Source organism: Tasmannia lanceolata, unplaced genomic scaffold (assembly GCF_043159265.1).
Source record: "Tasmannia lanceolata isolate RefF3 unplaced genomic scaffold, GAP_Taslan_0.1 ptg000019l, whole genome shotgun sequence".
Classification (NCBI taxonomy): domain Eukaryota; kingdom Viridiplantae; phylum Streptophyta; class Magnoliopsida; order Canellales; family Winteraceae; genus Tasmannia; species Tasmannia lanceolata.
The window spans coordinates 8,829,254-8,901,033 of record NW_027518696.1 but is presented as its reverse complement, the minus strand read 5'-3'; the positions used below and the strand labels follow the sequence as shown (position 1 = coordinate 8,901,033).

Here is a 71,780-nt window from a genome sequence, read left to right as displayed (position 1 = left end):
CCTTGACGAAAAAGAGATCAAAACGAGAGAGAAAGAGAGAGAGTCGATCACAAAAAAAGATTTTTTAAGGTTCTAATGCTTCAAGATTGTTAGAGTAATTAGGTCAAGCAAGAGGTTGCTTGAAGCATTACACCCAAGGTATCTAATTTGGAATACCAAGTTTGTTGCCTCCAGCCCCTATATATATATTAGATACACTAGGGTTTTAATAGGTTAGTGGGCTCTAGCCCAAATAGGCCCACTACACCGGCCATTATCTTATTGGGCTTATATTAGAACATACATGGGTTATATTATATACCCAACATCTTCCTCGCTCCCTAGCCCGTGATCAATGATCCCTTGCCGCCGCAAGTAACCAACATCTTTTGGGCAATTGATCAGCCCATCCATGAAGCTGATGTAAGAGGTAACATGGTTGTTGCAATGGGGGTAGCACTGTTCGAAGGCCATCAGGTTGAGGAAGATGGATTTGGTTGAGTCATGGATTACCAAGGGAGGGATTTCGAGAATGCTCTTATGGAATTTGATGTCCATGAATTTGTCTGATTTTCCCTTTCAAAATTTGATTCCACAGCTTCTCAGGGCTAACACGCAGTGCACCATGAGTTGGTTCTTGTGCATCTTAACCGTACACCACTCGAACTCGAACGTGGTTAGCTCCTGTTGACGTATAAATGATTAAATAAAATCAACTTAATTGGTTGTTTTGACATGGTGCCAGAGCTATTGCCTTACGGTGGTTTGGCTACCATGATTTTTTTTTATGATAAATAGCTATGTTTGGTTGCTCGGGGGTGGCTCTGAGAGTAGTGGAATAAGAAGTCAAAAGGGGGAGACAAGCATAGATGTCTAGAATTAAGATTCAGAGAATAGTGGACTAGTGGTACGTAGTGTTTGGTTGTGCGGCAGTCCAGAGAGTAGTGAAAAAAGTAGGGTATCGTTATGAATATAGAGGTGAAGAGAGGGAGAGAATAAGACAAGACACTATTTCTTCCATCAAAATTTTACCATTTCGGTATAATTTGGTTTGAATATGAGAAGGGGGGGCATTAGTGCCACATCGGCGCCACATGGGCAAAAAAGCAATGATAATGTTCCAAGCATGTTGGGGAGTGGAGTTTTAATGCAATATTGGCAACCAAACAAAGAATTAGCATTCCCATGCAACCAAACAGGTTAGTGTCTCCAAGTAGTGATAGAGGGGCCGGGGGGGCGTAGGAGAAAGAGAGGTTTGAAAGGCGCAAGATGGGATTGAGAAATGGCTAAAAATGAGGAAACTTAAGAATAAAAAGAAAAAAATCTACTCAAAATAGGATCAGCCTTTTTGCTGATTTCTACCCACTTCTCACCCTCGTTTGCTCAAATCTCTCCTTCTCCCATCCATGCTCCTCCTCTCTCACCACTTGAAGACACTAATTTATGAAAATATAAATTCATGGCTGCCAGAATTGTTAATACCTGGTAAGGAAGGAGACTCTGGTGGATGACATGGAGCAGATGAAGGCCTTCTTCGTCTAATTCATGGGATAGAGGTGTACCACCTTCCACCAAATACGAGAACTCCATCTGCGCTCTGATTATGTCAGGAAGGGTATTGGGGTCTTTTTTCCACCCGTTTTTGAAGAATCGTGCGGGTTTCGTCCATAAGATGAAAGGTACCCCGTTTAGTACCATGTTGCAATAAATGCCCACGTTCCGTAATTTTCTCTGAAAAAACAATGGGGTCTCGGGCGGGTTGGGTTTCAGATTGAAAAACCCTGAGAATTCTGGGGTTGGATTTGAGTTAAAGTTTAAAAACCCGACCCAAACTAGATATTTATGTTTTTAGGAGTTCTGGACCATTTACATTTGCAGATAGGATTGTTAATCAGTGCCGTTGATCACTATCCACGCGGGTTTCTTTAGTAACTTGTTGTGTTGAAAATAGTGACATTAGAATTCGGAGAAAAATCTTCTCTGGTCAATAGATGGGAGGTTGGTGAGAGGAGAGAAGGAGAGTAGGACGAAACGATGAAAGAGGCAAGAAGTAGAAATGAAAGGGGGGAAACTCCAAAAGTCATATAGACAATAATTAAGTTAGATGGGTTATGCTCACTCTCCCATCTAACTCTCGACCCACCATGTATCGTAAGCACATGGATGTACTGATAATGATAGTTGGTTTTGTGGGCCACCACAAAACCATCTGGGAAAATCCAGTGTCCCACCCTGAATAGATGATATTCTGACGGGAAGTTATAAATGGGTCCCTCAAAAATAAGTTCGATCAAACCCTTGATTGTTCAGATGGGATCTCCATTAAGCATGGGAGCAGACAATCCTGAACACACATGGTGAGAATGATGGAGATGCGAGTGGTGCTAGCAACACATTTACTTAAATCTATGGCCTAGTGTGAACTGTGAAGCCCACATTTATGACTTCATTTTCATTTTCCTTATATGAAGAAGAAGAAGAAGAAGAAGGGTGAGAAAGAGAGAGAGAGAGGAAGGAGGAGGAGGAGAACGGATGATGGAAAACATAGAAAACCATAGAGAACATACAACAGTAGATATTGATAAAGCATGGGTTACTTCCATGAGACAGAAACTTTCAGCCACTAGCAGCGAGCCCGCGAGTAAAGATCAACACAGCATTTACATAGTCCCCCAGCACATCTATGAGACTGATGAGAAGGCCTACGAACCCAAAATCATCTCCATCGGCCCGTATCATCATGGAAAGCAATGCCTACGAACCATGGAAGAACACAAATGGCGGTATCTAAACGCAATCCTCTCTCGAAACATGGATCTCAGCTTAGAGAATTACTTAGCAGAGATCAAGAAAATGGAGGTGCGAGCGCGAAGCTGCTACTCCGAAAGTATCAACCACTTTGAGAGCAATCAGTTTGTTCAAATGATGGTGCTCGATGGCTGTTTCATCGTCGAGCTTTTCCTCAATTCCGAGGCAAAGATGGCAATGAAGGAAGAAGAGATCTTCCTTCTAAAGAAGGAAGCCGATGAAGATCCCATATATGGCACAAACTGGATGCTTCCCCTTGTAGCCCATGACATGCTCCTCTTAGAGAACCAACTCCCTTTCTTTGTCTTACAGTTTTTATTCAAACTTGTCGACAAATCGAGCACCCCTTCTTCTCTGTCGCAGCTTGCCCTCAATTTCTTTCATAATTTCTTGCCTAGAAAGAATGGAATTGATCCTACAGATGAAGACCGCGGAAAAATCCTTCATCTCCTACACTTGTTTCATTCTGGTTTTTTGCCAGTTAAGAAGAAAGCACTCGATTTCTTGTCTTATTATTATTACATACGCCCCGCGCCTCCCAAGTTAATCCCCTCCGCGACAGAGCTCAAAGCGGCGGGGGTCAAGTTCAAGCAGAAGAAGATGGATATGGGTAGCTTCTTAGAAGTAGATTTCCGTAAAGGGGTGATGGAAATTCCACATCTCTCAATCTATGAGTTTACCAATTCTATGTTTCGAAACTTTATCGCCTTCGAGCAATGCTTTCCAATCTCTGGAGCTCACTTCACAAGGTACACCATCTTGATGGATTGTCTCATCAATACCGCAAATGATGTCGCCATACTCAAACAGAATAAGATCATCGAACATATGATGGGTAGTGATGAAGAGGTGGCGATTCTTTTCAACCGGTTGGGGAAAGGGGTGGCCGTAGATTTCGAAGATTGTTACTTCTACTACTTGTTCAATGATGTGAACCAATATTGCAAGACCAATTGGCACATCTGGAGGGCAAACTTGGTGCATCGTTATTTCAGGAATCCATGGACCATCATGTCTCTTGTCGCAGCCATTCTTATTCTCACTCTCACATTCACACAGACATTCTTCTCCGTCTTCTCGTATGCCCGCCCTCCGTAGTTTTAATTTCATTTGAATTAGTCGATCGTCTAGCAAAGAACAATTATCACTTGATTTGTTCTAATTTCATTTAGATTTATTGATAGTTTATGTGATTGCTATCAAGTTTGAAGAAATGAAGTTATTAGTAAACCTTTTGCAGTCTGTAAGTTTTTAATTAATAAACCCAAGTACTTGCCAGAATTGTTGTGGTTCGAAATCACTTGTTCATGGCCAGAGATTTGTAGTAACAGTGGTTGTTTCCACTGACAGCTTGACTGGAGGCAAAGTAAGTACTCATGGTAGTTGCATCAATTAGCAAAGTTTGAAGAAATTAATAGAGCTGCATGGATGAAATTTAGCATGGATATTGAATTCTGCCTATTTTGGGAATTCTCAAAGTTCTTCTACAAATCAGTTAAAACTCCTTAAGGGTCTAACAGACTAATTAATTTTTGGACCAAAGATCGGATCTTCCGCGAATAGTAATGAACTAATGATTCTTATATATTTTCCAGCAGCATCTGTTTATCCAAACTGGTTGCTATAATGCTGGTTATCATCTTTTAAATATAATTGTAGATCTCCGTGGAGATCTGCACTATTCTTGCTATGAGATTTTGCACTAGCACTAAGTTATTAGGACCCAGAATATTCAATTAGTGGATCCATTGGCAGTGGGACTGCACATCATTGTTAAACATATTTGCACAATGCTTAAGCATGTTCAAGTTGAATACTGGTGAAAACTTCCCAGGTAAAAATCCTGAAGACAGTTTTATTTGTAGTTCTGTTCCTTACCTTGGGTACAGTAAATAGTTCAACTAAGAAATCCCATTTGACTCGTACCCATCCCTAGCTATGAGAAAGCATTTAGTTTAAAACTCTTTGCCTTTGGAAGCGTGTCTTGATAAAATTTGAACATTGATGCAGGCAGAGACTCTTTCTTCGAAACCACCAAAAACTATTGACTCCTTAAAATTCAATTAAGAGAAAGGCGTCTTAACACCCATCTAAACTAACACACTTTCTTCAAGACGACCTAAAAGTATTGACTCCTTAAAATTCAATTAAGAGAAAAAAGTCTTAACACCCATCTAAACTAACACAGCCATTTACAAACTGCAACTAGAACTGAGAAAAAACTGCCATTTAAGAGAGTTTTTGTATGGGTCCGTGTGTATCTGCAGCCGATTTTATAAGAGGCTGCCCTTGGATCAAACACCAAGGGCAGCAACTATGTTGTACCCAATAGTCAAACAACTGGCCGTGGCCCACTTACATTTTCTGGTTGAACCGTTGATCAAGGCTGTTGATCAATGGGACTTTGGTGAGAAGAAAGAAAAGCAGGAAGAATCGAGGAAAGAGGGAAGAAGCCTACATCTATGACTAGATTTTCATTTTCCTTATATAGGAAGAAAAGGCTGAGAGAGGAAGGGGGAGAAAGGGATGATGGAAAACACAGATAACCATATGGAACATGCAGTAGATATTGATGATGCATTGGTTACTTCCATGAGACATAAACTCGCAGCCACTACCAGCGAGCCGGCGAGTAAAGATCAACACAGCATTTACAGAGTCCCCAAGCACATCTATGAGACTGATGAGAAGGCCTACGAACCCAAAATCATCTCCATAGGCCCCTATCACCATGGAAAGCAATGCCTACAATCCATGGAAGACCACAAGTGGCGCTATCTAAATGCAATCCTCTCGAAACTTGGATCTCAGCTTAGAGAATTACATAGCAGCGATCAAGGCATTGGAGTCGCAAGCGCGAAGCTGCTACTCCGAAAGCATTGATCACCTCGAGAGCCATGAATTGGTCCAAATGATGGTGGTGGACGGCTGTTTCATCGTTGAGCTTTTCCTCAAGAGCAAGGAGACAATGATCGAGTGGAAGAAGGCCATGGACGAAGGAAATTTCTTCTTTCCTGACCGAAAGAAGGAAGCAGAAGATCCTATATATGGCACAAATTGGATGCTTCCCCTTGTAGCCCATGACATGCTCCTTCTAGAGAACCTGAAATCCAAGTAGTGACTTGGTTTGGCAACCTAGAGGGGGGGTGAATAGGATGTTTATAAAATCTTTACCTTTTAAAAACTTTTCCTAAGATTTCACCAAAGACTTATCCCTTGTTTAATTAAGTTTGAAATAGTTGAACTTAAACAATATTACAAATATAAGTTCAAAACCCTTGTTGATTAGCAAACTTAATTAGGTAATTTTAATATAGCCTAGTTAGCAAGGTTAAGATATTTAGGTTGATTATCAATGCTAACTACTCACTCAATTCTAAGCACAAATAATCAAATAAGAAAGTGAGAGGGAGTGAGAGAAATACCAATCACACAAGTGACATAAAGATTTATAGTGGTTCGGCAAACGGCCTACTCCACTCTTCTCAAGGTCGCACTTGAGGATTTCCACTATTGAGACCTCCACGACGCCCGGCTCCGAGGCTTTTACACTCCAAGGGAATTAAATAAGGCTGCCCTTCCACCTTTACAATGACTCTCCTTCTCCGCCGAGTTCTAAGCGGTTCACCCAAGGGAATTAAAAACAACGGATGCCCTTGCCACCGATCGAATAAAGAAGAAGATAAAAGCTTTGCCTCTATGTAGGCTACAATGCAAGTTGAAGCTCCAAGGATGCTCTCAAGAATAAACAAGTTTAAGCCTAAACCAATCTCAAAAGATTTTCTCAAATCAAGGCACAAAGAGTTTGGTTGGTGAGAGAATTTAACCCAAAAATAGTTCACAAATGATTTTCTATGGTTTCTTGAAGTTGGACAATGTTCCTCTAGTGTTTTGGACCCTTGAATGGGTATATATAAAGTCCCAACTCCATGTGATCGTTTGGGGGTAAAACAGTCAAAACTGGGTCAAAAAATCAACTAGCCGTTGCACCCCAACGGCTATATTTTTTTGAAGAAAAACATTTCTCGGAGTTCCGAGCGAAATTCTCGGAGTTCCGAGCAAATTCTCGGAGTTCCGAGAATTCAAACAGAGCCTTTAAGTTTAGAATCTGGTGCATTTCTCGGAGCTCCGAGAATGTTCTCGGAGTTCCGAGCTCGGAGCTCCGAGAAGAATTCTCGGAGTTCCGAGACTGGTTTCCAGCAAACAGTGTCGAACTTGTAAAATTCATATATCCCTCATTTCTCGTCGGATTTTGACGTTCCTATACTCTACGGATATGAGAAAAATGAGAGCTATCTGTTAAAAATATTTTCAAAAATATTTGAAAATGTTTTAAATAAGTTTTGATAGGATTTAGTTGCTGGTCCAGGTTGTTGCTTCGGAACTCTGTTTTGTTCATTCTTGTGTTGAATGCCATATGGGTCCCAACATGTTGGTACACCACCATGGCCATTCACTTATCCATTTAAGTCCTTAAAGGGTGTGTTAGTCTCTTTGAAAAACATATTTTTAGGGGTTTAAACAATGTGCCTTGACAAGAGGAAATGCAAGAGAGATAGGAATACATTCTACCCTTTCTATCACTCTCTTGAACTCTTCTTTTGAGCTAGGATCTTCTATGGTTGAGCTTCCATGCTTGACATCTTCAAGTTGTGGTACAAGCTCCTTGGTCCTTTGCATTAGGTTCTTGATCCTCGACCTTTGGCCTTCATGAACTTTCTTTGTTTGTTCAATGCTTTGAGATGGTTGATGATGAGCTTCTCCTTGGTACTTCCAAGGTGTGATTGGTCCAAGTATGTTCCAAGCTCCTTTGCCATTGTGTTTGGTTCATCTTCAAGCATAGGCCAACAAGGTGCGTGCTAGTATGATTTGACTTGTGTAGGACCTGTCTAAAGCACAACACTCAAGGCAAATGATCAGTCCATAAACAACTAATCAATTTGCATTTGTTAATCATCAAAACAAGTTGATTGAATGAACCCATGGGGAACCCTTGGGCTTACAATCTCCCCCTTTTTGATGATGACAAACCAAATTGATTAGATAGGTGGGAGGAACCTCTTATGAGGATAAGATAGACAAAATAATCATTACTACTCCCCCTCAACATATGCATGAGTTATATTTAACAAGTTATAATACAAGAATGCATATGGTAATGGATCTAATCAATTATACAAATTCTCCCCCTTTTGGCATTAGCAAAAAGGAAGGATTAAGCATTTAAGCACAATTACATAAAGCATCAAAGATATTCAATGAAAATATGATGCTCCCCCTAACTTCTTATCATGAGTTAGCAATTAAAATCAAAGTATAATCCAAAGTATATATGGCATGATAAGAGACAATCAACATAGGAAATGAATAATCACAAAACAAATCAAGCTTATGTTGGCAAAACAAAGAGACATTTCAATTTTAGCACAAATTTTTAGGGTGTATCTTAGTATATATATATATATATCCAATATAAATCTACCCTATGACCCGTAATATAATAATAGATTAGTAAGTTAAAGCTTATAGTTTACTTATCATGAAAGAAAAACAAGCAAGTGTATAGTTTAGCATGATAGGCCCCATTTTTTATTTTTCTTTTTTTTTTAAATCTAATGATATGCAATTTTTAGCATAATTAGTGAGGAAATGTTTGAATGGATAGTATTAGCATCTTACAATGATCCATATAAACATAAAGATAGCAACAATTAGCTCTCCCCCTTAGTATTTGTCAATGGCCTTAGATAAACCTAAGATTTAAGGCATGGCATGACAGAATAAGCCAAAGATATGACAATGGAATACTTGGCCACCAAAACTTATTCTTGGAATAGATGATATCATATTAGACCATCCAAGATAACTCAAGACGCCTAAAGGATATGACACTAACATCTAGGCAATGGGCTTCTTGTCTTCAACTACACTTGAAAAACACAAGACAAGCCCGATCATAATCCATATGGAGCAACAATGCTCCAAATGAGTGTACTTATCATATGCATAATGATATACACATTTAATATCATATGATAAGCCATTTAAGACAAAATCTTATCATACTAAGCTCCTCCTTTGAAAATGAGTCATGCAATGCATGAATCCAAAGGGATGTCCTTGCATAGACTCCAAAGGTTTTTGGATATATTTTCCAAAAGATACCAAGTTAAACTCAACCATTGGGCTACAATGACACTTACTCTCCAAGTGTCGGTTTATCATGATAAAATGATAGCCATAGTTTAGCTCATCATGATAAACAAGCATAGCACAAAAGATTTTCAATCTTTCGCTCATGCTCCCTCTGAATGTGATTTAATATTTTTCAAATTCACGCTTTACTACCCTAAGTATGTAATATACATAAGTAGCTAGGGTGATCACATATAAATGTATACCTATTCATGTTTGAGATGTTGGCACAAGGCCAATTTGTTAGATATTTTAATTAATGTGAATGTACCATCTCCCTCTTAGAATCTAAGAAGGCTAAGGGTACTAATTGAGTGACTTTTAAGATTAAGGTTTAACATCTCATATGTATAGATATTATCAAACAAGGGGTGATAACCATAGAATATGTATATACCAATTTGAGTTCATTCTATAGGACTAAGACATAGTGAGAATAGTCAATAAAATACCATGTCTTAGAGAGACATCCATGATTCATAAAGGTGAGAGTATACCTTATGAGAAAGATATGATCATCAAGGTTTCCATGGATAATTTACCATGTTTGGACACAAAGGACATGACACATAATGTACATGGTCCAAACATTACATCTACATCCACAACCACATGTAAAATGACAAGGCATTAGGCACAAGGTGCATAAGCCTTATTGAAAACCAAAAAATGTGTGGGAGGCACATGTTCCCATCACAATCTAATACATACAACCACCTTAGTGAATTTTAATTTTACTCAAGTGAGTAAATGCCCAAATATGATTCTAGATTTCTATGATATTTTCATTTCAAGTCATACATTGAATCTAGATTCATGATTTAACTTTCCTATATAATATATATCCTTTTATGAACTTAGGGAAAGATCCAAGGATTTTATAATATATATGTATCAAATGATGCAAACTACCTTGGACACATGTATTCCATTTATGAACTTTCATGACTACTTGAACAAAATACATATAACATATCTGTACATATTAAGGTTCATCTTATTCATGAGATTATCCAATTAAAGCTCTTTGGAAATACACTAATTTTTAACCCATCTATGATTCTTATTAGATTTGATGAAAATCATTAAGCATGTAATAGAATGGATTTTGATAGGACAACTAGGTGCATGTTCGTTCACCTAGGGCACAAAAAGTTGTCTAAGAAGGGATTTGAAGTGAATTCTTAGACATAGCATCTAATACCTTAGTTTTGCTAGAAATGATATATTAAAAAAATTAAATACTCAATTGTCTAGCAAGTGCCATGTTTGTCCAAAATAAAGTTCAAAGAATAGTACTTTGGCATTTTCTCAATTTTTGCTCAAATACTATTTGATTGCCAAAAATAATTTCATTTAAGTTCAAGCCTTAAAACCTATGGGTTTCTTTTCTTTTGGTTTTTCTAGAATGATGTGATCAATTAGCCTAACTCATAGCAACTACCAAAACGGGTTCAAATTTTAAAGATGTACTTGAAGCTTTTAATTTGAACACATGGGCAAGAGATGTTGTTGTATATTCTATAAGGATCAATTTATGGTTTTCACATTGAATGCTCTATTGTGGTTGTCATGTGGATGAATGACATATTTTAAGTGTATGATGATTTTTAAGTATATGTGGGCACTTAAACTAGGAAACTCAAAATGATATTCAATTAGGCTCATCATATCAAAGTCTCAAATTAATTACATTTAATCATATAGAGTTTGAATTTTAAGGTGATATATATAGATATATGTTAAGCAAATATGAGCATATGATATCTATATACACATGTTTTTTAAATGAATTTCAATTTTAGGCACAACATGTATTGATACAAAAAAAATTAAACAAGAACAAGCACATTGTATCAACAAATATATTTTCAAATGATATTCAATTAAAGCACATCTCCTAATCTAAAATAAACACAATATAGATCATGTTAGGGGTTTTGGAACCCAAACCATCTTGGTTCTAAGCAAGTTTGTCCTAGGTGATAAGTCCTTTTTAACCCAAACAAACTTACTACTTTTTACAAGTTTAAAAGTACATTTAAACTTGTAATGTCCAAATCTACCACAATAGTCACAAGATGCATAAGAGTGGGTAGATGGACGGGATGAACATGATGAATTACAAGAGTGATCATGATGGTAATTGAATTTTACATTCTCTTGTAACTTATGATTTTCCAACCTTAATATTTCATTCTTGATGTTTAAGTCATTGATTTCCGTTTTAAAATTTATTAATTCAAGAGATGAAAGCATTTTGATTTTCTCTTCTTCTTCTTTAAGGAGTTGATTTTCCTCTCTTAGTGAAGCAATGGTATTACTTAGTTCAATAAAATCTTTTTTAAAAATTTTATTTTCTTCACTAAGATGTGCATGATCTATTTCTAGTGACCTAAACTCCTTGTGAATACTAGCTAAATTATTTTTCAAGTTTGAATTCTTAGCTAGTTGATCCTCAAGTTTCTTATGTAATTCTTGGACATTTTCAACAAGTTCTTCAAGTGTGAATTCGGCATTATCCAAGGGGTCTTCATTAGATAATCCCATTAAGCACATGTTTTGATTTTGAAGATTTTCAATAGAGTCCAAAATATTTTTAGCATTTTTACAAGAGGATACTTTCTCATAAATGTGTGGTGGTAATGCACAACATGTTGCAATTAGGGCTTTTGTATTTAGTAAAGATAATTTTTTATTATATTCATTTAATCCTTTAGATCTAGCATTTAACATAAATCCATTTTCAATTATCTTTATCATATCTTTATCTAGACCTTTTAAGTATGTCTTCATATGGATCAACCATGATCCATAATCCGAACCATCCAAAATAGGTAGTCTAGATCCCATCTTTTAAGTTGCCAAAAAGTTTGATCTTTTAACTCTTAACCGGTTAGGGTCTTAATCAAGAGCCCAAGCTTTGATACCAATTGAAATCCAAGTAGTGATTTGGTTTGGCAACCTAGAGGGGGGGTGAATAGGATGTTTATAAAATCTTTACCTTTTAAAAACTTTTCCTAAGATTTCACCAAAGAATTATCCCTTGTTTAATTAAGTTTGAAATAGTTGAACTTAAACAATATTACAAATATAAGTTCAAAACCCTTGTTGATTAGCAAACTTAATTAGGTAATTTTAATATAGCCTAGTTAGCAAGGTTAAGATATTTAGGTTGATTATCAATGCTAACTACTCACTCAATTCTAAGCACAAATAATCAAATAAGAGAGTGAGAGGTAGTGAGAGAAATACCAATCACACAAGTGACACAAAGATTTATAGTGGTTCGGCAAACGGCCTACTCCACTCTTCTCAAGGTCGCACTTGAGGATTTCCACTATTGAGACCTCCACGACGCCCGGCTCCGAGGCTTTTACACTCCAAGGGAATTAAATAAGGATGCCCTTCCACCTTTACAATGACTCTCCTTCTCCGCCGAGTTCTAAGCGGTTCACCCAAGGGAATTAAAAACAACGGATGCCCTTGCCACCGATCGAATAAAGAAGAAGATAAAAGCTTTGCCTCTATGTAGGCTAAAATGCAAGTTGAAGCTCCAATGATGCTCTCAAGAATAAACAAGTTTAAGCCTAAACCAATCTCAAAAGATTTTCTCAAATCAAGGCACAAAGAGTTTGGTTGGTGAGAGAATTTAACCCAAAAATAGTTCACAAATGATTTTCTATGGTTTCTTGAAGTTGGACAATGTTCCTCTAGTGTTTTGGACCCTTGAATGGGTATATATAAAGTCCCAACTCCATGTGACCGTTTGGGGGGTAAAACAGTCAAAACTGGGTCAAAAAATCAACTAGCCGTTGCACCCCAACGGCTATATTTTTTTGAAGAAAAACATTTCTCGGAGTTCCGAGAGAAATTCTCGGAGTTCCGAGCGAAATTCTCGGAGTTCCGAGAATTCAAACAGAGCCTTTAAGTTTAGAATCTGGTGCATTTCTCGGAGCTCCGAGAATGTTCTCGGAGCTCCGAGAATGTTCTCGGAGTTCCGAGCTCGGAGCTCCGAGAATAATTCTCGGAGTTCCGAGACTGGTTTCCAGCAAACATTGTCGAACTTGTAAAATTCATATCTCCCTCATTTCTCGTCGGATTTTGACGTTCCTATACTCTACGGATATGAGAAAAATGAGAGCTATCTGTTAAAAATATTTTCAAAAATATTTGAAAATGTTTTAAATAAGTTTTGATAGGATTTAGTTGCTGGTCCAGGTTGTTGCTTCGGAACTCTGTTTTGTTCATTCTTGTGTTGAATGCCATATGGGTCCCAACATGTTGGTACACCACCATGGCCATTCACTTATCCATTTAAGTCCTTAAAGGGTGTGTTAGTCTCTTTGAAAAACATATTTTTAGGGGTTTAAACAATGTGCCTTGACAAGAGGAAATGCAAGAGAGATAAGAATACATTCTACCCTTTCTATCACTCTCTTGAACTCTTCTTTTGAGCTGGGATCTTCTATGGTTGAGCTTCCATGCTTGACATCTTCAAGTTGTGGTACAAGCTCCTTGGTCCTTTGCATTAGGTTCTTGATCCTCGACCTTTGGCCTTCATGAACTTTCTTTGTTTGTTCAATGCTTTGAGATGGTTGATGATGAGCTTCTCTTTGGTACTTCCAAGGTGTGATTGGTCCAAGTATGTTCCAAGCTCCTTTGCCATTGTGTTTGGTTCATCTTTAAGCATAGGCCAACAAGGTGCGTGCTAGTATGATTTGACTTGTGTAGGACCTGTCTAAAGCACAACACTCAAGGCAAATGATCAGTCCATAAACAACTAATCAATTTGCGTTTGTTAATCATCAAAACAAGTTGATTGAATGAACCCATGGGGAACCCTTGGGCTTACAGAACCAACTCCCTTTCTTTGTCTTACAGTCTTTACTCGAGCTTGTCAACAAGTCGCGCACCCCTTCTCTCTTACAGCTCGCCCTTGATTTCTTCAATCATCTCTCGCACGGAAACAATGGAATTAAAACTACAGCCGAAGACCCCAGAAAAGTCCTTCATCTACTACACTTGTTTCATTCTAGTTTCTTGCCGGTTAACAAGAAATCACGCGAATTCTGCTCTTACTATTGCTACTTGCCCCGTCTTGCTTTCACAGACAGGTCCCTGGCTTCGTGGAACAAAAGACGGCCCGCACCGCCCAAGTCGATCCCCTCTGCAACAGAGCTCAAAGAGGCAGGAGTTAAGTTCAAGCAGAAGAAGAGCATGGGTAGTTTCTTGGATGTAAATTTCAGTAAAGGAGTGATGGAAATCCCACATTTCCCAATCTATGATTGTACCAATTCTCTCTTTCGAAACTTTATTGCCTTCGAGCAATGCTTTCCAATATCCGGAGCTCATTTCACAAGCTACGCCATCTTGATAAATTGTCTCATCAATACGCCGAACGATGTTGCCATACTCAAGCATAATAAGATCATAGAACATACGTTGGGTAGTGATGAAGAGGCGGCGCTTCTATTCAACCAGTTAGGGAAGGCAGTTGGCGTCTATTTCGAAAATTGTTTCTTCTCCTGCCTGTTCAAGGATGTGAACAAATATTGTGAGACCAATTGGCACGTCTGGAGGGCAAATTTGATGCGTCGTTATTTCAACAATCCATGGACCATGATGTCTCTGGTTGCTGCCATTCTCATTCTCACGTTCACATTCACGCAGACCTTCATCTCAGTCTTCTCGTATGCCCACCCTCCTCAGTTCTAATTTCATTTGAAATAGTAAATCGTTTAGCAAAGAACAATTATCATATGATTAATTCTAATTTCATTTGAAATTGTTACGGTAAGAACAATTCTATATCATGTTTGAAGAAATGAATTAATTAGTAAACCTTTTGCCAGTCTAGAAGTTTTTAACTGACGAACCCAAGTTCATGTCAGAATTGCTGTGGTTCGAACCACCTGTTCATGGCTGGAGAGTTTTTGTAACACTGATTGTGCCAACTGGCTACTTTCTTTTAACCGGTGAAAAAGGTTTGAAATGGGTGTCCGCAGAATTAAAAGGCGTGTAAATATCACCTGCATGCGAATATATCATTTCCCTTTGTTTAGATTTTTAATAAAGAAGGCCCATCATCTATAAGCAGACATCATACGATGTATATTTTTTGAAAAATCACTTGGGCTCACTTTGTTCAAAGATCTAAACCGTTCATTTAATGGGCCCCAACATAAATCGGCCTTGCCTCGGAAGTCATATCATTAGGATGACCCTAACTCTTTTGATCTGTAAAGAATTATATATGGTGTCGTTCTTCTACATATCGGAGGGTTAGGATCATCCTATGGAGATGATTTTTGGGTCACAACCTATTTACATTGAAGCCAAACAAGTGAATGGGTTGGATCCTATATGGCCTCCATAATTAGGTGCACATATTTTTTGTTGTGAAAAGGCCTTCAAACAACGTGGTGTCCCACTGTATATGTCGTATCCATATACTTTTTTTGTTGCCCCTTCGAAGAAGATGGGGCCCACCTATTATAGCACATAAAGAAGAGATTAAATGGCGTTCGTGATCATTGTTCCAAGATCTAAACCAATCAATTGTTTGGCCTCAATGTAAATAGGCTATGTTTCAAAAATCATCTCCATTGGATGACCCTAGCCCTCCAATTTGCTAACGAATGACACCATATATAATTCTCTATCTAGGTTAGGATCACCCTATGGCGATGATTTTAGCGGCAATTTGAATCTTCGAACAAAGTGGGCCCATGTAATTTTTTTTCTTGAAATATACATTGTATGATGTTTGTGCATAGGCTATGTATTTTTTGAGGAATGATAGATACAAGGGAGCCCTTGAATAAAGAGCCGCAAAAGGGCTCATAATTGGATTCACGTCAACAAATGTAACTAATTTTTCTTTTTCAACCGATTTTAAAATGTAACTGAAAATGGCGTGATCCAATGAAGAGCCCTTTTGCCACTCTTTATGCAAGGGCTCCCTTGTATCTATCATTGCTCGGTTTTTTTTTTTTTTTCAAAGATCTAAACAAGAAAATGATGTATTTGCCCCCTTTTTCTTTTGTGGACAACCATTTTCCACTGTGAAAAGGCTATAGTCATAACACAATAGAGGGGGTGGCCCGAGGAAGAAAAGGGGTCGAATATATCACTCCCCTAAACCATTCGGTTGCTGGCTACACCAAGTGTTCACGTTACCAGAGTGGAGAATGGATAGAGTGTGTGTGTGCAATGAGAGAAGGTTGAGGGTAGTTTTATTATTTTAAAATTTTTAGGGGAATGGTATTTTCCCTTCTCTGATGGATAAAATCCCCCTTTAACGTTATTCATTAAGTTTTAAAGGCAAAGAAAAACGTTAAAGGGGGTGAGTTTATCCTTCAGCGGTGAACCATTCTCACAGAAACAGTTAGTTGAGGGTATGGCAAATTTTAATGGAAAAATAACTGCCGTTTGTTGTTTGTTTTTTGAGGGTATGGCAATTATATTCCAAAATCAGGTACTAAAAGACGAGGAATGATAGATTGAAGGGCCCTCTTTGTGCAAGGGCTAAAGAAGGGCCCTTGAATAGATCCACGTCATTTTTAAAGTCGGTTGAGAAGCTGAAATATAAAATTCTTAAAGGAGAAATGATAGATACAAGGGAGCCCTTGCATAAAGAGCCGCAAAAGGGCTCTTTATTGGATCCACGTCATCAAATGTGTCATCAAAATTTTACTTTTTCAACCATTTTAAAATGTAACTGAAAATGACAGTTTAACAATAATTTTGCAAAGCAAGACTAATTGGCAAACATCCTTCTTTTCTGTTTGCCACTGGTGGAGCAAAGATGAATGGAGATTGTCATTGTCTTTGCCAAAGTAACCTTTTCTCACTTGATTTATGCTCTGATTTCGGCCATTAACAATGACCATGAAGAAGGAAATTAGGGTTTCTTCCTGACGACAGTAAGTAGGAAGTAAGGCTTTCAGAGGAGAGAAGAAGAAGAAGAAGAAAAGGGTGAGAGAGTAGGAGGAGGAGGAGGAGAAGGAGAAAGGGATAATGGAAAATGCAGGTAACCAAGTAGATATTGATGAAGCATGGGTTACTTTCATGAAACACAAGCTTGCAGACACTAGTAAGATGCCGGCGAGTAAAGAGCAAAGCAGCATCTACAGAGTCCCCAAGCACATCTATGAGACTGATGAGAAGGCCTATGAACCCAATATCATCTCCATTGGCCCGTATCACCATGGAAACCAATGCCTACAAGCCAAAGAAAACCACAAATGGCGCTATCTAAATGCAATTCTCTCCCGAAACATGGATCTCTGTTTGGAAACTACTTAACAGTGATCAAAGCAATGGAGATGCAAGCACGAAGCTGCTATTCCGAAAGCATGGACCACCTTCAGAGCAATGAGTTTGTTCAAATGATGGTGGTCGATGGCTGTTTCATTGTCGAGCTTTTCCTCAAGCACGAAGAGGCAGTGAAGGCAAAGGAGAAAGGAGGGTTCGAAGAAGATCCCATATATGGCACAAATTGGATGATTCCCCTTGTAGCCCATGACATGCTCCTCCTAGAAAACCAACTCTCTTTCTTTGTTTTACAGTCCTTATTCGAACTCATGGACAAACCGAACACCCCTTCCTCTCTCTTGCAGCTCACCTTCGATTTCTTCGATCCTCTCTTACCAAGAAACAGTGGAATTCATCCTCCAAGCAACGAAGTTCTTCACCTCCAACACTTGTTTTACTGGCGTCTTTCTCCACCTGTGGATATTACTTCAGACTACTGTGAAATCCAATGCTTCAGCTACAATCCCACTCTTTCTTTGGACAGCGAGTCCTCAGTATCAGGCAGCGAAAGACCACGTAAACCATGCAAGTCGATACCCTCAGTGACAGAGCTCAAAGCGGCTGGAGTAAAGTTCAAGCAGAAGAGGATTGGTATCTTCTTAGATGTAAATTTCAGTAAAGGGGTGATGGAAATCCCACATATCTCAATCTATCATTCTATCAATTCTCTCTTTCGAAACTTTATCGCCTTTGATCAGTGCGTTCCTACCTCAAGAGCTCACTTCACAGACTACACCATCTTGATGGACTGTCTCATCACTACACCGAAAGATGTCGCCATACTCAGGCAAAATAAGATCATCCATCATATGTTGAGTAGCGATGAAGAGGTGGCGCTTCTTTTCAACTGGTTGGGGAAGGGGGTCGCCATCAATTACAAAGATAGGCACCTGTCCAAAATGTTCAAGGATGTGAACAAATATTTCGACACAAATTGGCATGTCTGGAGGGCAAACTTGGTGCGCAGTTATTTCAGCAATCCATGGACCATGATATCTTTGGTGGCAGCCATTGTTATTCTCACTCTCACATTCATACAGACCTTCTTCTCCGTATTGTCGTATGCCCACCCTCCTTAGGTCTAATTCCATTTGAAAATGTTTAGCTAAGAACAATTCTCAAGTGATTGCAATCATGTTTGAATAAATGAATTTCCTAGCAAAACTTTTTCCAGTCTAGAATTTTTAATTGATGAAAGCAAGTTTATGTCAGAATTGTGGTGGATCGAACCACCTGTTCATGGCTAGAGTTGTAGTAACACTGGTTGTGCCCACAATGTTCGACAGGAGGCAAATTACTAATGGCAGTTGCATCAATTAGTAAAGTTAGAGAAAATTAATAGAGCTGCACTAGATGAAATTAGCATGGAATGGACATTCTGCCTGATTTGGGAATCCTCAAAGCTGTACAAATCTGTTGACATGTTTTGTCCCCGAAAACTATTTTTATGCCCATGGATCTCAACTCAATTCTCTCATACTAGTGAGAAATCCGACAAGGATTTACTCATCACATATCAGAATATCTCGGAATACAGTACAGAATTCATCAATTTAGGCCCTCCTCAAGGATCCTACTGACTAATAAATTTTTGGACCAAAAATTGGATGTTCTGCAATCTACCATGAATATATCTTCTGTAGTTTCCAGCAACATCTGTTCATCAAAACCTATAATGCTGGTTAACATCTTTTAAAAGTATAAGTGCAGACCTCTCACGACGTTCTCTATTACTCAAACATCTTGCTGAGATTTTTCAATTCCACCATAGTTAGGCAAGTTATCAGGATCCAGAAAAAATCAATTAGAAGTGGATCCAAGAGCGGCCTGACTACACCATCAGCCATGTTCTAACTGTATACTCGTGAAAAATCTCACCCATCTAAACTAACAGCCATCAAACTACTGCTACAAAAAGAGAGAGTAGAAACTGCCATTTAAGGTTTCATTTTCTATTTCCTTCTATTTTTGGTGTGCTCAAATGTCTGGATATGAGATTTCCCTGCTGAATATGGATCTCCATCATTTCATGTTTCAATCTTCCTTTGCATGCCATACTTGAAAAGTCAAGATCATCCAATGAAAGCAAAGAGGAATAATCTGGTGGAAATCATTGCCATACAGGACATTGAGGGTTGGACAATCAAACTGGCCATCCATTAAGTGAACCCCACATTATAGAAGAATCACATGAATCTTTTCTCACTTTAACCGTCCGTTTGCAAGCCATCAATCAAATAGTTCACCTAATTATCAGCCACAATAAATCCATCTAAGGGATAGTTTAGATCAGCAAGTGATCCATCCACACTATTTGCACTAGATCATTAATCAAAATTCATCTGCATGAAGGGAAATCATGTTATCATTGTTTCATTATTCCTTGCCTAATGCATCATATAACTTTTGTATTCTATGCTAAAGCCTAACGCATTCTTGGTACCTAAAATTGTCCAGGAAAAGTTGAGTTTTAGACATTGCATACTGAATGTTTTCATAAAAACAAAAATAGAGAGGACAGCTAATATTCACAAGTTCTCAACCTATAAACTCTTTCTAGTGCAAATTACTATAGCTGAACTGGCCAAGCTTATGTTTGTCAAAAAGGGCCAACTTGTTGATTTTGCACACATCCATTTTCTCAAATATCAAAAGGCTTACAACTGAATCTCAGTCCCTGAAGGAATAAAAGATACCGTACATCTAGCATCCTGCCTTGTGCCCGCTAGCCGGCCAACACCTTTCTAATTTATTTGAATTTTTTGGAGTTGAGGCTACCCGTTGCTTATGTCACGTGGTTTGGGTGCTGGCTACATGGGGGAAGATAAAAAAAAGTGCATCGGGCGCATAGCCGTTGTCGGTGAGTGGCATTTTTCATGATTCCTTTATCAACCCTAAGATACTTGAAGAAGCGTGAGACTGGTGAATCTAGTGTCAATCGATTCATTTGCGACTTTTCCGAGTCATTGGAATAGCTTATTTGGTTAATGACTTATTTTGTTCCAGTATTGAACATCTAAGCAGAGAGATAGAGAGAAGAGAGAGATAGCAATTGGCAAATCCCTTCTCGAGAATGGTAGCATGTTGGGAGCCACATTTTACACTTCATGTTTTGATTAGGTGGGGCCCACCATCTCCCCTATCCGGCTATCCCATGCATTATGTAGAGCCCACAATTTTCATCTTATATTTTGATGTAGTGGGGCCCAATATTTACATCTCATGTTCGGATGGGTGGGGCCCACTATTCTTACTGAAATTTTTTTATGAGGAAATTTGTTTTTCTTTTCAAGATTAGAGAAAGGTGATATGATTGGTTAATTTAGAGAAGTATTTTCATAAATTGAAGGTCCTTCTAAATCAGAATTGAATAGGGTTGGTTCAACTTCTTCGTTTTTTTCTAATGTTAAAAAAGTAGGAAATTTTTGGAATCCAAAATTCCAAATCAGCCTTTCTCTGCCCATTCCCACTTTCTCCACGATAAAAATTCCAAAATTCTTGCTTTCGAAAATTCCAAAATTCCAAAATTCTTGCAATCCAAAATTCCAAAATTCCGAAATTCTTGCTATCCAAAACTCCAAATAAGTTTTCTTGTTCTTTGTATTTTATTCTTGCTTTCGAATTGTGTAGATCTTCTCGATCACCCCGGGTTTCCCTTGTTACTTTTCCCTTTAATTCATTCCAAAAGAAAAAGGGTCAGATAGTCATAGGAGCAGCAGCAAGGGATGATGGAGAATGCAGATGAACAGATGGATATTGATGAAGCATGGGTTACTTCCATGAAACACAAGCTTGCAGCCACTAGTAGCGTGCCTGCAAGTAAAGAGCAAAGCAGCATCTACAGAGTCCCCAAGCACATCTACGAGACTGATAAGAAGGCATATGAACCCAAAATCATCTCCTTAGGCCCCTATCACCATGGAAAGCAATGCCTACAAGACATGGAAGATCACAAATTGCGCTATCTCAATGCAATTCTCTCTCGAAACGTGGATCTCAGCTTAGAGAATTACTTAGCAACGATCAAGAAAATGGAGACGCGAGCTCGAAGTTGCTACTCTGAAAGCACCAACCACCTTGAGAGCAATGAATTTGTTCAAATGATGGTGGTTGATGGCTGTTTCATCGTCGAGCTTTTCCTCAATCACGAGGAGGCAGTGATGGCAAGGGAGAAGGGAGAGCTCGTTCCTGGCCGAAACAAGGAAGCCCAAGAAGATCCCATATATGACACAAATTGGCTGCTTCCCCTTGTAGCCCATGACATGCTCCTCCTAGAGAACCAACTCCCTTTCTTTGTCTTACAGTCTTTATTCGAACTCGTCCACAAATCGAATATCCCTTCCTTTCTCTTCCGGCTTACCTTCAATTTCTTCGATCCTCTCTTGCCAAGAAACAGTGGAATTCATCCTCCAAGCGACAAAGTTCTTCATCTCCTACACTTATTTTACTGGCGTTTTTCACCATCTGCGGATAATATTTTAGACTACTCTGTAATCCAATGCTTCACATACAATCCCACTCTTGCTTTGGACAGCGGGCTCTTGGCATCAAGCAACAAAATACAGCCTGAACCGCCGACATTGATACCCTCAGTGACGGAGCTCAAAGAGGCAGGAGTCAAGTTCAAGCCGAAGAAGATGATGGGTAGCTTCTTGGATGTAAATTTTAGTAAAGGGGTGATGGAAATCCCACATATCTCTATCTATGATTCTACCAATTCTCTCTTTCGAAACTTTATCGCCTTCGAGCAGTGCTTTCCTACCTCAAGAGCTCACTTCACAGACTACACCATCTTGATGGACTGTCTCATCAATACACCGAAAGATGTCTCCATACTCAAGCAAAATAAGATCATCCATCATATGTTGGGTAGCGATGAAGAGGTGGCGCTTCTTTTCAATCAGTTGGCGAAGGGGGTGGCGGTCAATTACGAAGATAGGTACCTGTCCAAAATGTTCAAGGATGTGAACAAATATTGCGAGACTAATTGGCATTACTGGAGGGCAAACTTGGTGCATAGTTATTTCAGCAATCCATGGACCATGATGTCTTTGGCTGCAGCCATTGTTATTCTCATTCTCACATTCATACAGACCTTCTTCTCCATCTTCTCTTATGCCCGCCCTCCTTAGGTCTAATTCCATTTGAAATTGTTTAGCTAAGAACAATTCTCATGTGATTGCTATCATGTATGAAGAAATGAATTTAGTGGAAAATCGTTTGCCAGACTAGAAGTTTTAATTGATGAAACCAAGTTGATGTCAAAATTGTTGTGGATCGAACCACCTGTTCATGGCTAGAGTTGTAGTAACACTGGTTGTGCCCAAGGCTGTTGATCAATGGGACTTTGGTGAGAAGAAAGAAAAGCAGGAAGAATCGAGGAAAGAGGGAAGAAGCCTACATCTATGACTAGATTTTCATTTTCCTTATATAAGAAGAAAAGGCTGAGAGAAGAAGGGGGAGAAAGGGATGATGGAAAACACAGATAACCATATGGAACATGCAACAGTAGATATTGATGATGCATTGGTTACTTCCATGAGACATAAACTCGAAGCCAGTACCAGCGAGCCGGCGAGTAAAGATCAACACAGCATTTACAGAGTCCCCAAGCACATCTATGAGACTGATGAGAAGGCCTACGAACCCAAAATCATCTCCATAGGCCCCTATCACCATGGAAAGCAATGCCTACAATCCATGGAAGACCACAAGTGGCGCTATCTAAATGCAATCCTCTCTCGAAACTTGGATCTCAGCTTAGAGAATTACATAGCAGCGATCAAGGCATTGGAGTCGCAAGCGCGAAGCTGCTACTCCGAAAGCATTGATCACCTCGAGAGCCATGAATTGGTCCAAATGATGGTGGTGGACGGCTGTTTCATCGTTGAGCTTTTCCTCAAGAGCAAGGAGACAATGATCGAGTGGAAGAAGGCCATGGACGAAGGAAATTTCTTCTTTCCTGACCGAAAGAAGGAAGCAGAAGATCCTATATATGGCACAAATTGGATGCTTCCCCTTGTAGCCCATGACATGCTCCTCCTAGAGAACCAACTCCCTTTCTTTGTCTTACAGTCTTTACTCAACCTTGTCAACAAGTCGCGCACCCCTTCTCTCTTACAGCTCGCCCTTGATTTCTTCAATCATCTCTCGCAAGGAAACAATGGAATTAAAACTACAGCCGAAGACCCCAGAAAAGTCCTTGATCTACTACACTTGTTTCATTCTAGTTTCTTGCCGGTTAACAAGAAATCACGCGAATTCTGCTCTTACTATTGCTACTTGCTCCGTCTTACTTTCACAGACAGGTCCCCGGCTTCGTGGAACAAAAGACGGCCCGCACTGCCCAAGTCGATCCCCTCGGCAACAGAGCTCAAAGAGGCGGGAGTTAATTTCAAGCAGAAGAAGAACATGGGTAGTTTCTTGGATGTAAATTAGTGATGGAAATCCCACATTTCTCAATCTATGATTGTACCAATTCTCTCTTTCGAAACTTTATTGCCTTCGAGCAATGCTTTCCAATATCCGGAGCTCATTTCACAAGCTACGCCATCTTGATGAATTGTCTCATCAATACGCCGAACGATGTTGCCATACTCAAGCATAATAAGATCATAGAACATATGTTGGGTAGTGATGAAGAGGCGGCGCTTCTATTCAACCAGTTAGGGAAGGCAGTTGGCGTCTATTTCGAAAATTGTTTCTTCTCCTGCCTGTTCAAGGATGTGAACAAATATTGTGAGACCAATTGGCACGTCTGGACGGCAAATTTGATGCGTCGTTATTTCAACAATCCATGGACCATGATGTCTCTGGTTGCTGCCATTCTCATTCTCACGTTCACATTCACGCAGACCGACCTTCATCTCAGTCTTCTCGTATGCCCACCCTCCTCAGTTCTAATTTCATTTGAAATAGTAAATCGTTTAGCAAAGAACAATTATCATATGATTAATTCTAATTTCATTTGAAATTGTTACGGTAAGAACAATTCTATATCATGTTTGAAGAAATGAATTAATTAGTAAACCTTTTGCCAGTCTAGAAGTTTTTAACTGATGAACCCAAGTTCATGTCAGAATTGCTGTGGTTCGAACCACCTGTTCATGGCTGGAGAGTTTTTGTAACACTAATTGTGCCAACTGGCTACTTTCTTTTAACCGGTGAAAAAGGTTTGAAATGGGTGTCCGCAGAATTAAAAGGGGTGTAAATATCAGCTGCCAGCAAATATATCATTTCCCTTTGTTTAGATTTTTAATAAAGAAGGCCCATCATCTATAAGCAGAGACATCATACGATGTATATTTTTTGAAAAATCACTTGGGCTCACTTTGTTCAAAGATCTAAACCGTTCATTTAATGGGCCCTAACATAAATCGGCCTTGCCTCGGAAGTCATATCATTAGGATGACCCTAACTCTTTTGATCTGTAAAGAATTATATATGGTGTCGTTCTTCTACATATCGGAGGGTTAGGATCATCCTATGGAGATGATTTTTGGGTCACAACATATTTACATTGAAGCCAAACAAGTGAATGGGTTGGATCCTATATGGCCTCCGTAATTAGGTGCACATATATTAGGTGGGCCCTCTGTGCATGGCGTCTGTGTGTATGTGCACATATTTTTTTGTTGTGAACAGGCCTTCAAACAACGTGGTGTCCCACTGTATATGACGTATCATATACTTTTTTTGTTGCCCCTTCGAACAAGATGGGGCCCACCTATTATAGCACATAAAGAAGAGATTATATGGCGTTCGTGATCATTGTTCCAAGATCTAAACCAATCAATTGTTTGGCCTCAATGTAAATAGGCTATGTGATACGACCACAAATCAACGGCCAACTTCCACAAGGAACCGGCAATCACCCAAGCATCTCAGTGATTACACATATTAGCAGTTATGGGAAGTTATATTACTTGTGGTCATAATTCCAATGGAAGTTATTTTCAGTTATCTTATTTTCTGTGTAAAGGGATGATGTATTCACATTTGAAACAGTAGAATAATTATCATAATTCTCAATTTCATCTTCTCCCACTTCCATTTTCTGGAGGACCTGTCCTCGAAAACAGGGATCTATCATTGGTGCTTTCATTGATTCTTCTCCCATCATGGCAGAAGGAACCCGCCTCCGCATACTCGACGAAACCATCACCAACCACACCGATCAACTCGCCACCATAACGGAGCAATTAGCCGCACTGGTCACCACCGTCACATCCTTCGACGGAAAGTTGGAGCAACTCCGTCTAAACCGCCCTGAACCACGCACGCCCGACACTCAATCCACCCACACACCCAATTCCCGGTTCCTAAAGCTAGATTTTCCGCGATTTGACGGAATTGACCCGCTTGGCTGGATCTTCAAAGCCGAACAATTTTTTGGCTACCACAATACGCCCAGTGATCAACGACTCACAATCTCCTCATTCCACATGGATGGAGCAGCCCTTGCATGGTTTCAATGGTGCCACCGAAACCATCAATTTCAAACATGGGACGGATTCACCCGAGCGCTCGAAACACGGTTTGGCCCATCTCAATATGTCGACCACCAAGGCGCATTGTCGAAATTAACGCAAACTACAACTGTTCTTGCGTATATTACAGACTTTGAAACCTTAGCAAACCGTACTGATGGCCTACCACCATCCTTCATGCTTAGTTGCTTCATCTCTGGCCTCAAACCAGAAATTCGCCGCGAAGTCCAAGTATCCCAACCAACACACCTTGCACAGGCTATTGGCCTAGCAAAACTTCAGGCTGAAAAACTAAACGACATACATCGTTCGTCGTTCCGACCCATTCCTTCCACCCCATCCCCACAACCGCCACCACCAACTACATCAACATCAACCCGTTGTCCTATCCGCCACCTTACACCCGCAGAAATGCAAACTCGACAGGAAAAAGGATTATGTTTCAACTGTGATGAAAAATTCTCCCGCAACCACCGTTGTAAGCCACAATTTCATCTCATGCTCGCCGATGAAACCGATGAAACGATTGACATGGCATACCCAAACATTGAACCCGGACTAGTGGTCCCTGAAGACAACCTTCTACTGGATACACCGGCAGAAATTTCTCTTAACGCATTCCAAGGGCAACCGTCCCCACGTACCCTCCGCTTCACCGGAAATCTACACGGAGAACACGTCCAAATTCTTGTCGATGGAGGAAGCACCCATAATTTCATCCAAGAACGCGTCGCTGCCCATCTAAAACTGCCATCCCACTCACACCCACCATTCTCCGTCACCGTTGGTAGTGGTGAAACCCTCACGTGCAAGGGACTGTGCAAAGATGTTCCACTTAAAATTGGAACAACTACCTTCCAAACAGACCTTTTCATCCTACCATTACATGGCACAGATGTTGTCCTCGGAGTTCAATGGTTAATACCATTGGGACCTGTTACCTTCGATTACCGCCACCTTTCCATGTCCTTTAAGTGGAACTCCACCAACGTCACTCTCTTTGGTGAACAACTACCAACAGTCCATTCCATTCAACCATCACAACTACAACGCTACTTTCGCACTTCCGCCGTAGCCTCATTGTATAACATCTGGCCAGTTCCCCCACAAAGGACACCTCCAACAACACATCCAGACTTACACCCAATACTAACCAAATATAGCTCTCTTTTCTCACCACCCCATAGCCTTCCTCCCACTCGCCAATGTGACCACCGCATCCACCTAACCCCTGGATCAGCCCCTGTAAACGTCCGACCCTACAAATATCCATATTACCAAAAACGCGAAATCGAGCTATTGGTTACAGAAATGCTAAAGGACGGTATCATACAACCAAGCACTAGCCCATTTAGTTCACCCGTCCTTCTTGTCAAAAAGAAAGATGGTACATGGCGATTTTGCGTCGACTACCGTGCACTCAATGCCGTAACAGTGAAGGACCGTTTCCCTATTCCGACAGTTGAGGAATTATTTGATGAATTACATGGTTCTCAATATTACTCAAAACTGGATCTCCGCTCCGGTTTCCACCAAATCCGTGTCCACCCTGCAAGCATACCAGCAACCGCATTTCGAACACACGACGGTCACTATGAATTTTTGGTCATGCCCTTTGGCCTAACCAATGCACCCTCTACCTTCCAAGCTGCCATGAACACCACATTCTCCCAGTTCCTTTGTAAGTTTGTCCTCGTCTTCTTTGATGACATCTTGATTTATAGCCCCACTTGGGAAGCCCACCTTGACCACCTCCGTCAAGTCCTCCAACTGCTCTATGTCAACCACTTCAACCTCAAACTCTCCAAATGTTGTTTCGGCGAACAGAAAATCGAATATCTTGGCCACATTATCGCAAGTCACGGTGTTGCCGTCGACCCTACAAAAATCCGAGCCATTACCCAATGGCCACGTCCGACAACCATCAAACAACTCCGGAGCTTCCTCGGTCTAGCCGGCTACTATCGCCGTTTTGTCAAAAATTATGCCTCAATTGCAGCCCCTATAACCGACCTCCTCCGAAAGGATTCGTTTCATTGGTGTCCAGCCGCTGAGTCCGCATTCGAGTCTCTAAAATCTTCCCTCACTACAACACCCATCCTACAACTCCCGGATTTCACCGAGACATTCATCGTCGACACGGATGCTTCCGGTAAAGCTATTGGCGTTGTTCTGTCCCAACAAGGCCATCCCATAGCCTTTTTCAGTAAGACACTCTCAACCCGCTTACAAGCATCATCAACATATGCACGGGAAATGTTTGCCATAACTGAATCAGTCCTTCGCTGGAGACACTACCTCCTTGGCCACGATTTCCTCATCCGCACGGACCACCGACCTCTCCAATATCTCATGACCCAGGCACTACAAACTCCAGAGCAACAATATTGGCTCCAAAAATTGGTGGGCTACAACTACAAAATAATTTACAAACCCGGCCGCGAAAATGTAGTGGCTGATGCCCTTTCTCGCTGCACCGATTCAAAACTGTTCGCGTTCACCATGCCATACACAAATATCATCCACAACATCCAAAAGGAAATTGTGAACGACCCTCATACCCAAACACTCCTCGCCGAACTACAAGCGACCCCGGCCACAAACCCACATTACACTCTCAAGAACGGAGTCCTCTACTACAAAAACCGTGTCTACCTACCCCCAACATCATCTTTGAAGACTGTGGTTTTCAAGGAACTCCACTCTACACCATCAGGTGGTCATTCCGGATACACAAGAACATTGGCACGGATTCGACAAAGTTTTTATTGGCAAAGGATGCGGAAGAATATCCAATTTTGGGTCGGCGAATGCCTCATTTGTCAACAAAGCAAATACTCAACCCGCTCACCACAAGGTTTGTTACAACCGCTACCCATCCCTACACGTGTATGGGAGGATATAGCGATGGATTTCATCACCAACCTACCAACTTCAAATGGGAAAACAACCATCTTCGTAGTGGTGGACCGTCTAACAAAATATGCCCACTTCATGGAATTAGCCCCAAACTATACTGCAGCCAAAGTTGCAGACACGTTTATATCCAATGTGGCCAAATTACACGGGATACCTCGTAGCATCGTCAGCGACCGTGACCCACTGTTTCTCAGCTCTTTCTGGAAAGAGTTGTTCCACAAACAAGGCACGACACTTCGCATGAGCAGTGCCTACCATCCTCAGACAGACGGCCAAACAGAAGTCCTGAACCGTTGCCTGGAACAGTACTACGAAGCTTCTGCATGGATCATCCACGACAATGGACAAACTACCTCACTTGGGCGGAGTATTGGTACAATACCACACAACATTCAGCGATTGGTATGACGCCATTTGAGGCGGTATACGGCCGAGCACCACCAGCCATTCCAGACTGCGTGCCATCAATTTCCAGGGAAAATGCAGTCGACAACGAATTACGCACAAGGGACGACATCCTCTGTCAACTCAAGCAAAACTTGGAACGTACCCAACATCGCATGAAGCAACAGGCCGATCAGCGAAGAACCGACAAACAATTCTGGAGCTTCCGTTAATTTCGACAATGCACCTTGGTGGTCGACATATTGAGATGGGCCAAACCGTGTTTCGAGCGCTCAGGTGAATCTGTCCCATGTTTGAAATTGATGGTTTCGGTGGCACCATTGAAACCATGCAAGGGCTGCTCCATCCATGTGGAATGAGGAGATTGTGAGTCGTTGATTTGTGGTCGTATCATCGTTTCAAAAATCATCTCCATTGGATGACCCTAGCCCTCCAATTTGCTAACGAATGACACCATATATAATTCTCTACCTAGGTTAGGATCACCCTATGGCGATGATTTTAGGGGCAATTTGAATCTTCGAACAAAGTGGGCCCAAGTAATTTTTTTTCTTGAAATATACATTGTATGATGTTTGTGCATAGGCTATGTATTTTTTGAGGAATGATAGATACAAGGGAGCCCTTGCATAAAGAGCCGCAAAAGGGCTCATAATTGGATTCACGTCAACAAATGTAACTCATTTTTCCTTTTCAACCGATTTTAAAATGTAACTAAAAATGGCGTGATCCAATGAAGAGCCCTTTTGCCACTCTTTATGCAAGGGCTCCCTCGTATCTATCATTGCTCGTTTTTTTTTTCAAAGATCTAAACAAGAAAATGATGTATTTGCCCCCTTTTTCTTTTGTGGACAACCATTTTCCAGTGTAAAAAGGCTATAGTCATAACACAATAGAGGGGGTGGCCCGAGGAAGAAAAGGGGTCGAATATATCACTCCCCTAAACTATTCGGTTGCTGGCTACGCCAAGTGTTCTCGGTACAAGAGTGGAGAATGGAGAGAGTGTGTGCAATGAGAGAAGGTTGAGGGTAGTTTTATTATTTTAAATATTTTAGGGGAATGATATTTTCCCTCCTTTGATGGATAAAATCCCCCCTCTAACGTTATTCGTTAAGTTTTAAAGGCAAAGAAAGACGTTAAAGGGGGTGAATTTATCCTCCAGCAGTAAACCATTCTCACAGAAACCGTTAAAGGGGGGATTTTATCCTTAAGAGGGGGAAAATATCATTTCCCAAATTTTAATGGAAAAAATAACTGCCGTTTGTTGTTTGTTTTTTGAGGGTATGGCAATTATATTCCAAAAGCAGGTACTAAAAGACGAGGAATGATAGATTGAAGGGCCCTCTTTGTGCAAGGGCTAAAGAAGGGCCCTTGAATAAATCCACGTCATTTTTAAAGTCGGTTGAGAAACTGAAATATGAAATTCTTAAAGGAGAAATGATAGATACAAGGGAGCCCTTGCATGAAGAGCCGCAAAAGCACTCTTGATTGGATCCACGTCATCAAATGTGTCATCAAATGTAACTGATTTTACTTTTTCAACCATTTTAAAATGTAACTGAAAATGACAGTTTAACAATAATTTTGCAAAGCAAGACTAATTGGCAAACATCCTTCTTTTCTGTTTGCCACTGGTGGAGCAAAGATGAATGGAGATTGTCATTGTCTTTGCCGAAGTAACCTTTTCTCACTTGATTTATGCTCTGATTTCGGCCATTAACAATGACCATGAAGAAGGAAATTAGGGTTTCTTCCTGACGACAGTAAGTAGGAAGTAAGACTTTCAGAGGAGAGAAGAAGAAGAAGAAGAAAAGGGTGAGAGAGTAGGAGGAGGAGGAGGAGAAGGATAAAGGGATAATGGAAAATGCAGGTAACCAAGTAGATATTGATGAAGCATGGGTTACTTTCATGAAACACAAGCTTGCAGACACTAGTAAGATGCCGGCGAGTAAAGAGCAAAGCAGCATCTACAGAGTCCCCAAGCACATCTATGAGCCTGATGAGAAGGCCTATGAACCCAATATCATCTCCATTGGCCCGTATCACCATGGAAACCAATGCCTACAAGCCATAGAAAACTACAAATGGCGCTATCTAAATGCAATTCTCTCCCGAAACATGGATCTCTGTTTGGAAAACTACTTAACAGTGATCAAAGCAATGGAGATGCAAGCACGAAGCTGCTACTCCGAAAGCATGGACCACCTTCAGAGCAATGAGTTTGTTCAAATGATGGTGGTCGATGGCTGTTTCATTGTCGAGCTTTTCCTCAAGCACAAAGAGGCAGTGAAGGCAAAGGAGAAAGGAGGGTTCGAAGAAGATCCCATATATGGCACAAATTGGATGCTTCCCCTTGTAGCCCATGACATGCTCCTCCTAGAAAACCAACTCTCTTTCTTTGTTTTACAGTCCTTATTCGCCTCATGGACAAACCGAACACCCCTTCCTCTCTCTTGCAGCTCACCTTCGATTTCTTCGATCCTCTCTTACCAAGAAACAGTGGAATTCATCCTCCAAGCAACGAAGTTCTTCACCTCCTACACTTGTTTTACTGGCGTCTTTCTCCACCTGTGGATATTACTTTAGACTACTGTGAAATCCAATGCTTCAGCTACAATCCCACTCTTTCTTTGGACAGCGAGTCCTCAGTATCAGGCAGCGAAAGACCACGTAAACCATGCAAGTCGATCCCATCAGTGACAGAGCTCAAAGCGGCTGGAGTAAAGTTCAAGCAGAAGAGGATTGGTATCTTCTTGGATGTAAATTTCAGTAAAGGGGTGATGGAAATCCCACATATCTCAATCTATCATTCTACCAATTCTCTCTTTCGAAACTTTATCGCCTTTGAGCAGTGCATTCCTACCTCAAGAGCTCACTTCACAGACTACACCATCTTGATGGACTGTCTCATCACTACACCGAAAGATGTCGCCATACTCAGGCAAAATAAGATCATCCATCATATGTTGAGTAGCGATGAAGAGGTGGCGCTTCTTTTCAACTGGTTGGGGAAGGGGGTCGCCATCAATTACAAAGATAGGCACCTGTCCAAAATGTTCAAGGATGTGAACAAATATTTCGACACAAATTGGCATGTCTGGAGGGCAACTTGGTGCGCAGTTATTTCAGCAATCCATGGACCATGATATCTTTGGTGGCAGCCATTGTTATTCTCACTCTCACATTCATACAGACCTTCTTCTCCGTATTGTCGTATGCCCACCCTCCTTAGGTCTAATTCCATTTGAAAATGTTTAGCTAAGAACAATTCTCAAGTGATTGCAATCATGTTTGAATAAATGAATTTCTTAGCAAAACTTTTTCCAGTCTAGAATTTTTAATTGATGAAAGCAAGTTCATGTCAGAATTGTAGTGGATCGAACCACCTGTTCATGGCTAGAGTTGTAGTAACACTGGTTGTGCCCACAATGTTCGACAGGAGGCAAATTACTAATGGCAGTTGCATCAATTAGTAAAGTTAGAGAAAATTAATAGAGCTGCACTAGATGAAATTAGCACGGAATGGACATTCTGCCTGATTTGGGAACCCTCAAAGCTGTACAAATCTGTTGACATGTTTTGTCCCCGAAAACTATTTTTATGCCCATGGATCTCAACTCAATTCTCTCATACTAGTGAGAAATCCAACAAGGATTTACTCATCACATATCAGAATATCTCGGAATACAGTACAGAATTCATCAATTTAGGCCCTCCTCAAGGATCCTACTGACTAATAAATTTTTGGACCAAAAATTGGATGTTCTGCAATCGACCATGAATATATCTTCTGTAGTTTCCAGCAACATCTGTTCATCAAAACCTATAATGCTGGTTAACATCTTTTAAAAGTATAATTGCATACCTCTCACGACGTTCACTATTACTCAAACATCTTGCTGAGATTTTTCAATTGCACCATAGTTAGGCAAGTTATCAGGATCCAGAAAAAATCAATTAGAAGTGGATCCAAGAGCGGCCTGACTACACCATCAGCCATGTTCTAACTGTATACTCGTGAAAAATCTCACCCATCTAAACTAACAGCCATCAAACTACTGCTACAAAAAGAGAGAGTAGAAACTGCCATTTAAGGTTTCATTTTCTATTTCCTTCTATTTTTGGTGTGCTCAAATGTCTGGATATGAGATTTCCCTGCTGAATATGGATCTTCATCATTTCATGTTTCAATCTTCCTTTGCATGCCATACTTGAAAAGTCAAGATCATCCAATGAAAGCAAAGAGGAATAATCTGGTGGAAATCATTGCCATACAGGACATTGAGGGTTGGACAATCAAACTGGCCATCCATTAAGTGAACCCCACATTATAGAAGAATCACATTAATCTTTTCTCACTTTAACCGTCCGTTTGCAAGCCACCAATCAAATAGTTCACCTAATTAGCAGCCACAATAAATCCATCTAAGGGATAGTTAAGATCAGCAAGTGATCCATCCACACTATTTGCACTAGATCATTAATCAAAATTCATCTGCATGAAGGGAAATCATGTTATCATTGTTTCATTATTCCTTGCCTGATGCATCATATAACTTTTGTATTCTATGCTAAAGCCTAACGCATTCTTGGTACCTAAAATTGTCCAGGAAAAGTTGAGTTTTAGACATTGCATACTGAATATTTTCATAAAAACAAAAATAGAGAGGACAGCTAATATTCACAAGTTCTCAACCTATAAACTCTTTCTAGTGCAAATTACTATAGCTGAACTGGCCAAGCTTATGCTTGTCAAAAAGGGCCAACTTGTTGATTTTGCACACATCCATTTTCTCAAATATCAAAAGGCTTACAACTGAATCTCAGTCCCTGAAGGAATAAAAGATACCGTACATCTAGCATCCTGCCTTGTGCCCGCTAGCCGGCCAACACCTTTCTAATTTATTTGAATTTTTTGGAGTTGAGGCTACCCGTTGCTTATGTCACGTGGTTTGGGTGCTGGCTACATGGGGGAAGATAAAAAAAAGTGCATCGGGCGCATAGCCGTTGTCGGTGAGTGCCATTTTTCATGATTCCTTTATCAACCCTAAGATACTTGAAGAAGCGTGAGACTGGTGAATCTAGTGTCAATCGATTCATTTGCGACTTTTCCGAGTCATTGGAATAGCTTATTTGGTTAATGACTTATTTTGTTCCAGTATTGAACATCTAAGCAGAGAGAGAGAGAGAAAAGAGAGAGATAGCAATTGGCAAATCCCTTCTCGAGAATGGTAGCATGTTGGGACCCACATTTTACACTTCATGTTTTGATTAGGTGGGGCCCACCATCTCCCCTATCCGGCTATCCCATGCATTATGTAGAGCCCACAATTTTCATCTTATATTTTGATGTAGTGGGGCCCAATATTTACATCTCATGTTCGGATGGGTGGGGCCCACTATTCTTACTGAAATTTTTTTGTGAGGAAATTTGTTTTTCTTTTCAAGATTAGAGAAAGGTGATAAGATTGGTTAATTTAGAGAAGTATTTTCATAAATTGAAGGTCCTTCTAAATCAAAATTGAATAGGGTTGGTTCAACTTCTTCTTCTTTTTCTAATGTTAAAAAAGTAGGAAATTTTTGGAATAATTTTTCTTTCCAAAATGTTCCGGAAAATTCTTGCAATCCAAAATTCCAAATCAGCCTTTCTCTGCCCATTCCCACTTTCTCCACGATAAAAATTCCAAAATTCTTGCAATCCAAAATTCCAAATAAGTTTTCTTGTTCTTTGTATTTTATTCTTGCAATCCAAAATTCCAAAAACCCTCACTTTTCTTTTCTGTTTGCCATGATCAAGCAAAGATGAGTGATCTCGTCATTGTCCATGCCAAATTCACCTTCTCTCACTGATTTATGCCCGAATTCCTACTAGTCTTTCTCAGTTTGGTTAAACGTACCATCAAGAGGGATTGTAAGTGGGACCTCCATACACCACTCATGAGCAGTACGTAATAACACCTGATTTAATCTACTCACACCTGCACCTTCCCCCTTAAAATCCTAACCTTCCTACCGGGTACATTACCATAGCTCTATCATCATCCCCTCCATGGAGGTTTTCTTGTGGATAGATGAAATATCCAATTGAGTGGCAGGCTCCAATATTTCATATCATTATGTAAGGAGATAGGCGAACTCTAAGGTCGATAGGCTAGCAAAGGAGGGTTGCTTAAGGTCGGATTTGGAAATCTTTGATTTCCTTCCCCTTCATGCGTTTTCTTGTTCTTTGTATTTTGGAATTTTAAAACCGAAACTGAACTGAACATGCTTACCTCCGAACTGAAACCGAAACACTCCAAACTGAACCGAACCGATGAAAATGGGCACATTTAACATTTTCCTAAGAAAAAGAGCGCATTTATTATTATCCAACCAAACCGAACGGAACCAATCATCGGTTTGGTTTTACCGAACCGAAATTTGAATCGGAACCGAATTTTTGGTTCGGTTTCAGTTCGGCTCGGTCGATTTTGCCACCCTTAGGCAATATTGTGTGGGGTTGAACCTAGTCAGCAAAAATCCCAAATCTCAAAATTGGCCTCCTCGTTCCAAAAGTTCTCAAAAGTACCCTTAAAAGGCCCCTTTTTACAGAATATACTTGTTCTTTTAAAAAAATTCTTGCAATCCAAATCAGCCTTTCTCTACTACCCCTTCCCACCCACGATAAAAAAAAAAAACACTAGATTTCCTCCTCCAACAAAACTAGAGGGTTTTTTTTCAACCAACCCATTACAAAAAAATCCCAGTTTCTTTTGAGCCTCAAATACCTTCAATATATCTTAAGCTACGCTGTTCCGGTGTTAAAAATCTCAAATCCCATACATGCCTTAATAACAGTGAGATTTTATATGATGTGCAGCTGTATAAACCTGTAATTTTCAAAAAGCATGGTACGACCCAATCCATAGGATGATCCAAACCGTTCATTTGTTGGGCCATAAATAGGTTATACCCCAAAATTCATTTCCATATGATGATCCTAACCCTCTGTCTATCAAGGAACTGCAACCTCTATAGATGGGACGTTTAGGATCATCCTATGGAAATGATTTTTAGGGTACAACATATTTACCTTGTGGCCCAACAAATGGACGGTTTGGATCATCTAGAGTTGGCCGTACTTTACATTTTAAAAAATACGGCTTGGCCACACATCATATAATTTCTCAAATAACATCCAATCTCCTATTCCGATTTTATAAACCCTAAAGTCTGAACAGAATGGTAAAAAAATGAGTAAATTACCGCCATACATAAAAGAAATTTCTGGTCAACAGTAAAAATGGGGTAAACTGAGACTTTACAACCGGATTCTTTCCTTAGCCCTTTTTTTGGTGTTTCCACTAACTGATAAAGAGGTGGGGCCGGGGCATTAATTTGAGACAGTAAGGGTACAAGCGAAGGGCCGAGGGGGGCAATAAATTAAGTGGTATTAAATACTTGTGGTAAAAAAACGTCATGGAAAGTAATAATGAGAAAATTTTCGGATTTCGGGTAGGGCTGCAACTTGGGTCGGGTTGAGGTCAACCAGACCCCGAGAACCCATTTTTCCAACCCGATTTCCAACCCAACGAGGTTCAGTCCGACCAGACCCGACCAGAAGAACCCTTTTTTCCACCCCAAACTCAACCCGGATTGGGAAAAGTCAACCCGAACCCGAACTCAACCGGACCTTTTTTTGGGTTGAACGTGACCCGAGCTGCATATTTGCGGGGCAGGGGATCCGCCTCTGCTTGTTGGAATTAGGGATGCAAGTTTGGCCCATTGAGCCCTGACCCACCCCGACCGCCCTGAGCCCGAACAAGGTCAGAGCTGGATTTTTCAACCCTAAGGGCGGGCTTGGATTCATTTTTTAGGCCCTGACTCAGGGTCAGGTCGGGCTAAGGGTTGATACCTCCGGCTAACTTGACCCTATTTACACTTCACCGTGACCTGCCCAATCCGACCCTGTTTACACTTTACAGTCACAATTGGTCCGATCTATGGTAATATAATGCAGCACACCCTCTACTTAATAGTGGTTCTGACTTTGATTGATTTGATAGCCCTTGTCAGTATTTGAACTGTTTCATTAATAATGTGGGCCCACTTGTGTTTATTTTTTGCTGGCAAGTGAACCATTCAGATCTTGGCAAGGTCTAGGCTATCAAATCAACAGATAATAGATATTAATATTTACAAAAGATAAAACAAATGGGCCCCACATGGTTAATAAACTAAATCAAAAGCTTTGTGATATTAGATACTACTACTAGGGACATCCACTTTTGTGGGGTCCACTTGTTCAATGATAAAAAATCTGATCTCATTCAATAATTCTAAGTCTCTAATTTGTAGAGCCTTTCCTGATAAATTTGAACCGTTGATTTCAAATATATTTATCCCCCACTTAACGGCCAAAACACTGAACTGGTATAATCATCCAATGAAGAAGAGTCTGGGTACATGGTGTGACCCAATCTGGCCCGGCCCAATCAGGGCGGGCAAGTTCTGGGCCAAGCTCTGCAGGGCGGACATTGGGTTGAGGTTTTTCTGCTCTGACTCAGGTTTTGAAAAACCCGGCCCAACCCGACCCTGTTGCAGCCCTAGTTGGAATACAAAATAGTGATTTTTGTTATTAATTAGGAAAGTAATCCTTTCGTTTTTATTAAATGCTTTGATTTGGTTGCTTTTTTAAAAGATGCCCAAAGAATTCAGATACGTACTAATAGAATAATTAAAAAAAAGGGAAATATCTAGCTTGGGTCCGGTTTTTGAGTTTTTCACCATTAACCCAAATCCAATCGGAGAATTGTCCGGGTTTTTCAATCTGAAACCCGACCCGGCCCAAGACCCATTGTTTTTTTATCCTAATTCGACGCATGGTTTTTTTTTTTTCCTGGTCAGAAAGGTTGCAACCCTGCCACCCATTACTGAGAGAGAAAAAAAAGAAGAAAGTGACGAGACTCATAGATAAAGCTTTTGGCACCACCACTCCTTCATCAAAAAAGCTTCAACCCATCACCAGTAAATTGATTTTTGTACAAGATGGTCGTCCCTGAAAAAAGAACCTTGTGTATGAAGAAGTTAAGCCCCCTTAGGTGCGTTAGGGCAGTAGCGGCAATGGGAAGTATTAGAGGAAGAAGAAAGCCCATGTCGCCAAAACCATCAGAAGAGATAGAAAGGGAAAAGGAAAACCATCGAGAAGAAGAGAAAGAGGAGCATCAAGGCAGGAGCCCCACAGATACAAAAACGACAAGAGATAGGGTGAGCGAAATCGAAGAGGAATGGGTGATTAAAATCGAAGAGAAACTCGATCATGTCAATCAGGGGCCTTGTTGGCAAAATCACTGCATCTTCAGAGTCCCTGAAAATCTCAGAAAAATCGATCCAGACGCGTACGCACCCCAAATTCTCACCATTGGCCCTTACCACAGAGATGTGTCTCGTTTCGCGGAAATGGAAAATCATAAGTGGAGGTTTCTACGTAATCTCATTGAGCGCAAGAATCACTCAGTGAAAATCTACCTGAAAGCCATGTCTGTGCTAGAAGTAGAAGCTCGGCAATGCTATGCGGGGCCGATCCAAGACATGGATTCTCGGGAATTCGTCGAGATGATGGTGCTAGATGCTAGTTTCATCGTCGAACTCCTTCGTAGATCGATGCAAAGGTCGTGGGAAGATCCCATCTTCACCGCTCTCCAAGTCTTATCCTGCCTCAAACGCGACATGCTGATGCTCGAGAACCAACTTCCTTTCTTCGTTCTTGTTCGATTATTCGAGCTCACGACACCTGAATCAGAAAGAACCAGTTCCATAACCCAAATCGCACTCCATTTCTTCAATTCAGCTATCGCTGGATGCTATAATACTCAAATTACACGAAATTACGATGAACAGGGGGGCCTTCATCTTCTCCATGTCATTCGCCAGAGTCTCCTTCCTTCTTTGGCTTATTGTCCGGGTAAGATAGACCAGACCCAACTCATGGTTCACTGCGTCTTAAGCCTGAGAAGCTGTGGAATCAAATTTCAAAAGAGAGAATCAGATAAATTCATGGACATCGAATTCCGCAAGGGAGTTCTCCATATCCCTCCGTTGGTAATGTTAAAGTCATTGCTTATCTTTACAAGTTATTTAACTTCATCTATTTGGCAGTGATAAATCCACCCGCTAATATCTTAAATCGACCCCATCTCTCTCTCACTCTCTCTTTCTCACCACTGCCCTTGCCCTATATGATGCAGAACAGTACGCATGGCATTGATCAAATCTTTTATTTTTTATTTTCTATTTTCATCATTTTATTTGTGTTATTTTTTTGGGACGTCAAAACTTGTCTATTTAGCTTGATTTTGGTGTTTTTAGTATAGTTTTGTTGAAAAATCCGCCGGGCAAAACAATCCGATCGTACACAAATTAAATGGAAAGATAGAAGTAACACAAACAAGCCACAAGATAAACACCGAGATTTTACGTGGTTCGGCCAAGCCTACTCCACGGGTAGGGCTAGCAATTTCACCCGTGAAACTGGGGATCCACCCCGCCCCGAACGGGGAGGGGATTCCCCGACTTGGAGCGGGGATGCGGCAGGGACGAGACTTAAAAAATTCCCCGAAGTGGGGACGGGGCGGGGATGGCCCGCCCCGTTTTACTATGCAAGCCATTATCAATATCCTCTTATTTTAGTATTGTTTTAGTGTTTTTTAAGTTAACAGTAAATATTTTTTTTATGCTAGTGATATTGGCACTACCATATTTTGATAAGTGCACAAATACGGCTTGTCTTTTTCTTTTTTTTGGGTGTTTAAAATTTTTTTTGAGGTGAGGATTTTTGTGTGAGGCTGGGATGGGGATTAGGTTTTCCCCACGGGATGGGGACGGGGATTCCCCGCTATCCCCGAAGCGGGGACGGGGACGGGGAATGCAACATCCTGCCCCGCCCCGTTGCCAGCCCTATGCTTCTACGAAAACACGATCTTCCACTATGAGAAAAACAAAATACAAGGATTACAATGGATTAATCTCAAACCCACAAAACTGCAACCCTTTCCTTGCTTATCAAACCCAAGACCGTACACCGAGAGAAACCCAAGAGAAAATCCCAAGAGGAAAACCCTCTATTCTTCTTTTTCTCCCCCCCCTCTCTCTCTCTCTCTCTCTCTCTCTCTCTCTCACTTCCCTTCTATTTTTCTCTCTCCTCACTCTCTCTACCCTAAGAGGCAGTCGACACACCTCTTGCCCAGAGAGACCTCTGTTTTACACAGAGGCTTCAGCAAAAACCTAAAGAGCCAACTTTCTATTTTGGCCTCTTGCCTTCCCACCCAAGCCACCTACGGTGGGTGAGAAATAAGGCAACTTTCCAACAATCTCCACCTTGGCTTATTTTCCAGCCACCTGAAGATTTTCTGTTGCTGTCGCCACCGGTCCGCTTTCGCCGTAAACCACCATTGGCCTTCCGAAGTACCAGCTACACACCTTTAAATCATCTTGGTTCTGACTCGTTCCAATTCAATCAACACGACCAATGCACATGTGTAGCTGCCAACCCATTGACTCACCCAATCAACCTTGGAGAGGGATCTCGATCCATCCTCCCCAACGCAGGTACTGTCACCTTCTCACCATCGTCTGCAACTTGAAAACCTGTCTCTGCACCAACTGCGAAAGAGACCCTACGCGTGCACACTATACCACTCTGTTTCCAACTAACCATCGAGATCTTGGGAACACTAGTTACAGTGTTCCCAACCAGACGATATAATCCGCCACACTTCTCTCCTTTCATCAGAACCATACAACTGCGTGTGATTTTCATGGCTCCACTTGCAGCTGAAATCCTGCAACCTCTGGGGTCCAACCGGCCAAGTGATACTAGATTCCTTCGCATCTTTGGGACATAAGCCACACAACCTAAAGTAAGAACCACTCTATCAAACATCTTGATCTTCACCGTTCCAACTCCTGTGGCGTCACAACTAGACCCGTCACCCAAGGACACTACACCTGCCCTTGTCTCTTGGAACGCATCAAAATATTCCCTCCTGGAGCATACATGAACAGAGCATCCTAAATCTAAAATCCACTCATTATGAGAAGTACGATAACCTGTGGAGACTGTGAGAATGTCTCCAACCCCTTCGCTCTGTTCATCCGTTACCGCCACCACAGTATTCGAAGCACTATTGTCCACCTGGTCAGCTCGCTTTGGACAATCTCGTTTAATGTGGCAATATTTCCTGCAACGGTAACACTGCACACCCTTTCCGCCGACCTTGGATCTTGACCTGCCTTTACCAGACCCCTGTCAGACGACCTTCCTCTTTTATTCCCGCCATGAACAACCAACCCCTGCTCTTCATTTCCACTAAGAATAGGTTTCTTCCGCATCTCATTCGATAAGAGTGACGCTGTGACTTCTTCTAACTTTATCGTATCCTTACCATACAATAAAGTTGTCACCAAGTTGTCATACGAATCAGGAAGAGAAGTAAGAAGCAAAATGGCCTTGTCTTCTTCCTTCAACTTTTCATCAACCTTGTGGAGTTGATCCACAAGCCCGTTGAACACCGTAATGTGTTGCAGAAGATCTCCGCCTTCCTGCATCTTCAGCCCGTATAATTGCCGCTTCAGATACAACCGGTTGGCTAAGCTTTTTGACATATAAAGCTTTTCCAACTTCTCCCATAATTTAGGTGCATCTTCCTCTTTCATAAAGTTAAACATAACGCTATCTGCTAGACATAGTTGAATTGTGCTGACCGCCTTCGACTCTATGTCTTCCCACTCGGCATCCGTCATCTTCTTCGGTTTCCCATCCTTTCCCTTCAACGCCTTAGCAAATCCATGTTGAACTAGGATGTCCTTCACCCTCATCTGCCATAAGGTGAAACTACCATTTCCGTCAAATCTGTCGATGTTGAACTGAGTAAAACTTGATTTTACCGCCATCTCATATTACTTTGCACTTCTCGGTGTAGTGCTCCACCTCGAACAAGAATCTTTCTTGTACAATCTTTCTATCCAAAAAATTGCTCTAACCGCGATCCAACCACAACACCCACGATCACTCTATCCGGCCTCGACGATCACTCCACCTGAGCTTTGATACCAGTTGTTGAGAAAATCCGCCGGGCAAAACTAGGGGTGGTTATTCGGTTAAAACTGAATTTATTTCGGTTTCCCAAAATTCGAACCGAAACCGAAACCGAATTTATGAGAAACGGAACCGAAACGGAACCGGTTACAAATTCGGCTATCCGAATTGTGAGAGGAAAAAAGGGAAAAAAGTAAAATTTTGGCTTGGATCGAAGGGCTAGGATCATCCGATCAAAATGATTTTTTGAGCACAGCCTAATTAAGTTGTGATCAATCAAATGGACGGTTTTGATCATCCCACGGAGTGCACATAAAGCAACTTTTTTTGGAAAAAAATGGTTTCATCCATTATTTCGGTTAACCGAATTTTTTTTTAGATAACCGAATAACCGAATTTCCAAAAAAACTAACCGAAACCGAACCGAACCGACCAAATCGGTTCGATTTGGTTATTCGGTTATAACCGAATAATGCTCACCCCTAGGCAAAACAATCCGATCGTACACAAATTAAACGGAAAGATAAAAGTAACACAAATAAGCCACAAGATAAACACCTAGATTTTACGTGGTTCGGCCAAGCCTACTCCACGGGCGAGAAACACGATCTTCCACTATGAGAAAAACAAAATACAAGGATTACAATGGATTAATCTCAAACCCACAAACCCGCAACCCTTTCCTTGCTTATCAATCCCAAGATCGTACACCGAGAGAAAACCCCAAGAGAATACCCCAAGAAGAAAACCCAAATGGAGAACCCTCCATTCTTCTTTTTCTCCCTTTATCTCTCTCTCACTTCCCTTCTCTTTTTCTCTCTCCTCACTCTCTCTACCCCAAGAGGCAGCTGACACACCTCTTGCCTAGAGAGACCTCTGTTTTACACATAGGCTTTAGCAAAAACCTAAAGAGCCAACTTTCTATTTTGGCCTCTTGCCTTCCCACCCAAGCCACCTACGGTGGGTGGGAAATAAGGCAACTTTCCAACAGGTTTTTTTTATTACCTATCTAAAGAGCCCAAGAATACATTATTTAGACTTGATTTGGCTAAGTTATAGGCAGTTTTAGGATATGTTAAGTGTCTATTACAGAATTACTATTTTAGAATTATCTTTGTCATATTTCTTGCTTTTATTTTTGTTGCTTTAGATAGAAGATGGAGAATAATTGTTAGGCAAGTATTTAGGGTTTCTATTCTTAGATTTTTGACTCTCTATATTTTGTAATGGCATGAGGAAAGAAAGATAGAATTGAATAAAGTTTATTTTTGGGACATCTCTTGTAAAGAGAGCATTGGCTCTTTCACGTGGTGAAGGAGCTTGGCTCCTTTCACGTGTTATATTGAAGTTTTTCTCCAAACCGTGGCATGGGTTTCCAAACCCCCATAAGATTATTTTAGTCGCTTCTTGTGTTGATCTCCATCTTGCGTTGCCGCTCCACGCCTCTTGCGTCACTATATGGGGGTTGATTTAAGATATATGGGGTTCGATTTATCATTGCCCTATCTATTTGTTGCTGCTTAGTTAATAAGATTAAAGTTTATTAGAATATTTGAGACCTCACTATTAGATCATCTTGGTGGTAGATTAGAGAAATGGTTTAAATGAGGCAACCTGGCTAGATTAAGCAGCCAGATTAAATTTGTAATTGGGTTAGATTAGAATATTATATTATAAAGCTTTTTGCGTAATTGGTTGTTTAAGCCTAAAGTCCTGGGTTCATAACACAGCAACTCCTTGATATTAAAAATCTTTGTGTACCAGTGGCGGAGCCATGATATTAAAATCTCCAACCAGTGTCGGAGCCAGGATTTATATATAAGGGGAGTAGGTTATACATAAGGGGGGCATTATACATAAGGTGGGGCAGGTTATAATACACAAGGCTGGGCCTATAGAAGAAAGCCCAACTGATGGAAAGGGTGGAGAAACCTCCATCCACCACATGGCAAGACCAAGCTTAACACATGGTCAAAATAGAATGGAAAGTGATGCCTCATCATAGCATACAATCTTGCACACATGAATAGTCTTTCCATTCTACCATCATTGATTGCCCAACAGCCGTTACAATCTATTTACAGAAACTTCCAGACAACTGCTGACCATTATTACTACATTTGGAGACATGCCTAATCCTTTCATTCAATTACCATTGATTTCTCAAGACATGGCTGCAATCAATTCCCATTGACTTGCAACTTACTGTTTTTGTCTTGATACATTCCCTTTTATTGTATATTGTGTAATCTCTGTAATCTTTGATTGAAGTTTGTGTAATGTCTAAACTGCATATAAATATACATGCAGACAATGTATACAGACACGGTGAAATAATAAAGAGAGAGAGAGTCTTCTTCATTCTTTGTCCCTTGAAACTCTTCATGGTATCAGAGCCATTCTCCGGTCTCTGTATTTCTCCTTCATCCTCTTCAATGGCATCCCAATCCTCATTCCTTACTGCTGCAAAGTACCCATATCCCTCCACCCTAAACATCGGAAACTTTGTTTCCCTTAGACTTACACAAAACAACTTCCTTCTCTGGAAAACCCAAATCATGGGTCTAATCGAGAGCCAAGAAATGAATGGCTTCATTGATGGAAGCTATCCTATGCCCGACAAATTGATTTCAATCTCCTCTGTTGAAGTTGCAGGGGAGAAACAATTTGTTGAAAATCCAGAATACAGCTTATGGAGACGATCCGATCGACTACTCCGTGATTGGATTGCTGGAACTTTATCTGAAGAAGTTCTAGGCCTAAATCCCTAATAGTGGGCCTTGACACCTCCATCGAGGTATGGAGAACTCTTCTCGACTCGTTTGCTCTAGAGTCTCAAGAGAGAGAGCTGTACTTGACTAACTGCCTACAATGTCACTCTTTGAAAGGGAAAACAATGACGGAATACATTCGTGGGTTCAAGGAAATCTGCGATGATTTGGCTACCATAGGACAACCACTAGGCGATCGACAAAAGGTTTTTGGCCTTCTCAAAGGACTGGGCTCGAGTTATGAGTCATTCACGACCACTATGCTCAAACCCCCTATCCCTTCATACAAAGAACTTGTCCCTCTACTCCAAAGCCATGAGATGATGAGAAGCCTCTACTCAGAGAAATCCCATTATGGTGCAAATCAGCATGGGGCCTTTACAGTCCAACGTACTCAAGGATACAATGGACACAAAAATAATCGGCGTGGTAGAGGTGGACAACACAATTTCAACTCCAAAGGGCGTGGATTCTCTCCGGCTAACTACAAGCCGCAACATGGAAACAACCCTCCAAGGCGTAACCCCACCCTGAACAATCTCCATGATCAAGCACCTCAAAAGGAGAAAGAAGCTCCCGTGGTTTGTCAAATTTGCAACAAAAATAATCATACAGCCATCCGTTGTTATCCCGATTCAATCAGACTTATCAGCCCGAAGATATGACACAAGCCCTTGCTGCCATGTCTTTATCTAATGCTCAAGATCATTCCTGGTTTCCAGATAGGGGTGCATCTCAGCATATGACAGCTGACACTGGTAAGCTTGATCACTTTAGACCTTATCTTGGTTCTGATAAAATAATGGTTGGCAATGGTGATATTTTGAACATCACTCACATTGGAAAGACTTCCTTGCAAACGAATGCCAAAAAGGAGATTGAGTTGCATGATGTCTTAGTTGTGCCTGAAATTAAAAAGGATTTAATATCAGTGAGCCAACTAACCTCACAATTTCCTTGTGTTTTTGAATTTTCTTCCGATGGTTTTGTTATAAAGCACAGGAAATCTCAGAGGGTGATTGCCTCGGGAAGTAGATCTGGAGGGCTATACGTCTTGGAACCAAAGCACAATAAAGCCTTCTTCTCCAATAGATTTCGAGCAGTCAATGACGAAGTGTGGCATCAACGGCTTGGGCATCCAAGTGAGCGTGTGGTGGAGTTTCTCAAGAAAAATAAGTCTATTATTAGTAAAAATAATAAGGTCATTAGCCATATTTGTGATCATTGCCAGTTGGCTAAGTCTTGTCGGTTACTATTTCTTTCAGTTACTGAACATTGTAATGAACCACTTTCTAAAATCCATTGTGATTTGTGGGGGCCATCTCCTGTCTTATCTTTTCAAAAATTCAAGTATTATGTCATTTTTGTGGATGAATGCACCCGCTATACCTGGTATTTTCCATTGAGAAAAAAATCAGACTTCTTCATTTGCTTTGTGAAATTTCACAAGCTTTTAAGGAATCCGTTTGACAATAATATAAAGACCTTTCAATGCGATGGTGGTGGTGAATTTTCCAACGCTAGTTTCCTTCATTACTTGGAAGATAATGATATTAAACACCAAATCTCTACCCCACGAACACCTGAGCAAAACGGAATGGCCGAGCGCAAACATAGAAATATTACAGAATTGGGGTTAACTATGTTGTTTCACAGTGGGACCCCTAAGAGATTTTGGGTGGAAGCATTTGGGACTGCTACGTGGCTAATTAATAGACAACCAACACGAGTTCTTAATATGGTGAGCCCTTTCGAGAAGCTAATGAAGCGAAAACCCGACTATGGGTCACTACGAGCTTTTGGTTCCCGATGCTTTCCGTACTTACGAGACTATACTAAAAACAAGTTTGATCCAAGATCTCTACCATGCATCTTTTTAGGATATAGTGAATTCTACAAGGGCTATCGATGCTTTTACCCTCCCACCGGGCGTGTGTATCTATCTCAACATGTGGTCTTTGATGAAACCACCTTTCCCTTTAAACACTCAGGTTCTCTCTTCTCTTCTTGTGATGCTGATAATGAATTAACCACCTTTCATGAATGGTTTTCAGGGACCAATGAGACATCCAATCCTAGCACTATGGGTTGGAATGATAGTGTCCAATCATCGGCCTGCCCCCAATTGTATCCAACCACTCCTTCAGATGAGCCACGTACTCCCAACTCAACTCCAACTCAATTTGAACCCACCGTTGAGCCCATGAGTCCAACAGGCCCCCCACCATTGTCTAGCCTACATGATTCAGGGTCATCTTCTCATCCAACACCGTTAGAAGACCCTCTTGGCTCAGGTCTATCGTTTGCTGAGCCTACCTCATCATTACACCACATGGACCCACTTGGTTCTCCTAATCCTACTGCCCACTCAATGACCACCCGATCTAAGTCCGGTATCTTCAAACCTAACCCCAAATACCATTCTCCTTCTTTTGCCCTTCTTACCCATGATATTCCATCTGAACCAAGGAGTACAAAGACGTCTCTTCGTCATCCGGGTTGGTATGCGGCCATGAAAGAAGAAATTGCTGCCCTCCATGCAAATTCCACATGGGACCTTGTTCCTCGCTGTCCCACCATGAATGTTGTGGGTTGTAAATGGATCTACAAGACAAAGCTTCGCTCTGATGGCTCCTTTGAGTGCTTAAAAGCACGCTTAGTCGCGAAAGGGTTTACTCAGATTCCCGGTGTTGATTTTCTTGAAACATTCTCTCCTGTTGTTAAGCCTGCTACTATTCGGATTGTTCTCACTATTGCTCTTACCCGACATTGGGATATCCGCCAATTGGATGTCACAAATGCCTTCTTACATGGACACCTCTCTGAACCTGTGTTCATGGATCAGCCACCTGGGTTCCACGATGTTACAAAGCCCGATTATGTATGTAAACTCAATCAGGCCCTCTATGGGCTTCGACAAGCACCGCGAGCCTGGTTTGATCGGTTCAGCAACTTTCTCCTCGCCTCTGGCTTTCGTTGCAGTACCGCAGACTCCTCTTTATTTACTTACCATGGTTCTCGTGGTACGATGCTACTTCTCTTGTATGTCGACGACATTATTCTCACTGGCGACTCCTCTGACTTTTTACATTATATGATTTCTGTGTTAAGTCGTGAATTTGCCATGAAGGACCTGGGTTACCTTCACTACTTCTTAGGCATCGAAGTTCATCGCTTCTCTGGTGGATTATTTATTAACCAATTGAAGTATGCCACTGAGCTTTTGGATCGAGCCCAAATGAAAGGTTGTAAACCTATATCTACCCCAATGGTGGCCAAACCTCGGGAACATGCGGGTAGCACCATCCCCTTCTCTGATCCTCAATTCTATCGAAGCATTGTTGGTGGCCTCCAATATCTCACATTCACTCGGCCGAACATTTGCTTTAGCGTGAACTATGTTTGCCAATATATGCACAATCCCTCCGTACATCACTTCCAGTTGGTCAAGAGAATTCTTCGATATGTCAGTGGCACGTGCGACTTTGGACTTCAGATTCTTTCTCATAGTACTCTTGACCTTTATGCCTACTCGGATGCAGATTGGGGAGGCTGCACTCTTACACGGCGTTCTACCACCGGTTATTGCACCTTTTTGTGTGCTAATTGTATTTCTTGGAGTGCAAAGAAACAATGCACCGTGGCTCGCTCCAGTGCCGAAGCGGAATACCGGGCCTTAGCATCTACCATTGCCGAACTGACGTGGTTATCATTCATATTACGTGACATTGGGCTTTACCTCTCTCGACCGCCCATCCTGTTTTGTGATAATATCTCAGCTCTCCACCTCACAATTAATCCTGTATTTCATGCTCGCACAAAGCATATTGAAATTGACTATCACTTTGTGCGAGAGAAAGTTGCTCTTGGATCTCTTATCACCAAATTTGTGGCTTCGGATCGTCAAGTTGCTGATACGCTGACCAAACCGCTCACTCGGAATAGATTTGAAGCTTTACGTGTCAAACTAGGCCTATGGCCATCTCCACGGCCCAGTTTGAGGGGGAGTGTAGAAGAAAGCCCAACTGATGGAAAGGGTGGAGAAACCTCCATCCACCACATGGCAACCACCACATGGCAAGACCAAGCTTAACACATGGTCAAAATAGAATGGAAAGTGATGCCTCATCATAGCATACAATCTTGCACACATGAATAATCTTTCCATTCTACCATCATTGATTGCCCAACAGCCGTTACAATCTATTTACAGAACTTCCAGACAACTGCTGACCATTATTACTACATTTGGAGACATGCCTAATCCTTTCATTCAATTACCATTGATTTCTCAAGACATGGCTGCAATCAATTCCCATTGACTTGCAACTTACTGTTTTTGTCTTGGTACATTCCCTTTTATTGTATATTGTGTAATCTCTGTAATCTTTGATTGAAGATTGTGTAATATCTAAACTGCATATAAATATACATGCAGACAATGTATACATACACGTGAAATAATAAAGAGAGAGAGAGAGTCTTCTTCATTCTTAGTCCCTTGAAACTCTTCAGGGCCCAATTGAGTTGGGCCTATTAAAGAGTTTGGCCCAACTCAACAGGGGCAGCTACCCCCTTATGCTTACATGTAGCTCCGCCCCTGCGGCCAACCCATAAAAAAAGGGCCCACATGTGAGAGGGAGTGTTGAAGTATAAATGATTAAGTAACACCAAGATGTTCCAACGGTGAATCTCAGCCCAATCCAACGGTGATATCTCACATATTCTTATAAAGTTATCTACTTGTTGCTGCTTATTTAATAAGATTAAACTTTATCTATTTGTTAGTTGTTGAGAAAAGCATTGAATGCAACTAATTGAAGATGGAATAAAACAAACATCCTTACTACCTACAACACATCCTTGCAGGTAATCCACGACTCCACCAAATCCATCTTCCTCAATCTGATGGCCTTCGAACAGTGCTACCCTTATTGCACTAACCATGTCACCTCTTACATCAGCTTCATGGATGGACTAATAAATTGCCCAAAGGATGTTGGTTACTTGCGGCAACTAGGGATCATTAATCACTGGCTAGGTAGCGAGGAAGATGTGGCACGCCTCTTCAATGGGCTTTGTAGAGAGATCGCTTTAGACGTGGACAACTGCTATCTTTCCGATGTGTCGGCCGAGGTGAATTTGTTATTTGATCGAAGGTGGCATGCTTGGAGGGCCAGTTTGATGCATGAGTATCTCCGGCATCCATGGGCAGTTGTTTCTCTTCTAGGTGCCACTGTTCTCATTGTGGTCAGCATCACACAAACCTTTTATTCTGTTTTTGCTTACTATATTCCTCACTCTTAGAAGATACTGAAGTTCGCAACATTGGCTTATCTTCCTATTTTACCTCCACTTATTTACTTTCTATGTTACCTATGTTTGTTTCTTGATTTGGTACCGTTAGATTAGGTGGAGTCATATGTAATGCAAGTGAGTACAGCGAGATATGATTCTGGTTAGCAATGTTTGAAGGGTTTTTTGTAAGCTAGGTAATGGTAAAGAGGTGGTATCTTCATTGCAAAATTAAGTAGGCTCGAGGATCCGTTTAGATGTATGTAAAACAAAAGTAGAAGAAAAAGAGAACAGATTCTCGTTTCTTTACTGAGTTTTTATACATTGCACGAGCGCCTAAGTCCCATGCGGGCCGTGTAGAAAAACAAGATATCAAAGACAAAGCTTTGATACCCTTGTTTACCCTTGTTTAATAAACAGATCACGGCAAGAAGCAAAAAAAAAACACCCACAAATCACACAAAGGAGGAGAGAGAGAGAGAGAGAGACTTTTAATATCTTACTTCAAATATCAAGAACTGTACTCACGCTTTTCTCTTTTATGCTTTCTGTAACATGTTTTTGCATCCCATTTCTATTTATATAAACAAAAGAGAGAAATTATATGGTGGCCGCCCTTTACATACAAAGGGCGGAGAGAGAAAAAAATCAACCACCTTGATTTTTAATAAGGTAAAAGTCAAAAAAGGGAGTTTGACCTGGATAAAAAATCAAGGGGAGGGTTTTTTCTCCCTCTGCCCTTGTTGTTTGATGGTCGGCCACCATAGAAAAACTCAAAGAGACATCCATTTTTACTCAAACTCTATAACTAATTACATACACCTTTTTATCATCCAATCTTGCTAGGACTCAACCTATCCTAGAACCATCGAAACAGCCACATGACTTTTATTCTCTACCTCACTGTAGCTACCATTCAAACAAATCCTATCAGAATCCTAATTTAATAAGAACACTCAAACTGATAACAAATCACGACTCCTAGTTCCACTGGGATTCGTTTATGCTGGTTCCGCATCCGCGCCGCGTCGTTTTGTATCCACACGATGTTGCGCCGGCCCGTCCCCTCCGGCACAATGGAGAGAGTCAGTGATGACTCTCAAAAGGCCGTACTGCCTTTGATGGATCCAGTGTCAGCACACTTTTTAAGGAAAAAAACTTGGCTACGCAACGTTGCGCAGGAGGTCCCTGCTCAACCCATTAAATACACTAAAAGCAGAGGGTGTGGCAATATCAAATCCATGGTCTGATATTTTCACACCCCATTTTTTATATTTCCACACCCCCTGTTTCCTCTTTATTTTAGGGCGTTGTGCAGCTAAATTTTGTTCCCCTTTTAAGAGGCTGCTGTTGGATCAAACGTAAGGGTGGTACTTTTATCCGAGAAATTATAAGGTGTAACGCCTTACAACTATAAGCCCTTGGTACGGTGGAGGTACCACCCTTGATATTTGATCCAACAACAACTTCTCAAAAAGTGAGCTACCTTGGATCAAATATCAAGGGGGGTACCTCCTCCCCAAGAAGGCTGTGGTCTTGGGTTCTATGTAATCCAGCTGGGTGGGGATTTGATTTTCTGGCTTCTGAGAGAGGCGGGCACTCCAAGATAAACCAGGGGGTCTTGGTGGGTCTTCTTTGGAGTAAATGGGCTGGGTTTGGGACATGCAGCTCACTGTTTTTGGGGATTTTAATGATGTTGCCAGATTCGTGAATGTCTATATTTGGCAGGCTTTTCTTGCTAGATGTTGGGTTGACGAGGAAGGCATTTGTCCCAGATTTGCTCTCATCTTCAATCCCCGAATCCGCTATGGAAGTTAATGCAATGCAGAGTTTAGGAAAGCAAGAAATCGAAATAATAATAAAGAGGGTGAGTGATAACAGGATACTAAATGAGGATCTAGAAAAGACGTACAGTGGTTAGTTCTAGGCATTTACGAGGAGAAAACGACTTCAAGAAAAGATTAGGAAAAATTGCCAATGGGGGACATCAAAATATGAGAATTGCCAACGGGGGAACACACTTTTGAAAAATTGTTAAAGATGGTTGATAACCCCTTTTGAGAGTTTGATAACCCCATTTAGAGTGTTGATAAACCCTTTTAGAGACTTGATAACCCCATTTCGTCCCTCTAACAATTTTTTAAAAGTGTGTCCCCCCATTGGCAATTGTCGTATTTTGATGTCCCACATTGGCAATTTTTCCAAAAGATTAAGATGAGAAGGAAGGTTGACTCGTTTCATTCCATCCTAAAACTCGTTTCGCCATCATCATCAAATAATGTTTAAGAGCTGAATTGACCTAACTTCGTGTGCTAGGCATTTGCTCACGTTACGTCTTGGATCTGGGCCACCACGAGGTCATGGTTCTGACCTAAGTCAAGATAAAAATTAAAATCATTTAGGCCATGTTTGGCAACCATTAATTTATTTTTAACAATAAATTTAGTTTCTCAAGTGCTGAGATAGGGGTAGGGCGGGTGAGATGAGTGTTCCTTTGTGCTCTTGATTGTAATATTTTTTTTTTTTATATTAATACACTGGTAGGAGCCCTGCCTTATCCCAGCTTACCTATCAAAAAATAAAAGGAATGATGGAGATGCATGTGGTACTAGCAATACACACGCTTAGTCAATAGAGTAGTGTGATGATTTTCATTTTCCATATATAGGGAGAAGAAGAAGAAGAGGGTAAGAGAAGAGGAGAAACGGACGATGGCAAACAAAGATAACCAGAGAGAACATTCAACAGTAGATGCTGATGATGCATGGGTTACTGCCATGAGACAGAAACTTGAAGCCAGTAGTAGCAAGCCGGGGAATAAAGATCAACACAGCATCTACAGAGTCCCGAAGCACATTTACGAGACTGATGAGAACACCTACGAACCCAAAATCATCTCCATCGGCCCCTTTCACAAAGGAAAGCGATGCCTGAAAGATATGGAAGAGCACAAATGGCGCTATCTTAATGTAATCCTCTCTCGAAACAGAGATCTCAGCTTAGAGAATTACTTAGCAGAGATAAAGAAAATAGAGATGCAAGCGCGAAGCTGCTACTCCGAAAGCATGGACCATCTTGAGAGCAATGAGTTCATTAAAATGATGGTGGTCGATGGTTGTTTCATCGTCCAGCTTTTCCTCAAGTACAAAGAGGCTGTGAAGGAAAAGAAGAAAGGAGGGTTTGAAGCAGATCCCATATATGATAAAAAATGGATGCTTCCCCTTGTAACCCATGACATGCTCCTCCTAGAGAACCAAATCCCTTTCTTTGTTTTACAGTCTTTATTCGAACTTGTCGATAAGTCGAGCAACCCTTCTTCTCTCTCTCAGATCGCCCTCGATTTCTTCGATCATCTCTTGTCAAGAAACAATGAAATTCATCATGACCCTAAAAAAGTTTATCATCTCCTCCACCTGTTTCACTCTAGTCTTTTGCCATCTAAGAAATCACACAAAATCTGCTCCTGCTTTTGCTGTATGCCCACTAACAGGTCCCCGGAATCATCAAACAAAGGACTACCGACACCACTTATGTCGATCCCCACTGCAACGGAGCTCAAAAATGCGAGAATGAAATTCAAGCAGAAGAAGATGAAGAGGGGTAGTTTCTTGGATGTAAATTTCAGCAAAGGGGCAATGGAAATCCCACACCTCTTAATCTATGAATCTACCAATTATCTCTTTCGAAACTTGATTGCCTGGGAGCTGTGTTTTAGGATCTCTGGAGCTCACTTCACAAGCTACACTTTCTTGATGGATTGTCTCATCAATACGCCAAACGATGTCGCCATACTGAAACGGAAGAAGATCATTGAACATACGTTGGCTAATGATGAAGAGGTGGCCCTTGTTTTCAACCAGGTGAGGAAGAGGGTCGATTTCGAAAATTATTACCTCTCCTTGTTCAAGGATGTGAACAAATATTACGAAAGAAAGCACGTTTGGAGGGTGGTGTGCTGTTGTTTGTGCAGCGTGTGCTGTTGTTTGTGCAACGTGTGCCAATATTGTTTTCCGATTCTGGTTTAGCCACTATTATTCTCGCTCTCACTTTTATTTCAGCAATCCATGTATCATGATGTCTCTGATGGCAGCCATTGTTATTGTCACTCTCACCATCACACAGACCTTCTTCTCCGTCTTCTCGTATGCCCTGTTAGGAAACGTAATTCAAACTAGAGGGCCTACCCAAGTTTAGTTTTTCAGAATTTGTATGGAAGTGTTGGATGTGCGGAAGATTTTTAGTTTATTCTTATCTGTTTAGTTGTTTTGCTTTAACCACTGTTTGGGCTTTAGAGTATTCTTAGTATTCTTAGTTTCCTTGTGAAAGTCGAATACTATTTTATAGGAAGTTAGAGCTTATGTAATGTGAAGTTAGTATTGCTAAAGAGAAACGTGTGATTTTCTTATGGTTGTTGGACGTATGGAAATAGCCTATTTAAAGGACTGTTGTGGTTATTTTGAATGGAATGAAGATATGAAAAGTTAGTTAGAAGAAAGGCCTCTTCTATTCTTCTTCTATTGTATTGTGTTTTTGTTCTTAAAATTCTACATGCCCGCCCTACTTAGTTCTAATTTCATTTGAGTCAGTTGATCGTTTAGCTAATTAAGAATAGAATTCTCATGTGATTGCTCTTTGTGTAATTATCATGTTTCAAGAAATGAATTGATTTGTAAGCCTTTATCTAGTCTAGAAGTTTACAATAGATGGGCACAGGTTCGTGTCAGAATTGTTGTGGTTCGAACAACCTATGGCTAGCCAGTTGTAGTAACATTGAAACTTGACAGGAGGCAAAGTACTCATGGTAGGTTTATCAATTAGCAAAGTATATGGAAATTATCATTATTATTTTTATTTATTTTGGATGGCAAGTTTGTGGAAATTATTAGAGCTGCACTAATGAAATTAGCACTGAGGCAAAGTATTCATGGCTGTTTGATTTCAGCACAATCTATCCTGCATAAGATCTCCAAGGTATAAGTTATCCATTGTCTCTCTTTCCTACTAATATTGATGGTAAGATTAACCCCAGAAAAGAACTTAAAAAACAAGGACAATTGTAATTCCAATCAAAGTGGAATTGAGCTTACCTTGTTTTATTTTCTGAAAATTGCCTGTTTTCAGGGATTGAAATGATATGAGATAGAACTTATCCGCGATTAACCAAAAATGGAATACAAGGCAAACTAAGATAGGGTCTTATCCATGAAAATATATCCTTCACTCAAACAACCCCTTATTAAATGTCCCGGTTGGTTGAATCTGGTTCCTGATATGTATCAAAGATCCTTGATTCACTCGGTGTCCGATCATTGCCTTATTCTTTTAGATCCAGGCTTGAATCTTGGGGTCCTCCTCCGTTTAGATTTGAGATTGCATGGTTGCAAGCTCCTAATATGGAGGAATGGTTGGGGGAATGGTGAAGTTTTCTTAAATCGAAGGGGCCTTCAGATGTGGTAATAGGTCGTAAGCTCAGATTTGTGAAGAGAAAGTTGAGGGAATGGGTAAAAGAGAAAAGAACCTTAGATCAAAATCGTAAGAGATGGTTGGAGAATAGGATAGGGGAAATAAATGTTCTTGAGGGTGAGGGGAATGGGAACATCATCTTGAGAGAGGAGTTGGGTAGAATTAAGGAAGAGCACAATGGTATATTACTGCATGAGGAAATATCCTGGAGACAAAAGTCGAGAGTCAAATGGCTAAAGGAGGGGGATAAGAACACGGCATATTTTCATGCCATGGCTAGTGTTAGGAGGAGGGGTAATAGGACTGAGTTCTTGGAGGCTGAGGGTGAAAAGATCACAGATAAGGATGAGATCACTGGGGTGATCTTGGAATTTTATAAGAAATTGTACTCATCTGATTGTTCTTTAAGACCGACTCCGGAGGAGTTGGATTTTAAGCGCCTAGACGAGGATCAATGTAGAGTTTTGGAGAAGCCTTTTGAGGAGGAGGAAATTGAGAGAGGGGTTTTCTCCTTGGGTAGAGATAAAGCTCCTGGGCCGGATGGTTTTTGTTTGGCATTAATCTTCCAAGCATGTTGGCCATATGTGAAGGAAGATATAGTAGGTTTCTTTAGGGAATTCCATCAGGGCATGGTGTTGGACAAGGGTACTGGTACTACTTTTATTACTCTAGTTCCAAAGGTTGTGGGGGCTTCCAAGGTTTCTAATTTTTGACCTATTAGTCTTGTGGGATGTTTGTATAAGATCTTAGCTAAGGTGTTAGCGGAGCGCCTTAAAAGAGTGCTCCTTGTGATTATCTCTGATAGTCAATGTGCCTTTGTGGCCAAAAGACAACTTTTGGATTGTTCCCTCATTGCGAATGAGGCTATTGATTATTATCGCAGGCTTGGGTTGAAAGGGATCTTGTGTAAATTGGACATGGAAAAAGCATATGATAGGGTGTAGTGGGAGCGTTTAGATATGTTACTCGATAGAATGGGGTTTGGGGCAAGATGGCGCCAATGGATTAGGGTGTGCTTATCCTCAGCGTAGTTCTCGGTTCTGATCAATGGGTCTCCCAAAGGTTTTTTCAAATCCTCCCGGGGTCTTAGGCAAGGGGATCCGTTATCCCCTTTCTTGTTTGTAATTATGGCGGAAATTCTTAGTAGATTGCTGGCTAAAGGTAGTAGCCTAGAGATGTTTAAGGGTTTTAAAATAGGGGGTGATAATGTAGAGGTATCTCACTGTAGACACCCCATTTTGACCGTGCCCTAATCCCTTCTTGTTTGAGCAAAGCCTCATCAAATAAACGAGATAGAACCTCAAACTTCACCCTAGACTAGCTTAGGGTCTCACCAAGCTTCCTGCAAAATTTCGTCGAATTCCGAGCGCGTTTGCCTAGCAAACGAGTCGAGCAATGTCGTAGGTCAAGTTCGCAGAAAGGGGGGGTGAATTATCCTGGAACGGTGCCAAGCTGCTTTTGAATAGGACACGATTCGATCGTGCGCCTATCATTTTTTCGCGCAACCGTGCGCTCATCATATCTGTGGGTGCCAATATCAACATCCATTTGTTTTTATAAATATCGGTTTTCTCTTTTTTTTTTAGGGAAAGAAAAAAAAAAGAGAAGAGATAAATTTCCGTCTGCAGAGAGAGAAAGAGCGAGAGAAAAGGGAATTTTAGAGAGAGAGAGTGGATCGGATCTCCTCCGATCGCTTCTCCGACGGGATTTCCGTCAAGCTACGGTGAGCTCCGGCTGAATCCTCTTCTTCTTCTTCTTCTTTAGCTATATCTCTGTTTAAACCCTAACTTCATCCTCTACTTTTAAAATCTTTAGATCTATGCTGTTTAGCTCATATATTCATTCAAATCATAGATCCTTGACATTTTACCTTATTAAACCCTAGATCTAATCCTAGAAACTATAGATCTAATCTATCTCCGATTAGCTCCGGCCATTTTTCTATCTCAGGCTGAGATTTGCTATTGTTTTCACTACTACTTGCCTCTCATCTTCTTTCTTTTACTCATCGATCTACTATTTCTAGAGCTCAAACCCTAACTCTCTAATCCTAAATCTGAGTATTTTCCTTAATCTAAACTTTGGCTAAGGCCAATAATAGCTCAGATTTGAATTTTTTGTACATCTTCGAAGGTCGAACTATTATTAGAGCTAGAGTTTAGCATCAAGCTCTGTTTTTCTTCATTAAAGATAGATTTCAGAAGTTTCAATCACCTTGCATTCATCAACGAATTCAGAACACAGAGTTAGTAGTCATATTCGGGAGTAAGGTGTGATTCTTCCTTTTAAAGCTGGAAGTTCTTCTCAAGATCAGCTCAGGTAATTTTAATTGATAATATTTGCTCAAATTTTGTGTTGAGATGATCCTCATGCTCTGTTGTGCAGATGATTTGTGCTACTTTGATTGTTTTAGAAATATCCTTAGTCATATGCTCGAATAATTGTCATAATTTTCATGATTTACCCTAAGTTGATAAGATCTACTTGAAAATTTTGCTGGAATTATAATAATTTATTCATTGATTTAGTGTTGAGTAAATAAAAGACTAGAAATTTTGTTTTGACATGTGCAGACGAATCATTTTGGAAATTTTTTTTTTGGAAAATGCTATTGACAGATTCTCAAATTTTGAAGTCTTGTTTTGCTTTGTAAATCAAACTAAAATCTCAGTTTCCTAGGACAGGTTATTCAATGATTTTTTTTTTTTTTGAAATGGTTATTCAATGATTTTAGGAATATACTTTCAAACTTTGTTGGTTTTTTAGGTTATCTTGTGTGATTGATGAGTTTGACAAATTGGAACTAAGCTATCAGTTTTAGTAATATTGTTTTGAATTCATTCCTTTTTATAAAATAAAAAAAGGTTTCTAAATTTTGAATGGTTTTAAGAATAAATTACAGTTCATTTGCATAACATAAGTAGGATCAGTGTAGTTATGAATTCTGGAGTTTAGGATTAGACATGATAAATGTTGTGACCGTGTGTCTCATTGTTTTGGACGATGTAAGTCCATTTAAAAATGGTTTGATTATGATAGCTGGAGATGTGCGGATTAGACGAAATTTTAGACATCCATATAGTTCTTCACTTCCCTATGCATTTGCAAGTTAAGGGTAACACCCTCAGGTTTTAATAGTGTATTCTTTCAAAACATCCATGGAATTATAAAAGGCAGACAATAGCTTAGTAGAGTAAAATGAGGTAACGTTGGAGTCCTTATGGTAGTGCTAAATGGCAGTACTTATATAAACTGATGGTAAAGTCATAACAGCCCTTTCTTTAGTTGCCAAGTCATAGCATTCCCATGCCCTTGATAATAGCAGCCCCCATGCCCTTATGATATTTGCAGCCCTTACATTTTTTTATATATTAGCAGCCCCCATGGCCTTATGATATTTGCAGCCCTTATAATTTTTTATATTAGTAGCCCCCATGCCCTTATGATATTGGCAGCCCTTACATTTTTTTATATTAATATCCCTCACCCTTTTGATATTGATTGCTCTTATATATAAAAAACAAAAAAAAAAAAAACTCTGTTAGGCCTAGAGCGGTATAAGGTTGAACCCATTGTTTTGGCTTCAATTGGGCATTTGTAACTGACGAGATACCTTTAGAATTTGGCAAAAACCCCATTTTCATAAGGAGATATGGTAGTGTCGATAATTTTTTTTAAGTAGTTAGTAAAGGGCTGATAGCTACATTACAATATTTGGATGATGTTATTTCTGCATTGTCTCATTCATCAATTGTTTTTTTTTATATATATAGCATGCCAGTAGCAAGATAAATGTTCAGATGAATAATAGTGTAAAAGAAATGATTTTGGGGCTTACACAGGTTAAATGAATTGATTAGTTTAACTAGTTATTATATTTGACATAGAGAAGCTGCATTGAGTTCTTTTGGGATTTTTAGTATGACATTCCTAATGGTCTAATGATTATCCATATGATGGTATATGTAAGTTTAGGTTGTTTGGGATCTTTTGTGTGTTTGGATGGTGCTTTAAGGATCATTTCTTTATTGTATGTTTGGGTTCACATCTTTAGGGGACTTGCCGAAGTCCTATAGTCCCCTCGTTTCTTTTTCCCCTTTGTGAAACTTTCCTAGTCTTTTAGACACCCTTAAATATTAAATGGTTCTTCCTTGCAAGGGCGATGAAGGCGCTAGCTTAAGCCCATTTTTAGATGTTTTTATTTAAATAAATTGTTTAAATAGGAAGAAGGAGATCAGATGACTACTCTATTCGATATTATCGACATGAGTACTGTCTGATTTCAAGGCGGGATGTGGAAATATTATCATGTGTATTATGATATCAGATGATTACTTTAGCATCATCTGATTTCATCCCCATATTGGGGTGGTGTGTGTGGTTGGGAATAGAAGTGTTTGCTATTGTTTACTTTTATTTTATTAGGCTATCCAGCGGCTGGTCTGGACTAATTAATGTTGTTTACCATCTTATGATTACTATGTTCTTAAAAATTCTTCTTTGATTAACACTTGATTTATTTTTATAAGAATAGAATAAAATTTGCGATTATCTGGTAGCCTCTTCTTCTCTTTTTTTGATAGACTAACACAGTCTTATAGATTTCTGTTAAATTTCTTTAGATATTAGAATTCCCTCTCGCTGAAAGGGCGATGAAGGCGCTAGCCCAAGCCCATCCTTAGGGGACTTGCTCAGTCCAAGTTGCATACCTCTCCTTTGTATATAGGAGACTTGCCCAGTCTCATTCTCTTACTAACCCTCCTCTTTGTGCGTCGTTTGGTTTTGGGAGAACACCCTACTCGGCTTGGCTTCATACCCCTATCCTATATGGGTATCTGGTTGCACATTTGTTGCACCCTAGGGCTAGGTAGCTGTCCGGCCCGGCTGGGTGTTTTACCTTTGCCAAATATGCACAGGGTCTTTTATTCCTTTTTTACGTCATTTGTGTCTCGGAGACAAGCCTTGTCTCATGTAGAGAGTTTCCCCTTTAGGAGGCTTACCTAGCCTCATGTTAGAGTGGCCTCCTCTTTTAGAGTGAGTCTTTGACTCGGTAGTGTTATTAGAGAGTCTCTGACTCATTTGTTCCTCCTCTCCAGTGTTATTAGTTAGGAGTTTTTCCATTAGAGACTAACTCAGTCATATAGAGCCTTCCTGTGGGACCCGATCCCGCGAGAGGGGTGGGGCGCGAGCCGCCGCGCTCTCTCTCTTGGTCTCTCGTACCCACGCGATTGGCGTGTGCATTTTAATGTTGATTTGAATTAATCTTTCCTGTGAACTTGGGATCACTAAGGCAATCCGAATTCCACACGAAAGAGACTGACAGAGTCGCCACCTAGATGTGGGATCTAGGACCCGTAATTAACCAGAAATCTAGACTCGCTACCTGGTTACGAGAATGGAAGGTATGGGGAGTTATCCGCCACATGCACCATTCCTGCCCGATAATCGGTCTTCGATTCCAAAAGCTAATTCTTTTAAATTTATTTTAAATGGCTCATTCAACTCTATGTTAATGTGCGAACTAAGTGACATGCATCCTATGATCTAATTTTAATGTGAATCCTAGATGTGTATCTTGATTTATTAATTTGTCTGGATTCATTCTAAGTGAAAGTTCTCCTAGAATTCTAATTTCATGGAAAATCCTAAGTGATTTGATTAAGCATTTACAAGAAAATTAATATACAAAACACCACAATTTGTTTGTGGTGCCGACTCGCGGGTGGTATGCCATCAGACATCCAAGCTGCCTACGTACCCAAGCCTTACTGGGATCAGAGTCGACGTAGTTCGGTGCACCTAAGCTAAGCTACTTATGCCTAACTCAACTAGGACACCGACCTAGACAGAATTGACTGTTTCAACAGTTTTGAGAGAAGTTATTTAATTCAAGTTGAGGATTTTATTATCTTAGGATTTCATCTGAGATGCTATATGATTCTTATCTAAATGCAAATTGTTCCTTAGACTAATGCAGGTTTGCCTACATCCTAGTTTACTAGGCTTGTCTTAAGGAAAGATTGGGTGACTAGTGTGACTAGACCTATGGCACGGTTGTTATACATAACAAACGTTCGTGATGAGGCTGGACTCCTAACTCTAGGACTCCCTAAAACCTAGGACACGACCTGACACCAGGGTTCCTAAATTGGGCTCTAATGGTTCTTAGATCGGAAACCATGATCCAATGGTTCCGAAAGACACAAGATAAATCGATTTGAGTTCTTGAGGTTAACGAATTTCAGATTTTAAGGATTTTCAGTTTTTGGACACTTAAGGAATATCAATGGTTCTAGGGTTCACCAATTTCGGCCCAGAATGGCATCCAAAGGAGGGAATCGTGCGCTCTTTCCTTGTGCAATTTAGTACTTAGGTTATAGCATCTTATTGCCTGGCAAATCTCAGGATTTCCGTGGACAGTAACCTCGGAGCCAATAGCATGTTATAGCTTAAATATTCAAATTGTCAAAGATTGATTGCAATTGGGATACGATTATGGATACACTGGCCATTTTTCCAGGGAAATCTAAAGATCCTAAAATTTCTGTTTCAATGGATTAAGGAGTGAACATGTGACAGAATTTTAAAGTTCTTTGGAAATTTTCACAATGATTTTTAATTAATTTCGAATTTTCAATGGATTTTATCAATTTTAAGCATATGAGTGATTTTACAAGTGAAATTATTGCAAACAAATTCGAAATAAGTTGAACTTTTTACAGCAGCAAGATGGGAATGTATGTAGCTTACTGTATGAGTTTTGCAGATTTTTACATTAATTTCACATTTAATCTTGATTAAACAATTAAATGACCAGATTGCACAATTAACACAGAAACTAGTAGAAATATAAATCTAAATTCTATGAAATTTCTACAGAAATAAGATATGAATATAAATAGCATGCAGTGAGATTTTCATGAATTTTAGAAATTATTTACTACTGACTTCGGATTTTTCAATTTTCAGCCCAGATTATGAATTAACACTACACCACACATGAAACCAGATCCAAATCACTTGAAACTTTTACAGCAGAAAGAAATGTGAAATATAAGACTTCTGTAAAAAGTTTATGAATTTTAATGATGATCTGATGTTAGTACAAATTATCCTAAAATCTGATAGTTTTCAAAGAAAACATTAAATAATATACCAAATAAACTCCAAAAATCTTTACAAATTCATGGTAAAATGAATCAGTAACATATTATTTTCCCACGAAATTTCAGTATTTTTGGAATCTGTTTAGTATATCTTTTAGTTTTCTTCGTTAAAAATCATGTATACCAAATAATTCTGAAAAATTCCGAGAACATTGTACCTACCTGTGATGAGTTCCTTGCCGAATCCAAAAGCCGAAAAAAACACGAGAATCCCGCCTATGTGCGATCGCTTCCGCTCTTCTTCCTCTTGATCTTTTTTTTTCTTCTTCTTTGTTCTCCTCACTTTGAATGGGGAGAGAGAGAGAGAGAAAGGGTTTTTGTTTTTAAGAGAGGGGTATAGCAACTTTGTTAGAACACATCATAGAAGAGAAATGAGTTGTCCCTTTTACTCTCCCTCATTGAACTATTTATAGCAAAGGAATGGGAGGGTGGTGGCCACCATTGTGGACTTATTCCATGGTAGGTGGCCACCATTGTGGACATATTCCATGGTAGGTGGCCACCATTGTGGACATTGAATTTTGACATGTGTGTGGCCCCATGCATGTTTTTTAAAGTCCTTTTGAGTAGGTAAAAGATAACCCAAGTGGGTCCCATATGTGACCAAATTCCCAATTGTGCATAAAATCATATGCCCCACTCCAAAGTATGATTTGAACCGTTCATTTGATGGGCGACAACGTGATTTAATTTGTGCTCCGCTAATCAATCCTATGGGCTGATCCAAGCCATCCAATAGATCAAAATGTGAATATGTTACCCCATTTTTAAATCACTCCCATTTGATGATCCGAACTGTCCATTTGATGGGCGACAATTGATGATCTTGACCGTTCAAATAGTGGGCTGCGATGTGATTTAATTTGTGCTCCACTAATCAATCCTATGGGCTGATCCAAACCATCCAATAGATCAAAATGTGAATATGTTACCCCATTTTTAAATCACTCCCATTTGATGATCCGAACCGTCCATTTGATGGGCGACAATTGATGATCTTGACCGTTCAAATGGTGGGTCGCAATGTAAATTGGTTGTGCCCCCTCAAATCATTCCTCTATGACGATCCAGACCATCCAATTGATGGGTCCCCTACCTAAGTAGGTTGTGTCCTCCTAAATCATTTCAATGGGCTGACCTGAGTAACTCAACCTGATGATCATTTCAAAATTGGTTGTTAAAACGACTTCTCTGAGATCTTGACCGTTCTCTTGATGATCATCTTTAGGTGTTGGATCGAAGAAGGTTTAACACTTATTTTCATTGAAACAATATGCGGGCCCCTTGATTGATCCAAATTTAAACAAATATCCGATACGGGCCCACCGACGGTCCAAGCTCCAATAAATGTCCAATGCGGGCCCACCGAATGGGTCTGAATTCTCCCCTAGCTTGGATTCTCCTGAATAACCATCCTCAACACTAGCGAAAAGAAAAATGCGGAACATTGCAGAATAGATCGGAAAGATTGAGAAAGCATAAGGGACGAACACGGGAATGGAAAACACTAGAATTCGACAACATCACACTAACTTCTTTGTTGATTAAAACGAATCAAAATGGGGTGTCTACAGATGCCCCTCTTTGGTAGAGATGATGTAGTTATCGAATACCAAAGCAAAGAATGACAAAACCATTTTGCGTAGCTTTAATCGACAAAGGACTCTCTAAACACAACGCAACCTAATATAATGCAAGACCTTAGATGAAATCCTAGAACTTGAACATATATCAAAAAGCACTTACTCTAAATACCATGAGATGGCAGTTTAGAATAGCGGAGAATCGGATTTATTCTGAATGGAAAGATCTTGCAATCCAGAATAAAAGATGCGGCGCCGTTTTTGAACAGGCAATGAAGGAATGGGATACCATTTTCAAATGGATTTTAGGAGGGAAAGGAATACCGTTTTTGAACGGTTTCAGAGGAAACAAGTCGCCATTTTCAAACCGTCTCAGAGAGAATAATGGGACTTTCGAAAGTTTTTTTTTTTTATTATTATTATTTTTTTTTAAATTTTGTTTTTTTTTTTTTTTTTTTTTTTTTTGAAGAGAACGAAGCATCATTTTTGAATGGGCTCAGATAAAACAAGGCTCCATATTTGTATGGATTCAAAGGACATGAGATATTATTTCGAATGGATTCAACCAGAATGAAGCCTCGCATTTGTACGAGGTCAAAGGGCTAAGAGACGTATCTGTATGGATTTGATAAGAATGAGACCCCGTAGTTATACAGGCCCACAAGGAATGAGATATCAGAATGAGACACCATCCTTGTACGGTTTCCCAAAGAATGAGCAACCATATTTGTATGGATCCCAAAGAAGAATAAGAGACTATTTTTGAATAGACGAGGAAGGATGAGATATTTATACGACTTTCAAGAGAGTAAGAGATGTCATATTCGTATGGATGAGATATCATTGTTGTACGACGTTCAAATAGAATCAAAAGAACATTTTTGAATGGACTCAGAATGAAATATCGTATTCGTACGGCTTTCAAGGAAATGAGACATCATATTTGTATGATGCTCAAAGAGAATAAGAGACCACAGTTGTATGGATTCGAAGAGAATGGAACACCGTATTTTTACGGAGTTCCAAGGAAATGAGACATCACATTTGTATGATGCTCAAAGAGAATAAGAGAACATTTTTGAATGAACTCAGAATGAAATACCGCATTTGTACGGTTTCCAAGGAAAATGAGACATCATATTTGTATGATGCTCAAAGAGAATAAGAGACCATAGTTGTATGGACTTGAAGAGAATGGAACACCATATTTTTACAGAATTCCATGGAAATGAGACATCACATTTGTATGATACTCAAAGAGAATAAGAGAACATTTTTGAATGATCTCAGAATGAAATACCGTATTTGTACGGCTTCCAAGGAAATGAGACATCATATTTGTACGATGCTCAAAGAGAATAAGAGACCATAATTGTATGGACTCGAAGAGAATGGAATACCGTATTTTTGCGGAGTTCCAAGAAAATGAGACATCACATTTGTATGATGCTCAAAGAGAATAAGAGACCATAGTTGTATGGACTCGAAGAGAATGGAACACCGTATTTTTACGGAGTTCCATGGAAATGAGACATCACATTTGTATGATGCTCAAAGAGAATAAGAGAACATTTTCGAATGAACTCAAAAAGATAAGAAAGTTTGGGTTTTGATAAAGATTATCAGGGAAATGGAACTGAAATCCCCAATTAACAACTTTGGAAGCAAATGATTCAATACCACCATGCAGCAAAGGTCTTTCAAAGCTTAAATATGAGATGCCACTTCATTAGCATCCTGCCCCAATTTGAGGCACTCTAACTTTCTTCTAGTTATTGACCAGAGATCATTCTTCAGAGATTTTTCGCCATTCGTGACAGTCGCACCTTTTCCAAGTTTCTCGGAATCCGTTAATGAACCTGCCTTCAGAGTGATTGCATCCTACAACAATTCTTTAAAATAGCATTTGTAAATTTTTCTAAAAATAGAACCACAGACATTGGTAATAAAAAGACAAAATAAGAAAGATTACTCAAGTGATCTCGTGATGCTTCTGACTTATCAGTATTTTCTTTTGGGTTAGGTTAGCCTCTTTTAAAGAATGTTTCTCCACTGATAAACATCTTCACTTATTTTTTAAGCCAGTGATACTTCATATATCCTTCTATCAACTTTCGGATTGTTTTGAAATTAATGCCCTTAGTTTCGGGAATCATTGTTATTTTTGCCTGACCTACTGAGAGTTCAGAGGTCGATGTAATTCTTCTGGCGTGAACCCCATCTTACCACGACCAAGTATTCCTTTTTAGATTTTCAACTTGGCGGACCGTTCAACCTTAACTTCTGCCTGAATCGCCTTTTCAGGTTTTCAACTCAGCAGGCTACCCCCTTAACTTTTGCCTAAGCTGCCTTTTCAGGTTTTCAACTTAGCAGAGGAATGATCCTAAATTTTGCCTAGATCGCCTTTTCAGGTTTTCAATCTAGCGGATCTTCAAGCTCCATTTTTTTTTTTTTTTTTTTTTTTTAAACACCAAAAGGACTTTACAGGTGAGGTAGAGCTTTTCAAAGAATGGCTTAAGGTTTTGCAAGAGTTTCGACCGAACCTGTGAACAGGTTGCCTACGTATCCCAGTGTAGGAATCAGGTCATGCGTAGTTCAGGGGAATGCCCCTAGTACATTGGGTTTTGAAGGAAAATTTTATGTAGGCTCGAAAGGGTTTGCAAAAGGTTATATATTTTTTGATTTTGGGTTATGAATTTGGGTTTTATTCGGCCAAAAGACGGCCTTCTGGTGTTCAAGCATAGAACCTCTTGAGTTGATCAAGATTTGTTGGTTCCGACAATATTTCTCCATTTAAATTACAGAGCTTGACGGCTTTTCCGGGTAAGATTTGGTCCACGATGTATGGCCCTGACCAATTAGGCTTGAATTTACCTCTTGGGTCAAACACTGGTGCTCGGTTTTCTTTTAGAACAAGATTGCCTTCTTCGAGATCTCTGATTTTAACCTTTTTATTAAAAGCCCGGGCTATTCTGCGCTGATAACCCTGCACATGGTAAAGCGCTTTTAACCTCTTTTCATCTAGCATATTCAGCTCTTTATATCTGGCGTCTGCCCATTCATTTTCTGGCAACTTGACTTCAGTCAATACTCGGAGCGAAGGTACACGAATCTCTACAGGTAGCACTGCTTCCATACCATAAACAAGAGAGTAAGGGGTTGCCCCAGTTGAAGCTCTAATTGATGTTCTGTAAGCCCACAAGGCGTACGGCAACTTATTCGACCAATCCTTATGAGTTTCTGACATCTTGCTAATGATAGTCTTGACATTTTTGTTTGCAGCTTCCACTGCTCCATTTGTCTGCGGCCGATAAGGTGAGGATTTGTGATGCTTAATCTTGAACTCTTCGCAAAGAATGATAACTTCTTTCTTGAAATGAGATCCGTTATCTGAGATAAGTTCATGGGGAATCCCATATCTACATATGATGTTGGTTCGTATGAATTTAGCAACTGATGCGGATGTAAGCTTTGCATAAGAAGCGGCCTCAACCCACTTAGTGAAGTAGTCAATTGCAACGAGTATGTACTCATGACCACTGGATGACTTAGGGGAAATTTTGCCAATAATGTCAATTCCCCATACCGAAAACGGCCAAGGAGAAGTAAGAGAATGCAATTCGGTAGGTGGTACATGGATGAGATTCGCATGTATCTGACATTTATAGCATTTCTTCACAAATGTGTGACAATCTGCTTCCAATGTTGGCCAATAGTACCCCAGACGTAGGATCTTCTTTGACAACATCTTCCCATTCATATGAGGTCCACACACCCCTTCATGAACATCTGCGAGAATTTCTTCTGCCTGATCTTCAGTGACACATAAGAGTTGAATTCCATCGAAAGACCGTCGATATAACTCTCCTCCACAAATGACAAAGTTAACTGCCAATCTCTGCAAAGTCCTTATCTCCTTATTCGACGCCTCATTGGGATGCCCCTGGCCCGAGATGTAGTTCTTTATGTCCGTATACCATGGTTTACCATCGGGACATCTTGCAGCTATCTCTATAGCATCAACATATGCAGGAGCCCATTGCTCTTGAACCGTGATGGGCCTCATCTTCATATTGTGAGGTATGTCAATCATAGAAGCTAACGTCGCTAAGGCATCGGCGAATCTATTCTTCAACCTTGGCAAATAACTGAAAGTGATGTGCTGGAATTGCTTAGCGAGAACATCCAAGTATTCATGATATGGCAGCAACTTTTCTTCTTTGGTTCTCCATTCTCCTTGGGTTTGGCAAATGATTAACATTGAATCTCCATATACGTCAAGATTCTCTATGCCTAAGGCCAATGCAGCCTCAAGCCCAACAATGCATGCTTCATACTCTGCCATATTGTTGGTGCAATTGAATTGTAACTTAACGGCAAGGGGAACATGCTCATTTCGAGGTGACACAAGCAATGCCCCTACTCCCTGTCCTGTTTGGTTTGCTGCTCCATCAAAATAGAGGGTCCAACCAGTTTCTGGATATTCATCTTCTACCATCATGATCTCTTCATCTGGGAACATCGTCTTGAAAGGCTGATTTTCTTCTTGGGGTGCTTCTGCCAATTGTTCAGCAATGGCTCGGCCCTTTACTGATTTTTGGGTTACATGGGTGATGTCAAATTCAGACAACAATAACAACCATCTGGCAGTCCTACCTGTCAGGGCTGGTTTTTCAAAGAGATATTTCAGAGGATCCATCCTTGATAGGAGCAAGACCTTATGTGATAAAAGGTAATGCCTGAGTCGCTGAGTAGCCCAAACCAAAGCTAAGCAGGTTTTTTCTAGGACAGTATACTTCTGTTCGTACTCCAACATCTTCTTACTAAGATAGTATACAGCCTTTTCATGCTTGGTTTCCGGATCTTGCTGTGCTAACATACAGCCCATTGTGGTTTCTGTTACTGACAAGTAAAGCAGCAATGGATGCCCCGGTATTACTGGTGCTACTATCGGTGGTTCAGACAAACTTTGCTTTATTTTCTCGAAGGCCTGTTGACATTCCTCCGTCCACTCTTTGGAAGAGTTTTTCTTTAATAGCTTGAAGATAGGTTCACAAGTTGAAGTCAGATGAGCAATGAATCGTCTTAGGAACTGTATCCTTCCTAGGAACCCCCGTATTTCCTTCTCGGTTCTAGGTGGCGGCATCTCCTGGATAGCCTTAATTTTCTGAGGATCCACCTCTATGCCCCTTTGACTCACCATGAATCCAAGCAACTTACCAGAGGTAACCCCGAATACACACTTGCTAGGATTCAAGCGAAGCTGGTATTTGAGTATTCTTTCAAAGAACTTCTTGAGGTTCGGGATGTGATCTCTCCTTTCCTTGGCTTTTACAATCATATCATCGACATAAACTTCGACTTCTCGATGTATCATGTCATGGAGTAAAGCTGTAGCTGCTCTTTGATATGTTGCACCAGCATTCTTAAGACCAAATGGCATTACCCGATAGCAATATGTCCCCCATTGTGTAATGAACGAGGTTTTAGCCATGTCTTCGGGTGCCATCTTAATTTGATTGTAGCCCGAGAAACCATCCATGAAGGATAGTAATTCATGCCCGGCCGTATTGTCTACCAAGATATCGATATGTGGTAGAGGGAAATCGTCTTTCGGACTTGCCTTGTTCAGATCTCTGAAATCTACACACATTCTCACCTTTCCATCTTTCTTCGGTACAGGTACTATATTTGCAAGCCATTCTGGATATTCCACCACTTGTAGGAACCCAGCATTCAACTGCTTAGTAACCTCTTCTTCTACTTTCAAGACCCATTCGGGCTTCATTCTCCTTAGCTTCTGCTTTTTAGGTTTAATTCCTGGCAACAAAGGTAGCTTGTGCTGAACAATGTCTTCGCTCAACCCGGGCATATCTTTGTAGGACCAGGCAAAAACTTCCTTATATTCCTTAAGTAGGTTTATTAATTCATCGCGCTCTTCAGAGGATAGAGTATTTCCAATTCGTATTTCCTGTATTAAATCTTCTGTTCCGATGTTTATAATTTTGATTTCATCTTTAAGAGGCTGGGCTCGGCGTTCCTCCTCTTGTTTGAGCATATGCTGCAATTCAAGGGGAGTTTCGTCGATCCCTTCTTCCTCGTCTGAGGAGGGAGTGTTATCATTATTAAAGTCAGAAGCAAACACAGAGACATACTGAGAATCGGATTTCATTGAATTGAAAGAAGTTACATCATTATTCTTGGACTCATCCTGAACAGGCTCAGGATTCATATAGTAAATAAACTCAGAAAACGACTCGCCTGGACTAGGCACTGACACTGATTCAGTTGGCTTGACTAGACTTGACTTAGCCATAAAATAAGATGGAAAAATATCAGAACTCCAGTTGGAAAGATTTTCTGTTGCAGGTGCAATCTGACTCTGAGGTTCAGTAAAGGTAGCATCGTCCTGAATAACCGCCACTAGCACATCTTCACAGTCAGTCTCTTCTTGCTTTTTAGAATGATCTAAAACGGGCAACTCCTGACAAACAACATCAGGCACATCTTCTTCGAACAAAGACCCCAACATATCTGGCTCAAGGCAGACTATCCAATCCTCAACAGTTTTTTCAACACAATATACCGGCGGTTCTGTTTCTGGGAGAGCAAGGCCACTGAATATTTCAAAACCCGGTATCATGATCCCTGTTACTGAGTCATACCATGGTTCAGAAAACCCATAGTATGGAGAAGTCTCACCTTCTTTGATAAAGTGACCATTCATTGATAAGGAATATGGAGTCATCGGGAGTACCCTTCCAGTGCGGCGGATTTCTTCCTTCAATTTCAACAATTCTTTCATGGATTCCTCCTCCTCCTCAGTAGGTATATACCCAAGACCGAAAACTCCAGAGTTTGCTTTGATTGGGCGCCAGTGAGACGCTTTGCTTGGATCACGGCCTAAATTCATACCCGGAAAGTAGTTCATTTTTCTCATCATCTTGGCAACCACAGGACTGATGGCAAAAGGCAAATACAACTCCTCCCGAGAGGCATCTTCATAGGAAATAGCAGTAACATCGAATGCGAAACCATTCAAGTTGTAATCATCTGCTTTTGTAACTGGAAGGATCCGAGCTTCTCCTGTTATCTGCCCTATTTCTGGCTCTTCGTCACCTCTGACAGTGATCAATTTTCCATCTTTGATGAACTTCAATTTTTGGTGAAGGGTTGAAGCCACAGCACATTCCTTATGCAACCAGGGACGTCCCAGAAGCATATTGAACGAGGCCTTGATATCGATAACCTGAAATTCCACCTCAAATTCTTGACCGCCTACAACGATCCTGGTGGTAAGGATTCCGACCACA

General features: G+C 40.4%; 6 protein-coding genes and 2 pseudogenes across 6 annotated transcripts; all 8 read left to right on the top strand.

Moving 5' to 3' along the window:
- Positions 1-2,488: 2,488 nt before the first annotated feature.
- LOC143853295 (UPF0481 protein At3g47200-like) lies at positions 2,489-4,061 on the top strand. Its single transcript, XM_077363012.1, has one exon. The coding sequence runs from the start codon at positions 2,512-2,514 to the stop codon at positions 3,883-3,885; it is 1,374 nt and encodes a 457-aa protein (XP_077219127.1). The 5' UTR covers positions 2,489-2,511; the 3' UTR covers positions 3,886-4,061.
- Positions 4,062-5,316: 1,255 nt separating this feature from the next.
- Positions 5,317-14,700, top strand: LOC143853293 (UPF0481 protein At3g47200-like; annotated as a pseudogene).
- Positions 14,701-16,947: 2,247 nt separating this feature from the next.
- On the top strand, positions 16,948-18,602 carry LOC143853377 (UPF0481 protein At3g47200-like; annotated as a pseudogene).
- A 2,382-nt stretch (positions 18,603-20,984) lies between these two features.
- On the top strand, positions 20,985-22,527 carry LOC143853004 (UPF0481 protein At3g47200-like). Its single transcript, XM_077362699.1, has one exon. The coding sequence runs from the start codon at positions 21,027-21,029 to the stop codon at positions 22,431-22,433; it is 1,407 nt and encodes a 468-aa protein (XP_077218814.1). The 5' UTR covers positions 20,985-21,026; the 3' UTR covers positions 22,434-22,527.
- A 246-nt stretch (positions 22,528-22,773) lies between these two features.
- LOC143853291 (uncharacterized) lies at positions 22,774-29,117 on the top strand. Its single transcript, XM_077363010.1, has 3 exons — positions 22,774-23,716; positions 23,833-24,179; positions 25,383-29,117. Exons 1-3 carry the CDS (start codon positions 22,774-22,776, stop codon positions 29,115-29,117), a joined length of 5,025 nt encoding a protein of 1,674 aa, XP_077219125.1.
- Positions 29,118-30,971: 1,854 nt separating this feature from the next.
- LOC143853290 (UPF0481 protein At3g47200-like) lies at positions 30,972-32,567 on the top strand. The gene is made up of 2 exons (XM_077363009.1): positions 30,972-31,639; positions 31,726-32,567. Exons 1-2 carry the CDS (start codon positions 30,972-30,974, stop codon positions 32,258-32,260), a joined length of 1,203 nt encoding a protein of 400 aa, XP_077219124.1. The 3' UTR covers positions 32,261-32,567.
- Positions 32,568-37,987: 5,420 nt separating this feature from the next.
- Positions 37,988-50,451, top strand: LOC143852259 (UPF0481 protein At3g47200-like). Its single transcript, XM_077361664.1, has 2 exons — positions 37,988-39,194; positions 49,830-50,451. The coding sequence occupies exons 1-2, from the start codon at positions 38,142-38,144 to the stop codon at positions 50,265-50,267; spliced, it is 1,491 nt and encodes a 496-aa protein (XP_077217779.1). The 5' UTR covers positions 37,988-38,141; the 3' UTR covers positions 50,268-50,451.
- Positions 50,452-52,790: 2,339 nt separating this feature from the next.
- On the top strand, positions 52,791-54,928 carry LOC143852260 (UPF0481 protein At3g47200-like). Its single transcript, XM_077361665.1, has one exon. It carries the CDS (start codon positions 52,967-52,969, stop codon positions 54,278-54,280), a length of 1,314 nt encoding a protein of 437 aa, XP_077217780.1. The 5' UTR covers positions 52,791-52,966; the 3' UTR covers positions 54,281-54,928.
- Positions 54,929-71,780: the final 16,852 nt, after the last annotated feature.

What these genes read in the sequence shown, in the direction of transcription:
- LOC143853290 (XM_077363009.1), top strand. Translation starts at nt 30,972, where the DNA reads ATGGAAAATGCAGGTAACCAAGTAGATATTGATGAAGCATGGGTTACT. An exon ending in TTCATCCTCCAAGCAACGAA is followed by an intron (nt 31,640 to 31,725) that starts GTTCTTCACCTC and finishes CCAATGCTTCAG; the next exon opens with CTACAATCCCACTCTTTCTT.
- LOC143853004 (XM_077362699.1), top strand. Translation starts at nt 21,027, where the DNA reads ATGATGGAGAATGCAGATGAACAGATGGATATTGATGAAGCATGGGTT.
- LOC143852260 (XM_077361665.1), top strand. Translation starts at nt 52,967, where the DNA reads ATGGCAAACAAAGATAACCAGAGAGAACATTCAACAGTAGATGCTGAT.
- LOC143852259 (XM_077361664.1), top strand. Translation starts at nt 38,142, where the DNA reads ATGGTCGTCCCTGAAAAAAGAACCTTGTGTATGAAGAAGTTAAGCCCC. An exon ending in TTCTCCATATCCCTCCGTTG is followed by an intron (nt 39,195 to 49,829) that starts GTAATGTTAAAG and finishes ACATCCTTGCAG; the next exon opens with GTAATCCACGACTCCACCAA.
- LOC143853291 (XM_077363010.1), top strand. Translation starts at nt 22,774, where the DNA reads ATGGAAAACACAGATAACCATATGGAACATGCAACAGTAGATATTGAT. An exon ending in CAAGCAGAAGAAGAACATGG is followed by an intron (nt 23,717 to 23,832) that starts GTAGTTTCTTGG and finishes CAATATCCGGAG; the next exon opens with CTCATTTCACAAGCTACGCC. An exon ending in ACCTTCATCTCAGTCTTCTC is followed by an intron (nt 24,180 to 25,382) that starts GTATGCCCACCC and finishes CCTCGAAAACAG; the next exon opens with GGATCTATCATTGGTGCTTT.
- LOC143853295 (XM_077363012.1), top strand. Translation starts at nt 2,512, where the DNA reads ATGATGGAAAACATAGAAAACCATAGAGAACATACAACAGTAGATATT.